This window comes from Uloborus diversus, chromosome 5 (assembly GCF_026930045.1).
Source record: "Uloborus diversus isolate 005 chromosome 5, Udiv.v.3.1, whole genome shotgun sequence".
Classification (NCBI taxonomy): domain Eukaryota; kingdom Metazoa; phylum Arthropoda; class Arachnida; order Araneae; family Uloboridae; genus Uloborus; species Uloborus diversus.
This window is the reverse complement of record NC_072735.1, coordinates 147,935,140-148,007,228: the sequence shown is the minus strand read 5'-3', so window position 1 is coordinate 148,007,228 and position 72,089 is coordinate 147,935,140.

The window sequence follows — 72,089 nt, the reverse complement described above, 5'->3', positions numbered from 1 at the left end:
ATCAGTAAAACAGTTAAATTACTGGATCCAGTTCAGCCTTGTCAAAATGGAGCATTTTTCTGGATTTCAAACATTGCCAAAAAAGTATTAACAAATTATAAATAACTTACTGAATTTTTTATGCTTCAACAATGAAATAACGCCGTCACGCATGCTATGGCGCGAGCTTCATTGTTGATGACGTCAGCATTATACTCGGTCAGTGAATTGGCAATTATATATATGAGGATATTTTGGAAGGCATCTCCATTAACATATTTGCTTACGTTAATTACTTTTCAAAAATTAACTTTAATCATACAATTTTAATTATTTTTAATCCTTAATTGTCTGTAAATCCTACAAACATATCGATTTTATTCTCGGAAGATCGTTGTATGTGTGCATGATTTACAGACTTATGCGAAGAGTATCACGGGTGTCTACGTCGGGCACATTGGTGTATAAGGTCGATTGATTTTGAATTCTAGTACTTTTTCATTTTCAAGAATGTTGTTCAGTATATACTTTTTAATAAATAAAAAATCTATCTCCAAGTTTACTAAAACTTTTTGTGGGAAACATGCTATTCAAACTTGAGGAGCACATAAAAACATTTTTTTCTTTTCATGGAAAAAACTCAGGGTAGTGGAGTCGGAGGACAAGTGACCAATTCAAGGAATTTTAGAGCCGTTTAACTCCAACTCCGACTCCTTTACCCCAAAACTAGTTCGACTCCAACTCTGCAAACACTGGTAGAGTTGCCGACTAAGAGGAAAATGACCGACTCTGACTCTTGACGTTTTTAACCTTCGATTCCCGGTTCTGACTTCTTCACCTCAAAATCAGCCTGTTCTTAGTAGAGGAGGAGGGGGAGGGGTGTGCAATCTTTCCCATTTCGCAGAAACCTTGGAAAAAACATAATAATTGTTGAGTATGATCAATTTCATTCGGTCTGATATATTTTTCTTTAATCAAAATGTTTTCACCACTGATCTATGCGGATGAAATAGTATACGTTCAAGCATGGGATGCAAAACAGAAAATCATGTAAATAAAGAATAAATACCTTTGTGCTGAGAATTAAAAAGTCAGTAATTCAACGTTATTAAGCACAAAACTTGCAAATGATTGCAGACACCTGCTTCGGTGTTACAAGGAACACCTTTTTCAATGCAAAGGTGTTCCTTGTAACACCGAAACACGTGTCTGCAATCATTTGCAAGTTTTGTGCTTAATAACGTTGGATTACTGACTTTTTAGAAAATCATGTGTTTGAAGAAAAAGAATTTCGAAGAAAAAGATACCAATTGAATTTTCAGAAAATTAGGAAAGAGTACTCCAATAATTTTTTTGCTTAAGACTGCTGGTAAAAAATGAAAAGCAAAAGATGCAGTTTTAAAAAAAAACTGGAGTGGAAAAAAGCAACTCTTTGAGTAGGAAATATGCAAGAAAAAATAATCAAAAAAACATGAGAAAGAGTAAGAAAAAAAAAGATCACAATTTTATTACTAGTCTTCACATCTTAGACTAGTTTCAGCTACACCAAATAAAAATTAGATTTCACGTAAGATTAATCAAGATCTCCCAGAGTTGATATGGTCTCAAACTCATCACCATTTATTGTCATTTTGTTGATTTATTCTTAACTATGTGGCAACGGAAATATTAAACAAGTCGATAATGATTAAAGTGGCAGTTCTTTTAATGGAGAAGGATGAGTTTCGTAAATCTTTCAGTCCAGGTGACAAATCAACTTTAATGATGAAGAAATGACATATTTATCAGCGCTACCGAATCATATTCGGTAACAAAGATCAGAAAGATTATGAATCTCTTCAAAAGTGAGGAGTCTGATAAAGGGAAGTATCGAGAATAGCTTTTGGTGGAAGATAATGGCAAAATTGAGTAGCGAACTGTATTGGATTCAAAGTTAACGATCGTTAAGAGCAAGCTAGAAAACATTTGTACAAAAAGTGACGGTTGTAGCAAAGAATGTAAGCCTCATAATTGAGGTGCGGATAGCATTGTAGTTGCTGGTTCCTAATTTTTCAATCGTAACTTTTTTTTTCCAATCTTTTTTTTTTTTTTGTACATTTTTGCGCACTGATTTCAAGCTATAAGTCAGCATTATTTTATTTTTGGGAAAATCACACTTAAGACTTCATTCTTTCTTTACTTCTGACTTTTTCATAGTTCACTTTGTAACAGATGGCTTTAAGAACTAATTTCATAATGGAGGGCGTAGTTAATGAAGCGAATTGAAGTGAAAGTCAATTATGACGGAATAGATGTTTTTTGTTCTGTGCTGTGTACTCTGCAGGTGTTGTTTTTCGTGTAGGTATTTGGGTCTATTAAACACTTGTTAAACTAAACTATGTGACATTCTCTTACAACTTTTTTTTTTCATTCCAACTCAATTTAGTGTACGACAAAGGTTCAGTTTCAGCTGTTGTTTCCTTTTGTTCGTATCATTTTCTGGGACATCTTTCTGCAGTATAGGTTTGTGGGTGCTACAGATAATATGTTCTTTTTATTGCACACGGTGATTGAAATGCAAATATTTTTTGGTGACTAACGGCTTAACATGGCGTTGTATTCCTAAATAGCACAAAATTTGGACGACTCTGCTTTCCCGTATTATGTCAGCAAGAAACGTAGCCATCACTTCAAATCGACGTTGCTTAAATTCAGGGATCCCCTAACTGAGGGCCGTGGCTCCCTTGGGTGCTACAGTTAGGGACTAAGGCTGCCGCGAAGTGTCCACGACGTCAATAAGTATCTATAATCGTTTATCCGAACCGTCTTTATCCAAATTTCTGGTCAATCCGGATCAGCTTGTCGAGTAAAAAAAAATATATTCACTTAAATACCAATTTTAAATTATGATAACAAGAACTAAACTTTTCGTGCGCCAATTATTCTCCTTTTATTTTTATTAAGTGTACAACTGCTATAGATCGTACAATAAATCATAATAATCTATAAACATCATGGCACATTTGGAGCGTCAGGCCGACACCACTGCAACTGAGTTATAACTGATAAACTATGCAAAACAATCCTTTGTAGTTTGGTAACAAAGCATTGTTTGACTACAAAATACAAGTCTAATTATTTAAGAATTTGTTTTGCATATGACAAGGATTATCCGGATTTCCTCTGGTCCCAGTGAGTCTGGATAAACGAGATTGTACTGTAATAGAGATTGTCTAGGTTGCCGTAAAAAAATTCTATTTCTTCAAAGTGCTGCAAATCGGAAAAGTTTGAGAACCCCTGCTTTCAGCAATGCTTTCCTTAAAGAGCAGGACTTGAACTCAATGAGCATAGTCAGGTCACCTGGAAGCGTTCTTCTTGGAAAACTTTAAAATTTTCTTTATTATAAATGTTTTCTGTTTTTAAACGATACTAATTTACTAACTCACCAGTTACCTCTACAAGCAGTTTGGTCACGAGACGAAAGATGAGGGAAATGTTTTCCAGTTTAACCGGTGGGGCTAGATTGGTAGCTGTGCAGGGTACTCTTCGCAGTGTATTGACACAAAATCGGCGAAGAACAATTAAATCCCTGTCTATGATAATTTAATGATTAGCGCACAAATATTGCGTTGTTTACAATTCTAATTGTTTACATCAATCGTATTATAATCGTATTAGCACTCTTAAAGCAAATTGAATCAATAGATCAGAGTTGTTGAAATTTCACACATGTTACATGAAAGTTACTTCGGTTGCATTCGGTTTTGAAACCCGTATGTCTTCCCTTAATGTTGAGGGGTATTCCACCAATTGATTAATACTAATGCAGTTGTAATTTCGGTTTACCTCATAGTTTCGCCAACACATACATCAAAGGGCATGATTGAAACTGAAAAACAGGGCCGAAGGAAATACCGTGTCGGCGAAACTGGGTATATTGTAATTTCAGTTGTAAAACAACTATTTTGTCCTGTATCCGTGAACATGCCTGGTTTACTCCGACCCAGTTGAACTGCGTACTTGCAGAGTTTTAAAAAAAAGAAAAACTTTTACCTTTTCAACTATAGTTATTTTCTATTGAGACATTTTGATTTTAAGCTGCAGCATTACTTCATAACTCAAAAAGAAATTGAATTCATTTTATTAACTTAAGCTGCTGAGGCAAAGCAAGAACAAATTTGAGATCTATTTATATTTGCTCAACTTTCTACTACATTTTACACGTCTTTTATTACTTTTGGATATTCATGTATACATTTTAGCAATGCATATTCCTTTTTTATCCCTCTTTAAACATCTCTGTAATGTTCCACTATCTATTTGCCCGTCTAAGTAAGTTTCAATACATTTACGTTTGTTTTAAACTTTATATGCGTTTATTTGTTTAACTTCTCATACATTTCTGTCTCCTTGTAAACATTTATCCTTCAACATCTTGTTTACTTTAATATTACCTTGATGTTATTCCATATCTCTGAAAAAAAAGGCGTTAACCAGTTTAAACAATGTTAGCCGTTGTGTCTTCTGTACATAAATAATAAATTAATATACAGGGTGTTTATAAAATAACGTGAGCTGTTTAGAACTCTCTAGCAAGTGAAGTATTGGACGAAATATTTCCAAATTTCATAGGCGTACACAGTAGGGGAGGGTGGGGCAAGATGAAATAGCGGGGCAAGAGGAGATACTGAAGCTCCTCACTAGGTGAGTGCTGATATCTATTGAAAAAGTAGTCAAGTAGTTGCGGTGGGAGAAGGAGAAACCACCTTGGTCGAATTAACCAGGTTGTGCGCTGCATTTGCATCATATAAAGTTTTTCTTTCAATTTTCGTGCGTTTTGCAGTGCTATTATTTTGTTGGATCGTCTTTCGAAGTGTAGTTTGGTGATTACGATTTTACTAACCTTTTTTGCTATCATATTATCGTAATCCACCACTCAAAAGGGTACAATTACAGTGATATAATGTAATTTTATTTATAAACTTAACTTGATTATTCAGAGAACACGCAAATGGTGTCAGTGGGGCAAGACGAGATCATAGACTAATAATAAGAGCAGACCGAGCTTTCCCAGACTTGCTGATGAAAAAATTGGTTCATGGATACATCATGTGACTAGTGGAAGGCTTGGCGAAAACTTTGGCAGCATGGTTGCTAGATGGCAACATTATCTATAGTTTGTCACTCGACATGTATTTTAAGACGTTATATGCTTTCATTATAATTTTTTTCCAGGTGCAGAGATTGAACTGTTTTTCTTTTAGTTATGCATTATTTTGACATTAGTAATTAGTGTTTGATCACAGTTTTCAGTAACTTTTACTTCATTTGGAACTGCTACGTCAGCGCTGGCGTGAACGTAATGGCGTAAACGTTTTTCGTTAACGCAAAAATGTACTAATCGGTATCTTAAATTGAAATTGTAAGTAAAAATCTTACCGTTTGCCGATTCTTTTGGGGCGCTTGAATCTTTAATTGCTTAGAGAGTTATTAAAATTGACTAAAGAAAATGCACAGTACTATCTAAACAAAAAACTCACTATATTAACAAAATATTTACAACTTAGAATAACAAATTTACAAATCGGACTCCATAAATGATTATTCTTCCGTGTTCCATCAATTCTATTTATTTTATTTCTCGCGGGCGTTGATCGTCTACTACGATCAACGCCCGCTGTTGCTAGGATATCCACCAGTCACATGGTTTGGTTTATGAGCAGCAAAAGGGTTGCCATAGCTCGGTCTATTCTTATTATTAGTCTATGGACGAGATATTTTAAGAGGGGCATGATGGGATACCATCTCATCTTACCCACACACATTGCAATTTGTTTTTTATTCTGTTCAGATTTCTGGATGGTGAGATTCTACCAAAGGAAGACGAATTTGGTCACAAGGATCAGTGTAACATACCATTGAATCCATAATGAGTGCAGAAATGGGATTTAAGAAATCCTCCCGCGCTTATAATGTACCACGGCTACACTTTATAGGAAAGTGAAAGAAGCTGAAAAATAACCATTAGACATACATGTTCTTTAGATTTCGACAGCTGGCAAATTTTATTCAAATAAAGAAACCACAAGTTTAGATCCAGTTAAGACTTTGGGTTCAGTGAAAATTATGTTTTCTTTGGAAGAAGGAGACCTTCTTTAGGACTGAAAGAAAGAACCTTCTTGTGGTGAAGACTGAAAAGAACGGTAGAAAATAGAAAACACTAAGCAGAGAGAAGAGATGAAAAAGAAAAAAAATCTAAACAGAAAGAGGACTTGAAAATGGAAAAATTTAAGCAGAAAGTGGAGAAGAAAATGGGAAAATCTAAGCAGAGACAGGAGAAGAAAGTAGAAAAAAAATCAAGCAGGAACATGAGAAAATCGAAAATAAATGAAATTTTTCATTGACCCCGTCAACTAGTACAGCAACGAAAGTCGATCAGGCAAAAGATAAAAACAAAAGAATGAAAACTGAAAAATCAAAACCCAAAACTGTATTTAATGGGAAGCGTAATGATTCTTTATCGTCGTGTGAGCCTTCTGGTGTCTAATATATTTATTGTGGATATTTATATTCCCAATCGACAGAAAGATAGATAAGGTGCCACGAATGCAAGAAATAGGCCCATTGTGCATGTGCAGGAGAGGAGAATGAGGACGATGAAGCTGGTTCATCTTTCCGACTTATGAAAACACTGAATCTCATCTTACCCCACATGGGGAGGTAAGATGGGATTTTGACTCATCAAATTAAAACATGCATCAAAACTTTTCTGTTGGAAATAGGACAGTGAGTCAAATGTTATACTTTTATAATACGCGTGTGAGATAATAAACACATAGTTGTCGAATTTTTTTATGAGTTTGGTTTGCCACCACAACTGTTTTTTGGTTAAGTATCTCATCTTGCCCCACCCTCCCCTAGACCATGGAATTTCGATTTCTGAAATAAAAAAAAGTACAAAAAATCGTCACCAGGGGAAAGTTTGGCGTTGAAAAGGATTATTATTGTGAATATTGAAGGATTAAATGCTAACTGCCAAAATATGCATCAATTTTATTCCCGAAATATGATTTTAACTAACAAATGAGGTTCAATATGACAAACATCGAGGTACTTTCCATGTACTGCATACAATGCACAATATTTTCCACACATCCGATGGGGGGGGGGGGGGAGGGAATTAATTTCTCCTATTTGCAATATTATTCGAGTTTTCAAAGTTGAGACATCGGGAACATGTCGTAGAAACACACCATTAAGAAATCCCCATAGTAGAACGTCACAAGGTGAAAGATAGGGCGACCACGTTGGCCATATAGTAGGAAATGTGTAACTAATAAATCTGCTATTGAAAAAATGTTGTCGCCATACAATCAGTACCTAAAGCTCAACATCTTATATGAACATTATTCAAGAAGAAATCCTTACTTCCGTGCCAAAATTTCTTCGTGACGACTTTTAGTATTATTCTTCTCTTGTTACGAATTGAAATTTCTTGTTGGTTTTATTGAACCTTATTTGAAGCAACAAACATGTGTAGTTAAAAACTTGACGTGTGCTGAATTTTTTAGCATTTAATTCTTCAGTATTCGCAAATAATACACTTTTGCAGCGCCAAAATTCCCTTTGGTGGTGAATTTCGGTACCATTTTTTTTTTAATTGCAGAAATCGAAATCCCATGGTCTGCTATGTACGCCCATAAAATTTGGCAATGTTTCGTCCAATACTTTACTTGCTAGAGGGCTCCGAATACCTCACGATAATTTTATAACCCCCCTATATATATATCTTTTAGTAATCGACAAGAAGGCGCTTATATAGAAAATATTGAAGTATTTCTTTTGATTTTTGCTTCGTTTTAATTATAGCAACGAATAAGACTTTATAAATGCTCGTAATGGCATCAATTTATTTTTGATATTTTTTGTTCTTAAGTATAAAGTTTCTTTGCGTAAAAAACTGTTTCTTGAGAGCTATAGCCATTTCTTATAATTGAAGACTGTGACACATCATCAAAAACTGTAAGGAAATTAATTATTAATGTTTTCTTTTTTTTTAAATAAATAAAACCACCTTAGCGGAAAAAAGTAAAACAAAATTTACTTTATAAATTGAAAGATAATTAATTTTACATTTTGAGGCTAAAAAAAGGTATTTCCTAATTTGTTTCTTAAGCTAAAAAATATTAATTTGACGCGCATCGCAAATTTTCATCATACTATTTGTGTGACAAACTTAATTTTTAGTGCTTTCCAATAATTAAAATTGATGATTTCTGGAGCGGCGTAAAATTACAGCAACGTTACGAGAGTTTCCCAAACATTTACTTGAAGGACAAAGTTGATGAGAAATCATATTGCACTGCATACTGCAGATAAATTAGAATCGCAAATTAATTTTAGATATAGTCAGGTGAAGTGTTCGAATTTGAAGGCAATTAATTAAAAAACTTCCTCATTTACAGAGAGATGATTTCTAGTGCAAGTAATAAGTTTTAAAATAAGTTTAAGTGAAAGAAAACATATTTTGTGAACATCCTTTGTGTAGTTGAAAACTTTTGTCCTGTGTAATCAAGCAAAAGGCAAGTAATGTTTCAGTAACAAATGAAGTAATAAAGAAATAATAACTTCTTTTTACGTTGCAAAAAAAAAAAAAAAAAAAAAAAAAAAAAGACTTTTCTGGTGGATATGTTTTAAAAGAGCAGTACAACATAACTGCATGATAAATGTTATTCCATTTTTTTTTGCATAATGTATGAAAAATCTAGGCATGTTAACTATAAAATAGTGTTATTCAACATTTTACACTTTTGAGAACCCGCCGACCTTTCTGTCTTTTTTGAAGGAGTCTCTAGGTCAGAGATCATAAAGAGCAACATATCGGAACTTCATCTATTCGAATTTGCTAAATTATTTTTGCATCATTTTTCCAGTATCTCAGAGCCGGAAAAACGCAAGTAATACAATCGCTACTTAACTGGAGAGAAAGAAAACGTTTGTCTGACGCATGCAAAGGATGGGACGCGCGCTCTTTTAACACTGGTAAAAATTAGAAAGGATTTTTTGTTTTAGAATTACGTTCACATGGCTCGATGTGAATTCTACATACAATGCATTAATAAACGGAAAATCGCAATTTTTGGTCTTTCTCTAGTCTGGCTCTGAGTTACAGATTTATCTCAATACAAGTTGAAATGTTAATCAACGGTATGGTTGCTGATGGGGTTTAAGCTAGTGTATGTGAATCAAAAAGGCGTGTACACACCCTTTTTTACAAAGTGAAATTCGACTTCTCCGAGGGGTTATAGAATGCACCCCTCATTTAAGTCAAGACTTCAACGTATTGCACACACGACCAAGTGGGAACACAAGCACGCAGGGTTACCATCCTGCGCAGAAGTTTATCCTTCCCTCTGATAAACATCTATTGCATTGAGATGAGATATTATTAAATTAAAGAGAGATTATGTGACATTTGATAAAAGAAGTGCAAGAGCTTTGTTTTCCGCGTAATTTTCAATCATGTGTGCACAGGATACCCCAGAATGACATGTACATACTTAGAGGGGAGGTCGAGATGGTGATGGTGGCAATTAAGAATAATATCGGAACATATGCCCGAAAACGCAGTGCTGACGAGCTACATGCACACGAGGGTAGAAACAAACGGATGCGAGATAGGTTACAAATTTATTGCACAAAGACGATTTCACACAATATTTTAATTTTTAAGCAAGCTTTAAAGTTGTTAAAATTTGCGGCCCGGCGCTATATTACATGCGTCTCAATGAGAACGCAGTTGCCGTCGCAATGTCGAGCGTTTTCCACAAGTTTTCATTGATTGCTGCGTTGACGTTGCGACATGTGTATTAAAGCTACAGGTCGCAAATTTTAACAACAGCTTTAAACCTTCCTTCAAAACTAAAATGATGCGTGAAGTCGTCTTTGTGCAATAAATTTGTAACCTGTTTCGCATCCGTCTGTTTCTGGCTTGATGTGCATGTAGATCGTCAGCACTGCGCTTCCGGTCATGTGTGTCCGACTTGCCACAATGATCTCTACCTCCCCTCCAATTTTGTAGAGGGTAGTCCAAGGGTTATTTTGGGACGCCCTGTATGTAATCTGAAATTCCATCTAACCTGAGAAAATTCACTGGAAATGAAAAAAGAGGCCTTCGTGGCTCTGTGGTAGAAGCTTCGTCTTCCAAGCCGGAGGTCGTGGGTTCGATTCCCGCCGATGCCCTGGGTGTTATTTCCATCTCTTGTGTTGTAAATCTTTCCTGTGTGTGTCCGGAGGCAAGGTGCTTGGCACGTAGTCCTCTATGTATGTGAAGCTGTTAATCTTCTAAATAAATAAATAAATAAATAAATAAAAATAAATGGAAAAACAAGGGAAAAAAGTTCAGGTGCAGAGCTTTCGTGAGCTCCCAAACAAACTAACCCCCGCTTTAAAGATAAGTTCATAAATGCATGCCATTAAATATATAAAAATATGTTTTAAACGAAATCTGATTGTCTTTTTTCGTTTTCAGTTGCTTCCCGATCAATATCCAGAACATTAGTGATTCTTTTCTCTCCCTTTACTTGTTTGCAACGGAAATTCTTCATCACTGTTTGAAGTAAGAGCAACCCCATACTAATTCCTCTTAGTCTGCAAAACAAGTAAATGCACAAGAAGCAGTTTGATTGTTTTCCAGAGCTTCCGTTTCCGGTTTCTCTTTTTGTTTTTGTCAACCTGATGTTTGGTTCTCAGGTTTTATTCAATTATGGAAGATAACTTTTGGATAGCTGAGGCAATGAAAGAATAAGTTTTATACCTAAAGACAAATTGTCTTAGAGCAAGCTTAGGGCGAAAGGTTCAATATTATTCGTTATTTTTTATTATTAATTTTCTTTCGCACATTCAATCTTATACAGAAGTTTATAGTTAAAACATATGTTTTTAAGTTTAATGTACTGAAAACATTTTATTTCTTGCAAAAGTGAAATCAATTGTTTATCAAATGAGACGCTGGCTAATGCTTTAATGCAGAGGCTTCGAAAATGGGTGTACGGTACTCTGGGGTGCTGTAGGGATAGGCGAGGGGTACCGTGAAGTGTCAATGATATCAATATATGCATATATACTAATAATATAAAGCAGTAGAGTTTGTTTGTTTGAACGCGCTAATTTCAGGAACTAATGGTTCGAATTTAAAAATTCTTGTTGTGTTGAATAGTCCATTTATTGAGAAAGGCTATACGTTACATAACATCACGCTATGACTAATAGGAGTGGAGCAGCAATAAAAAATGTCATGAAAACGGGAAACTTTATATTATAATATAAAATGCTTCGAACGCAGAATATTCGTAGCCATGGTGGCCCGATCTGAACGTTCTGGATTCGCGATCCAGTGGGCGTAGGTTCGAGTCAGCAATGAGGCAAATCTCGAGGGTACTTTTCAGAGAAAGTCCTAAACGATGCTAAAAATGATTTGCGAAAAAAATAAATATATATATACACGTATCGTTGTCTTATTTTTCTTATTGATTAAATAGTTAACTAATAACAATAAAATAATAATATAATTGACTAATAATATAATTAACTAATAACATAAAGCTTAAGAGTTTGTTTGCTTGCACGTGCTAATCTTGGGAACACCTGGTTCGAATTGAAAATTTTTTTTCGCGTTGAATAGTCCATTTACTGAGGAAGACTATAGGCTAGTTCTTTTTTTAAAATCAAATCATCCGAAATATTTGTAATTGCAAATTAAATGTTTAGTTAATTGTTTAGTTCTATGAATTCCTAATAGATGGCGGTGTAAGTTTAGTTCTATAAATGCTTAATAGATGGCGGGGTAAGTTGGCCGACAGTATCGATAGCTGCGAGGAACCATGCCCATGCTACGCTGTTGTGATCAGCAAATATATTTTTGAATGTAGTTTTTTTTTTTTTTTTTTTTTTTTTTGCGATTTTTAAGTACATAATTTGATTTTGTAAGATTTTTCTATTGGGTTTCAAAGTTTCTTTTTGTTCTTACAGTTGAAGATAATTCCTTAATCTAAGTAAATAATTTGTGCTTTGTCATTTCATTCAGTTGTGATCGTTCTGTATAACGTTTTTATTATAGTATTTTTTACTTGGCGAAACATTTTAAATCGCAGAAAAAACCGCTTGGCTCGCTAAAATGCAGGGTTACGGTACCGCGGCTGCTTGGCGCATTAAGCGATGAACTAAATACAGTTGAAGGAATTAATTGAGTTTTAAAGCTATTGTTAATATTTTCATGTGTTTTGGCGAATAGTTTTGAATTCCAAAACGCCTTTAATTGTTCTTTCGAAAAGGTGTGTGCGCATTTTAGTTGAAGTAAAATAACCATGTCACATCAGAAAGGGGCGGGGAGGGGGGGGGCGTGTATTTCTTTTCCTTAACGGACTTCCTTTAACTTTTTAGCACGGGCAACGCCGTTCAGGTACTGTTAGTATATAATAGCTATACACAAGGTTGCTGAGAGCATATTATAATTCTTCAAAGGGTGCCATGAATCGGGGAAAATTTGGGAACACCTGGGTTAAAATATATACCATATCATGTGTTGTTGTTATTTACGCCACTCGGAAACCCGAGCCCGAGTAGCAATGCTACTCGATTTTAAGGCAGAGGGGAACAACTTTCGTTTAATCGAGCGCCCATTCGTAGGTGAAAGTCCGATTTGGCTCAGACAACACGATAGAAGGCACCACCATCTATGGACAGTTCCATAATTTAGAACCAAACCAGAAGCTGAATAACTTCTGGCCTAGCACCCCCAGAGGTATCGTTTCACTTGGAGGACTGACCACGAGCATATTTTACATCCCCCAATCACCCTTAATGAAGACGGTGAATCTTCGACTGGCTAGGATCGAACCAGGGACCCCCCGGTCACAAGTCCGATGCCTTACCGGCCAGGCCATCATGGTCTATATAATGTGTTACAATCTGATATAAAAGCATCAATTATATTGTTTTTTTTTATATTTCCATTGATTAGTTCCATTATCACTCAGCATCATTATTCTATGTTGATGAATTCTTTAACATCGGAACTAAATTACTTTTAAATTAAAAAAAAAAAAACGCCTTCAAAAAACACCTAGGAACTAAAAAGCAAAAAATAACTAATTACACTTGCATACTATTTCCTACCCAAACCTAGAAATGAAACTTATTTTACAATTCCAGTAAAAAAATCAATTAAACTAAACACCGAATTATAAAATAAATATTGATTTAAATTAATATACAATAAACCATTTTAAATACCTAACTAATTATATACGATCTCTTAATTTTTAACAACTTTTTGAAGTCGGGTCCACCTATAAACTACTACCTAACGTAACTGAGTAGGTTTAGTCTTAAAGACTATTCGTGTTTAAATGAATTAGTGTTTGATCAGGATTCGGTGGGTTGTCGGTTACGTTAAGTAGTAATTTGTAGGAGGCCCGGACTTCAAAAGGTTGTTAAAAATTAAAAGATCGTACATAATTAGTTAGGTATTTAAAATAGTTCATTGTATATTAATTTAAATCAGTATTTATTTTATAATTGGGTATTTAGTTTAATTGATTTTTTTTACTGGAATTGCAAAATAAGTTTCATTTCTAGGTTTGGGTAGGAAATAGTATGTAAGTGTAATTAGTTATTTTTTGCTTTTTAGTTCCTAGGTGTTTTTTTAAGGTGTTTTTTATTTATTTAAAAGTAATTTATTTTTTGCTTTTTAGTGGTGTAAATATAAAATAAGTACGTAGGATAGAGTGTGTGGTACATGGCGTTGAAGCCTTTCCATTTCGAATAAGAATGCAAGAGTCACTAAAAAACTAAGAGAAATCGATTTAATTTTAAAAATGTAAGTTGTAAAATTGTAAATTTTAAAACGTAACACGTAACTTTGTAAATTGAAATTTATATTTTACAACAATACGTATTACACAACCCTCAATAGAGCTGTCATAGATTAAGGGAAAAAAAACTTTGCGAAATAACGAGTATAAGTAGCTCTCTACAGAGTCAAAACTTGAAAGAATGGCTTTATCTGATTTAGAATCCTCTAAGCTTTTAAATAAAACCTCACAATAATCGAGTATTAGCAGAAATGCAACAATTGACATGTCTCATTTCTGAAAAAAAGTAGACTGGATTTAGTATTTAGTTAGAACCATTTAAATGTTTAGGGTTCCTCAAACTACAAATAAATTGTAACAGTGCAAAATTTGTACATTTTAACATTGTAACGTTTTAAACATTGTAAACTGTAACATTTTAAATTTTAATTTATGTTTCACAACAATACGTGTCATGTAACTCGTGATAAAAGTCGCATGTTTCATCATATGGCCCTATTATAGATGAAGATAAAAAAAAATTCCACTAGAATGAATTTTATGTTTGCTTCAGAGAATCCCTTTGATTCAAAATGTTCATTAAAATCTGAACAGGCGGTATCACGAAAATTAATCATCCATGTGCCACGAGAATTAAATATCGTACGAAAAATACACCCGGTCACGGCAAAACCGCGCGATGTGTGACGTATTCCGCAAATGCGTAAGCTGGATTACGTAGCCACAACGTGTGAAATTTAAAGTTTCTTGAATTTCTCCGTTACCCCTAATCAGATCCAGATCAAATTACCATGGGACCATCTGGGAAATATCCCATTCCAAACAAAAAAAGAATTTTTCAAATCGGACCAGCGGGCTTGAAATAATACGAAACAATAAAAAACCGCAAGACGAAATTATAACCTCCTTTTTGAAGTCGGTTAAAAATAGTAAATGAACTAATCTTTCTCTATAAACGTATTGTGATAATGATTAAGAATTTAGTTTCTCACATCAGACATTCATGTAACATAAAAATGTCTTTTTCCGTACGATAAACTGAAATTGCATTAAATAAATTTTGTGCTTTAAAATTTTTTTTAATTGCTTTTTGGAAAGAAAAGTTTGCGCCAAAGGAAGTAGCTATAGGTAACTACTAATCAGGAAACGGACGATAGTGTAATAGTGAAAAAAAATAATAAAAAAAAAAAATAAAGAAGAAGTAATCGAAAGAGCATTGTAAAACATGTTTCTGGAAGCATAAATTTTTTTCCCTTGTGTCCCCCATTATTGAAATATGAGGTCTTACAGTCTGCTGAAATTTTAAGAAGAGGTGCCAAACTTAACGAGTTTCAGTGAGTAATGGAAGACATCGTTTAACGATTTGTAGATGGATGCAACCGGTGAAACTACGTGATTAAACACTCGTCAAGTCTTCAATTTTGTAGCTTTTTCGAAAAAATTTCTGCAGACTTTCATACCTTATATCTCGACTAGCAAAAATACCCGGCGTTGCCAGGGTCAGTGATAATTGTAAGAAACATTCTCTACTTTCATTCGTTTTCTGTTTTAACTGAAAGAACTCAAAACACGACGCTTTCGATGTGATTCAAAATCAAGCTTCTTCCTTACCCATAAAAGTAAAATAGCAAAAGTATAAAAAACGAAAGAGCATTCAGCTAGAAACGAAAGCACGACATTTAAACATAAAAAAATTTGAAGAATTTCCAAAATATGAAATTTCACTTGTTTAAAAAGATTTATCAGTTATTTATTTATTTTTTTGAACATATTCTAAAATTTTTTTCTATATGACTATTGAAATACAAACGGTTTGAAAAAATGTAGCCGCCCGTAATCCCACTATACTTGCCTTAGTTATTTTGGGAAATTTCAATCGTTGTAGGTTCTTGGTGCGACTTAAAATGTTACCGAATTTCTGGTATTCGTTTTGGGATACCTTGGATAATGCTCCCCCTCCCTACTTTGTAAAACTGTCTGTTACAAATTTTCGTTAATGAAATTTTGTCACCAAATACTGAAATATTTCTCTCTGATCATAAAATGAAGCTAAACATTTTCATCGGAAATGTTTCCGAGACAAGTAATAAAACTTGATGAGTGTTTGAAATTGTGCACAAAGACAAATTAATGGAAGTTTTTGTGCTGTTAATAGATTTGCATAATGTAGTTAGCGAATTATTTTACATTTTAACAAACATTTTAAAGATTCTTTTAGTTGCGATATTTTGGTTATATGGTAAAATGAAAGCCGAGTAACATTATTACGTAGTCTTTGGCTGCAAAAACTGCGCCAGTTGAAACAATTTCCTTACTTAAAATTGAATCGTTATAATTAATTATTACTATGTTCTTATTTCTGTGAAAATAATATATATATTTAGTAACTGATTTCCAATTGTATGTTTGATGCCTAAACTCGTTTGTAAGTAATAAACTTACAGGTATTTTGAAAAACCATGTATAACCAGACAACAATTGTCGGAATAGCAACTCGCACAACAATTTCGGCGCAACCGCAGTTAACTGTTGTTTGAATAGCAAGTCAGACAACTGTTGTCTGAATACATAGTACAATTCTTCTTTTCGGCCAGATTCTTTCTCCAGAATAAGAAAAATAAGACTTTTCTGTCTATATGCTAAATCCCAATTGGTGAAAATCTTTCATGTGATTGAGAGAAATGGATGTCATATTTGAATTCAGCGCACCAATAGAATAAAAGTCACTCACTACCTTACAATCACTTTTTCATGACCCGAATTTTGTAGGCCTGTGTAGTTTTAGATTATAAACACTTTCTATTTTCTAAATGCAGCCAAAATCAAATATCTTTTTTCTTAGTCCCGGTATCGATGACTGTTACAGATGAGGATAAAAATCCTAATTGAGAGAAAGTAATAATTTTCATGTTTGTTTCAGAGCAGCCTTGATTCAAAATTTTCATTGCGATTACTATTAATATTGCTGTTGTAAGACAACGAATTTTTGTAACAATAGGTTTTCTATTAAATCATTTAATGGGGAAATTACATAAAATTTTGTTTTAAATCACAACTTTTTTAGACTAAGTTTTTGAGGAATAAATTATAGCCTGGGTTGCTTCCTGATAATGTAGCTATCTATGGCAAAAAAAAAAAAAAAAATCGTTAAAATCAGTCCTGTTGTTTTGAACCTTACCCCGGACATAAATACATACATACAGAAGTAGCCATTTATGTATATAGATAACAGGCGGATGAAGGCAAATATTTTTAGGTCAAAAATATGCCTCAAGATTCTTATTCGATTGCTACCTTTTTTAGCTCTTTTCATTTTTACACTAGTTGTGTGACTCCCTAATAAGAACCTAATGGTAACATTAACATCGTTTTAGCTTAAATATGGCTTCAGTCAGCAGATTAAGTAGCAAAACTCAGTATCAGAAGAAAATTGTTCCATAAAATGTAGATGATTTTCTTATTCCATTTTTATTCTCTGAATATGAAATTATTAGAGGCAATATTCAAAACTTCACATCCCGAACATTTTGAAATAAAATTTGTAGAGTGTCTTTCTCCAGTTAAGAGTCAACGTTGTTTATCTATTGGTAATATTTTTGTTTTAATCTTCGAAATCCCGGAAGGAATTCTGATACACTCTGTACTTTTGTGCTAAAAAGTAAAATAAGAAGTAACAAAATCAAAGAGCACAACTTGCAAATTACTGCACACACGTGTTTCGGCTTGTCGATGAACGCCTTTTTTAATGCAAAAGAAATGAGCTTATGGATGAAGCTTGTTATTTCTTATTTTACACTCTGTGCTATCGAAACGCAGAGAAGAACCAACGTAGCGCAGTGATATTATGCCCATTTTCGTGTTAGAATTCAAATGCCTGAAAGGAAAACATTTGGTAATTCATGGGTAATTCAGTACGTTTTCGAGTCAATCCCTTGCGTCCCGTCACAAGTGAATTTTACGGGCCCCTTCCAATTGTTTATCCCTACTTAACTTCATATATTTTGCCCCTCATTAAAAAAATTTCGACCCCCTTAAGGCTCGGACCCGGGCCCACAGATGTCCTCCCCCCCCCCCGTGCACGCCCCTGGCTATTATAATGCAATATTTGACTCCTTTTTCTGACCTTCACAATCTTAGAAGTAGAAAGTCTTAGAAAGTCAAATTAAGTGTTTTTAAGCTTTTTTAAGTTGATTTACATACGATAATTTCGCAAAGCATTATGGCGCGATACATTCTATTGATATTAGTTAATTAAAACAAATACATTACTGTAATTGAAACATAATTAATTCCTTTTGCTTTAGAGAACCACTAAAACTTCTGATTAATCAAGGGGACACCTTATCTTGGGATGGAATTGTGGGTCTTGATCCATTTGAATTGCTGCGGAATTCAATAAAGCATTTCTCAAGACTCGCAGAGATAAAAGGCGTATTAAGAATGCTTCGTTAAACGGGAATTGAAGGCCTGATATCTTATCAAGTCTTTGTTTTGGGAAGGAATTGCTCAGGAGGACGAAAAAGTGCTCTGCTCGAGTTTGGTTTAGTTGTTTAACGGATGATTTTTATTGGGTGCATACTTTAATAAACTGAATGGTTTATAAAATATTTACGGCGATGTGGAAGTTTCAAACCTTTTGTAAATATGTTGATTATGGATAGTATTTATTAAAGGGGAACTAATTGAATATGATGCTACTTGGTGGTTGCACAGAGTCAAAGGCATTACCGTCTCAAGATTTTTTCCCCTTAGGGTTATATAGTTTGCGCAACAAAGTTTCATAATCTGTATGTAATCACTAATTTTCAATTTGTATTGACTGAGAAAAAAAATAATCTAATTATGAGACGATTATTATTTGCTCTGAATGATGCTGGAAGTTTCTGTAACTTTTCATTTGGAACAATATGAACTGCAAATTTAATGAGAGGTTAAATTGCAAATCAAATGTTATAAGTTCATGTAGGTACTTTATCCAAAATTATTTTTTATTGATGTCCCCCCCCCCCTCCGAAACAAAAATATTTCGGGGGATGGCACTCGCCACGTTCGCTCACCCCTCCCTACAAGCATACGGTTAGTAAACGCAATTTCGAAGTCAAAGAAATCAGAAAACGTTTCTAAATAAAATCATGATGTTTTAAAAGTTGTAGTTTAAACCCAGAAACCTTAATGGATAAATTATGACCTCTTAAAGACGTTTACTTTGCAAACTTTAAAAAAAACAAAAACTAAATAAAAACAAAAAACCCGACTGGGCAAAAACTAAAAAAACTAAAAAGAAAAATGTATGAATCCAGTAGTTTAGAATGTTATTAAGTACTACTGAATAACTACACCGTTGAAATAGTTTTATAACCGTACACAGATAAGGCAAATCATAAATTCAAAAAGCAAAATAGAAGGATCAACAGTCGGGGCCCATTTCTTTCTGACTCAAAGAACCCCGTAAAATTTGAATGGTCCCCGACTGTCGATCGTTCTACTTTTGAACTACTTTTTCTGCTTTTTGAATTTATGATTTGCCTTATCTGTGCACGGTTATAAAACTATTTCAACAGTGTAGTTATTCAGTAGTACTTAATAACATTCTAAACTACTGGATTTATACATTTTTCTTTTTAGTTTTTTTGGTTTTTACACAGTCGGGTTTTTTGTTTCTATTTAATAATTTTTTATTTTACACTTTTTAGTTAATTTTCATTGACTTAGTTATTATGATTATAAGACGGTACATTTCGAAACCTTGTCATTTCAATGGGAGAGTTTGTTTGTATCGTGAGGTTTATTAAGTAACTTGCGGCGGTCTAAACTACTGATAATTAGTCCTTCTAGGGACCTAACTCGGCTATATAAACAGCCTGTATAACTCATGATGATGCGAAATCGGAAACGTCGTCAGTCAAGTCTTTCTCGCAAAACTAAAAAAGTCTTTCAAGAAAGTACACGTCGCGAAACTCAATCCCTTGAATCAAGGCAAAAACAAATGCAACATGTTAGAGATGAAATTCGAATTATTAGACTCTCTTTCTTTTGGTGCTTATTGCACGGGCTTATTTTGATGAGGACCACAATCTGAGTATCTTGCCTTCGTTACGCATAATATATTTTTTATTACAATACAGAATACATTTAAAGACTACATGAAAGAATTTACATCAGAAAGAGGGGAAAGTACATCCGGAGCGAGGGTGTCTTGACCCACCGCCTCAAGTGGGAGACGCAATCGCTTAGACCACTCGGCCAATGAGACCCCAACTAGTATACTTAGTAAACAAAATTTCAGGCCGCGAAAACTGCCTGTGTCGCACGCTACCTGCGTGCGTCACAGTGTGCAACACCCAACGTGTGCCGATCCCAAACTGACAAAATATGGCAACTGGTTGTTGATATGGTGAATTTTGGTTACTGTCTTAAGTTTAGTGACGCTCCCAAGGTTAAGACAAATCGATTGACGTAAGAATTACCAAATTTGGCGAAATCGTTTAGCCTGCAGAACGCCACGTACGAACAAACATACATACATAGACTTATAAACACATTACTCTCCTTTGCGTCGCGAACGCACAGTCGAGTAAAAATTCAGGTAGCGAAAACTACCTGCATTTGTAGCACGCAGGTAGCGTGCGACACAGTGTGCGACACCCAGCGTGTGCCGATCCCAAACTGACAAAATGGCAACTGGTTTTTTAAATGGTACTTTTGATTACTGTCATGTGTTTAGTGACACTCCCGAGGTTGAGACAAATCGATTGACGTAAGACTTACCATAATTGACCAATGCGTTTAGCCTGTAGAACGCCACATAGAAACGGACATACATACATAGACTGATAAACACATTACCCTCCTTTGCGTCGCGCACGCGCAGTCGGGTAAAAACAGCTAAAATATAGCAATCAATCCTCATATATATAATAGCGAATTCACTGATCGAGTAACGCTGACGTCACCAACAATGAAACTCGCTCCAAAGCATGATAAAGTGATATTATTTCTTTTTAAATAAAAGTTTGACGTGTGGAAAATGCTTTATTTTAACAAGACGGAACTGTATCCGGTATTTTAACTGTATTACTGGTAATATTCATTTTTAGAGAATGAAGAAACGAAAAAGTGGTCAACGATGAACGCTATCTGCTGGATTTTAGGTTAATCCACCGAAGATAGGGTTAAAATTTCAACTGTCAAAATATCACCAAACAGGCAATTGCTTCGTTCAAATATAGAAGCAATTTTCACTCATCATATCTTCACAGACGATTTTCTAGTGTTATTTAAAAACGTCATTCTAATACCAGTAGCGCCAGTAGCGTTTACCGCACTTTTAGTCGTAACCGTAATCAATGAGACTCGAGTGTAGTTTTATTCGATAACACCGAGCTGTGGTTTGCCGGCATTTTAAACCTCAATTAGACTGATTTATTGTGTCGACAGTACTGCTTTACGAAGCTATTAGTCGGCAATTTTCTTTCAATCCTCCCCCCCCCCCCATCGGAGTTTCTCTGGGAAAGGGAAAAATATTTTCTAAGTGGAAGTTGTGTGTTTGATGGGGTGAGCGTGGCGGGCGTTACAATACATGAAGCAATGTTTTTAAACATTTCGTGAGACACCCATCAATAGTTGATGCTGTTTTTGGAATAACCGAGTTCTAATCCAGGAATGCGTTTCAAAGTGAGTAGTAAAGAAATTATTTTATATATTGCCACAGATGTTGTAGTACTCATAACTGAAGTACTGTAAAAGAAATTGAAACTTATAGTTTTAATTTTTGACTGGAAAGTTGTGTGCTATTTATTTTAAAACGTTACTGAATGGGACTTGTCAGGAAGGTTTGGGGTCATATTCAAATTCAGCAATTTCTCTGTTATTAATTGCCGGTTGTATTGGGTTTTCCATTATGTTTTTGTGTTTGTTTGTTTCAAGATAAATGACTAATACATTTTCCATCATTTTTTTTTTGAAATTCATCGACAACAAAAGGAGGTTAAGGAATGTTTTTAAAAGGTACACAAACCTAGTACAGAAACGACTACAAAATGCTCTCCAGTTACATTTCCTAAACGCAATCAGAAATCGTCTGAAATGAAGCTTCGAGATGGGACATTTTGACCTCAAAATTGACATTTTAAAATTACCTTTTAATGTAATCTTATAAACGTGGTCTTACTGCGTGGGAGTATTAGAAAATTTAATAAAAAATTAAAAATACGAAAATAAAATTTTATTTGTATAGCTGATAGGTTTAACGCTTTAGAATTAATAATCTACACTCATTTCGTACGCTATAATTTCACTTCAAATTGGCGATTTGTTACCAAGTTTTTGGACGTCTTTAATTTCGGACGTCATACGATGCTTAAAACTTCATGACAGATTTTCAAACACTTAAAAGTTGTTGCTATTTTTTTTTCTATTTAGGGGAAGATTAACAAATTATGCATTTTGAAAGTGACTCTTTTATTAGTGTAATATAGTCAAATGAAGGATTGCGAAGTGACGGAACATGATTTAGCACCTCGGTCAATAAGGTCAAAAATTTTAAGTTAAGATTAGCAAATGAACGAAAAGGGTGGTTTGCCGGTTTTGAAAAAAATGTTTGCCATTTATCTTAATTAGCTGAGGTTTGTTCAGGATGCAGGATTTACTAGTATTAAAATTCAGCTTAGACGTCTTCATCTTCTAGGAATGCAACTGAATTGAATCCAGGTGCAAAATTCACCTGAAAAATAAAGCAATGTATGTAGAATACTTTAATGTACAGTAATAAAAACATTAAAAAATAAATTGTTCTGCGAGTAAGAGCAAAAAAATACATAAAATCCGTTGTAATTGTTAAGCGCCTAACCTGCATAGAACAAATACAGTTAAATACTGTTGCAACACACTTCAAGGGTCCACAAAATTTGTTTGCTAAATTTCCCTTCAATGGATTTTCTGTAAATACTAATTTTATATGTACAAATAGAGTTCCAAATGTTATCTTCTTCGCCGCGAGCCGTTTTGTTGAATTCCTCCAAAAATAATAATTCTGTAGATACATATGCTCTGATCTGTTTGAGACATGGATCAAGTTTTGCATATTTTTTTTTCTCCATTTAGTAACTCCGCAGCCGATGACGATCCATAATTTTGCGTTTCAGTTTTTCTTCAATCTCGTGATGATAAAGCAATATGAACTTATTTCACGTGACTTACATGAAGCTGAACTGTCTCTTACATCAAGAAATAACATGTATCGATCGCGTCCAAATCCCGTCTCTTCATGCAAAGGCCATAAAGATCTCTTTCTTTAATTCCAGATTACCTCCAGGATGTTTGTCTTATAAATCAGCTATTGATTTTGGTAGGCTGTCGCTGGTTCGTTACCGGCGAAAGATTTTTCTACGGCATGCAGACTCTCGAACATAGAGCAGATGATTTGCTAAGAAAATAGAGATGTACCCGACGATTGAAAACTTTATCGTTTGTAACGTCGACTTGTAATTTTTTTTTTTTGGTTGTTTCAATAAATTTTTAGTAGCTAATAAATCCGCAATTACTTGAGAGAAAAATAATTTAATGTTACAGGAAGTGATTGTTTATTCGTGTAGAGTGTGTGAGACTTAAGGTGCTATCGAAACACCTTGAGCCTCAAAAGTTGTATTTTAGCACAACATTAGCCATACGAGGAAATTTAAGACAAATATCAATCCCAAACTTAGAGCAAAGTTACTTCAAACAAGCTATGTTGGAAAAACTCTTAATAGAAAACACGTACAGAAAATACTTTTTTGACTTGAACATTTTTTCGTTTAGTTTTGAACGGTTCAAAAAACGTTAAACATTAGTGCTTACGGGAAAACTCAAGGCAGATATTATTTCTGAACTTAAAGGTGAATTTGTTTCAAATAAACTATGCTGGAAGATCTCTTGATGAAGATCATACATATGAAATATTTTTCTTTGATTCGAACAACTTTTCGTTTAGTTTTGAACTGCTTAAAAACCCTTAACATTAGCACCTACGGAAATTCTGATATCAATCCGACTTCGACCCCACAAGCCTAAAAAATGGAGAGAAATTAACCGACTCTAGCCCCCAATCCAACTCCAGGAATGTTAGTGTCTCCGATTTTCAATTTAAGTTTAAAGTTTCGACTCCCGACTCCGCAGCTCTGGATTTTTACTATTTAAAAAAATGTTTGTTAATATGATTTGTTTTTCTTTTGATTGTAAAGTGTTAAGTTATTTATTCTATTTCTGGCAACGGGAAATAAGGGAAATTCGGAGTCTGTTTTGCTCCAATTTATAGAGCTGTGCAGACGATTTTTTTTAATGAACATTATTTATTTTAGTAGACATTTTATTATTTTAAAATAATTTTCCAAGGTATACTTATTGATTTAAGTGAAAACTTCTTTAGGCGCATTGAGCACTTTTGAGGTGGGAAAAAACCATTCATTTCACTACAGCGAACAGCCGTCACCTTACCAACACCGGAATACAGCGCATGCGCGGCTTCTCTCTGCTCCTTTACTTGCGGTTTTTTCGTTAAGATTACGAGGCTCAGTGGCACGTTCGGCAGCACACGAGTCTCAAGAATCGAACAAGCTGCCCATCATGAGTTCGGTCCTCACCTTCATATAATATTTCTGAAGTGAAATCTTCTTCAGGAGCTGGGTATTTTTTCAGATGAGAAAAAACAATATTTCTGATATCGGTGAGACATCGTGTTTGCCGTTGCCACTCTGAAAATGGATAGCTAATTGTTATGGTTGCGGTTTATATTTCACCGGATAAGTCTTCAAGCACAATATGAGAATTTCTGAATGAAAATTTATTTACTTATTCTAAACACGCTTTTGCATTACTTCAAGATAAAATTGGGAAGAGCTTTGATTTGCCACTGATTTTGAGTGGAGATTTCAACATCAACTTTGCAGATGATGAAAATCTACCATTAATTGAATTTTTAAAGAATTTACTTTAACGATGTTCAATGATTGCAACCTTAGCTTAACGAGACATAAAAGTGCAGTTTATGCAGACTTTAAACGATATTTAAACAGATTCGAATCAAAGTTTTTTATTTCCGGTTTTGGTAACCATAAAGCTATAGTATCAGTTTTGGAGTATAATAATGATGATCATCATGGCGTAAAAAATCATGATATTGAATATGAATGATTCTTAGAAATTTGAAAAAATAAAATTGGAATTTTTTTATTTAATTCATATTGTTTTAAAATTTAAATCTGTTTAATTCTGAAAAAATAAAATTGGGATTTTTTTTTATTTAATTCATATTGTTTTAAAATTTAAATCTGTTTAATTCTTTTTTTTTTTTGAATAAACCCCGAATTATTTGGCACGCCTCTAAATCGAATTTTTTGGCATGCTGGTCAATCTCACGGCATATCTGCTTTTCCACCAATTCAACTAAAGACGGTTAATGCAGTAAATTGATTGAGCGAGAATTTCAGTATGTGTATTGTTTGTTATTTTTATGCATGGAAAACTGAATTACACAAACTAAGAATTTATTTTCTAATATTTCCTATATTTGCATCAATGTTTACTTTATAATCGGATAGAAATAGACCAACCAAAATGTATATAATTGATGCTCGCATTGCTGATAAACGTTAAAACTAGACTGTAGCTGATATTTTGAATCTACAAATTACAAAACTTTAATTTTTGAAACTACAATTAGTTTTAAATGAAGATTAAGCACATACACGCGTGCGCGCGCGTGTACAAACATACCAAATTTCTTTTGTATTATTAAGTTTTCACTTCTGTCGTCAGTCCCTTGACTGCCTACTTTTTTTTTTTAAATTTTTCAGCAAGGGGGGAAAAATTACATCCGAAGTGCTTGATTTTTACTCGGAAGGAGGAGTTTAATAAATTTTTTTTTGGTATAATGAATGTATTTTGATCAGCTTTAAAAAGTTAATTCTTTTTTTTCCCTTTTGAGAGCGATTAAAGATTTTTATTACTTAAAAAAATGTTTATTAACTGCATCGTTTATTATTTGCATCTACTTTATTAGTTCATTTATTTTTTACGTATCTATTTCATCAGATCAGTGAGGCGAATTTTGTTTTTAGAATTCAATTCAATATTTTTAAAAGGTGTGTCTGACATAATTTGCAGTCTTAGCTAATTTAAAGAACATGGACGAGATACTAGATAGTTGAGCTTCGTATGGAAAAGTAGACTCGTTTAGTTCTGAACTCTAAAGTCATGTTAAACAGTGAGTTGAAACATTTTTTTTTTTTTTTTTTTGAAATCGCGTTATATGAAAACGGCATTCTTGGCTCGTTAAGACAATATTGATCAGATGCTAGAAAGTTATTGCTGATATACGGGAAAGTAAGTTCGTTCAGTTTTGGATGAAACTCATTGTTAATTTTGATGCTAAAAACGTTAAGTCAGGGTAAATTAAATGTGATTATATAGTAAGAAAAATAAGGTCTATTGGTTTTCGTGAAATTTCTATTCGATATAAGTTCAACGATCGCTGAATGTTTTTTTTCGGGGATTTACTGAAAGTAATTGAATTTAGTTAGCATGACCACAGGGGTGATTGTGGACCCAAGTCAAAATTTCAGATAATTATGAGGAAGCTCGATCCCCCTCCCCCCAAACCACCAGTACAAAAAAATCTTCATACCTGCGCACAAAAATCATCAAAAAAAAGCACATTTTATAAGTTTTTTTTTTAAATAATTTTTCAGTTTCAGAATGTGTTATCAGCAAAAAAATTTTGGAAACAACAACTTAACATTAACACACACACACATAACACTTCGAAATTTTTGACTTTCGGAACAGAACTTTCAGAATTTTGGAAAATTTTGGATCACAAATACCCGTGCATGACTATTACTAGTTTTTAGTGTGACAATAATTAATCCAGTGGGACCATTATTTGTCAAACCAGTGTATTCCAATTTATTTCAAAAATAAACATAAATAATAATTAAAATTGGTGGAAATATTACAGCTATAAAAAGGTAATTTCTAAGATCCCGCATATGAACTAGAACTGCATCATTTCGATCCAAAAAAAGAAAAAAACTTCAGCATGCCCAAACCTAAGCAATTACTTTATAAAAAAGAAGTTTTCAGAAAAAAAGCATTTTTTTTTATAGACTCTCAAATCTGCTTTAGGTGTCATTCCCCAGAGTGGTTTACACCCCCCCCCCCGTGCCCCGGTGAATCAGGTTGGACTGACCGCCCCTCCCAACCCAGTAATGACGCTACGGTAGTAACGTAAATCAGTTTAGCACTTATTTTTACGAAGGACCCCGCTCCCCTCCCTCCAAAAAAATCCAGTATCCCACAATATAAATACATCCTATAACAAAAAAATCGACGCACCAAAAAGGAGTGACACGATTGAGATGAAAATTGGTGGATAGAAAGACAATGCACAGAATAATAAGGGATTAAATTCTCATAACAATTGAATAATTTATGTCACAGTTACAGTAACAAGTTCAATAAGGTATTGACCCGCCTCTAGCTGGATACAAACTGAAGCACGACGTGGCAAACACCGATAAAGCTCCCGAAGGGTGTCCTGCGGTATTCGTTGCTATGTCGGACGAGGTTATCAACATTCCTTCCCAGATGCAATCGCCATCCCATCATACCCTACACATGCTCGATGGGAGTGAGATCTGGCGATCTGGCTTGCAACGGAAGAGTTTAATAAACTTACAGATAGTTCATAGCAACACGGGTCGTATGTTATCTGGCGTTGTCCAGCTGAAAACCAGCAGAGGGTACTGCAAAAGGAACAGCAGTGAAACAGGTCTTAGGATGTCGTCGACGTACCACTGTGCAGTAAGTGCACCTCTAGTTACGACCAAAGGGGTCCATTTATCAAAGGAAATGGCACCCCAGACCATAATGCCTTGTTGAGGGCCAATGTGGCGTGCAAAAGTGAAACCAGGATCCCCGCTCTGTCCTGGGTGTCTCCAAACACGTCTTCGATGATCATTATGACACAGTTGGAAGCGGGATTCGTCGCTGAAGACTATACGTCCCCAGTCGGCACCATTAGAACCTGATCGAGCCATGCACCCCTGTAATCTGGCTCGGCAGTGTGTAGGCGTCAGTGGTAGGTGGCGTAACGGTCGGCGCGAGCGTAGATTTCGTTTTCCCAACCGTCTGTAAATGGTCATGATGAACACTAGTGTTTGGGCTGAGTGTGTGATGGTTCATAGAGATGAAGAAAGTGCTGTAACAGCTGATCGGACAACCACTCTGCCATCACGATCTGTTGTGACCCTACACTGTAAAAAAAAATTCCGGAAAATTTACGGTAATTATTACTGGCATCCATGTTGCCAGTAACTATTACCGTAGAAATCAGTTGTTACTGTAAAATTTTACGGTTTCCTCGGTAGGCCACAGCAACCAATTGGAGCTGGGATCTCTCATTTCTCCGGTATAAATTACCGTAAAAATCAGCGATGCTGTAAGTCCGCCCTTTTACAGTAACAAATACCAGAAAAGCTTCCTGAATTTTTTTATAGTGTAGGTCGACCGTTACCATCCTGACGCTGAACTCTGCCATTTTCCACCCATCCTTGCCAGCATCTTCGAATCGACCGCATCGCTTCGACTCAAATGACGAGCGATTCTCCGATTTGACAAACCGGCCTCTTTCAATCCAATGATACGTTCTCTTTTAAACTCTGACAGTTGCTCGTAATGAGCACGAACCACCCGGCGAGGCATTTTTAAGTTGTTGAAAGGAATGTTGTTGATCTGAATCGCAATCAAACCGAAAGTTGTAACAACTGTTGTAGAACTGCTCTTTATATACATCTGCTGGATGTGCAGTTTCGATGCGCTGGAGATTAAACTATTCATTCATTGGACACCAAATTGAAATCATTTGCATATCTGATCAAAACATTCATGTATACAAAATTTCAAAGCAATCGGATGATTGCTTGTTGGTGCGTCGATTTTTTTGTTATAGAGTGTATATAACTATAACAATAAGGTTTTATAGTTACGTATTCTTAATGCTTATGGTAGAGAAATGCTTGTTTAAATAACTTTTCTGTCAAATAACTATTATGAACTTTTTGAACTTGATAAACGCATATGGATAAAGGCGAAAAAGAAAAAAATAATGTGGCATAAATCTTATTATTGTCACTATTTACTCTACCCATTTCTGCTCAAATATAAGAGGATTAGAAATAACTCTTCATCAAGCTTTCTTAATTTTTCCTTTGATACTACTTGAATGTTTTGCGGCATGATGTCAAAGCTTATGATCAAAGACATAAGATAATAAACACGTGAAGATCTTAAAACCTATCAACATAATTATGTTTTCCAAATCGCGGAATGAAAACTTATAGTTGCTTTTCTAAGGTAAAGAAAATATTTTTACAAGAAAAGAATTTCTTTTCTTAGAATACCAAGCTTAATGGATTTCTTTATTCCTTTTACATGTCTTTACACTCTTCTCTCTATATATCTCATAAATATTTACCATTTCTTTACATTCCCTTCCATCTATTCATTAGGAATGGTAAAGGTCGGTAATGTTCCTAAATTTTTTTTAATACTTTTTTGTAAATAAAATTTCCTCAATCCAAGCAAGTAGAAAAGCATGAAAACTTCGTGGTTTTGTGTTGAATGTAATTTAATTAGAATAAGCACAAACGTTAAAGAAAGTTTTGCATCTAACAAAATGTTTTTCTCTTTTTTAGAATGTAAAATGGTATTTAGAACATCAAAATGGCTTTCCGTTATTGTTTTTCGTGGAAATGCGAGAAAATTCATATAACGAGCCTATTCTTCCTTATTATTCTCATTTCCTTTTTTTTTTTTTTGCTAAGAAAGTACTTAGTGATGAAACATATAACATTTGTATAGATTCACGTTTGTAGTTAAAAATCTCCATCAAGAGATTTCTTCTCACTTAATCACACTGACGGAAAAATGAAAACTTCGAACTAACTTTGATAAAAAAGAATCCCCCCACATTAAAGGAAAAATATGCAAGTTGCAATTTTCTTGTGAGATATCATGTAAAACCAAGTCAGTTGTGTTTTAGTTCATTTCTGGGGAAGCACCCATTTAATAACTTTGCATTAAATGTTTATAGTGACCATATGAATATTAGACATCTTTATTTCTATCTTTACTAATAATAAAGCTAAAAGTCTCTCTGTCTGGATATCTGTCCGGATCTCTGTCTATCAGGATCTCTGTGACGCACATAGCGCCTAGACCGTTCGACCGATTTTCATGAAATTTGGCACAGAATTAGTTTGTAGCCTGAGGGTGTGCACCTCGAAGCGATTTTTTTGAAAATTCGATGTGTTTTTTATTTCTATGCCAATTTTAAGAACCCTTTCCTGAGAAAAAGTATTATAAGATGAACGAGTAAATTACCAAGTTATCATAACGTGGAACCGTAACAAGGGCAAGTCAATTTTTCAATAATTCACGAACTTTGAAATGAAGTATCTCAGCACATTTTACGGGTAAAACAAGAAACATCCTTTCAAGAGTAATTTAATGTTTTTTTTATTTTATCAAAGAGTAGTTTTACTTACGAGTAAATAGTTTTTTTTAGATATGAAACGAAAACTGAAAAAAAACTCGCGTAAAATCCAAGATGGCGTTGCGAGTTCCCTTACTTGCTGCCATACTTCGATATACAATCCTGGCAGAAATATATTCCTCAATTCGTAATTACGCATCAAAATTCTGTTTTATTTCAAAAAGCAGATGGAGGCAGAAACTTGTAGTGGGATTTTGCACTTTGGCTTAAACAGATTTTTACTACAAAAAATTGGGCCAAGAGGTTTTTTATATATATATATATATATATATTATAGGAGAACTTTGTTTATCGCAATAGTTTATACATTTGACCAACAATCCTTCTTAAAATGAGCACTTTGCTTCTTGATGCAACTAAGCAAAATATATATTTCAAAAAAAAAAAAAAAAAAAAAAAAGATTATTAAAACGAACTAAATTATTGATATCTCAAACAACTATATTTTAAACTATTCAAAGTAGTTTTTAAATGATGTTTCGTTAGGTCTACTAAAGCTTCTGTATCAAAAATGGCAGACAGTACGTGCGCTCGAAACAATCTAGTCATAAAAGTTTCTGTATGAGCATGAATAATGACTAAGGGTCGACCTCCTACTGGAAAAGAGAGCAAAGAAGAAAGTACTTTCCAAGTATTCAGCTGTTGTTACTGATTTTTATTTATGCATTTATTTGTTTGATGTAGACTTTATTCAAATTTTTGGAAAATTGGTCTAGTTTTCAAAACTTTAAAGCTTGATATCAGCTCCTAAGATGAATTTTTAAGATCTAAAGTTCTCGTCGAAACGTCATTTTTCGTCATAAATCAAAACTAGGAGCGTATCCCAAACATCATCTAAAAATTCTTTTGTAAGGTTTCCTTATACTTGCATACATCCATTTAAATGCATACATATCCAAATTTGAATCACTTACTTATATAGTAAAAAGGGAACATAATACTAAGAAGCGTTGAAACAGTATTCGCATTTCTTCCTTTTCACTAAATAATTAATAAAATAATTCAAAACTTTCCCAAGCACTGCTCTGCAGCATAGGACAATGATATAACAATAAACAAAGTGTAACTATTTCAACTTCATAACATATTTAGTCACTTTTTACTAGAATATTAGCAATTTAATGATATTTCAGTATTTTCCTAATTCCCTAGCTAAAACCTACTCTCAATTATTCTGCGTCCTTTGACAATTGACTAATGTAATTTAATTGAAATTGATTTGAAGCAGTTAAAGTTAGGACGAAAAAACGAAATGAACCTTCGTGAATTAATCAACATTATCGTTAATTACAGTCTGAACATGTACGACACGTCACTGAAGAACCGCTTTCCCTTAGATTGATAGCTTTTTGAACCATTCCAAGAAACTGGAATCTAATCCGAAAACCAGTTTTAAAATTTAGAACTCTGAAATGGCTTTAATTTGTGATAGCAGTTAAATCTTTGTATTTTTGGGGTCTTTTTGTGAAAAGAAAAGTGATCCAAGAAGTTTTACAGTTGAAAACCCTCTGTTGCAGATAGCATTCCTCATTAAAAATCTCGTGGTAAATAGCTAACTTATTTCTGTTCTGACGAAATCTGCAAAATATATTTTTTTACTTTTTAAATGCGTTAATGTCTTTTACCTATTAAGCTGTTATTTGTAATTGATTGCATTTGTAACTATTTAAAAAATCCTAGTTTATTTATTATTTTTAAGGCTTTGTAGCTGCATTCTATTCTTTCCTCATTGCTTTTAAACAAAGAACGCGTAACTTTCATCTCAAACTTGTAGCAAGCTGGATTTCTGTATTAAACATCAATCTCGAATAATAACGAAATATAGATTGGGTATATTGACACGTCATGATTTTGCAGCATTCTTTGATAGATCTCCAAATCATGTAAAAATAATGGCCAAAGTAGCCATTTGAAGAGCAACCGATATAGTTTTTACTTTCAACTTCTATTTGCCAAATTCGACAATCCACTTGAGTAGTTCTAATGAGAATCTTGGTGTCGTTCCCAGTCAAGTAGTATTGACATTTTTTTCTTTCAAAAACATACTAAAACTTGTACTATGTTAGAAGAGTGCATGTCCTCCCAAACGGTGAAATTAGATCTTTCGATAAAGATTTTATTTTGATTCTTTCAGGATCAAAAACTGTTTAAAGAATCTTCATATTGAAATTTTTATTCACGAAACATTACAGAAGCAGTATAATGTTAAAAAATGTCCTTCATCCATAAAGAAAAAAATCTTTTAAATCATTGACTCCCAACCATTCTTTGGCCAAGACCCACCTTTAAAATGCGAAAACCCCTCTGTGGAGAAATGTATTTATAGTGTTACCCAAAAAGTGAATGCATTTTCAATGGGTTATTACCCTACAAAACCATTACTTCGACAAGCACTGCTCTAAAGCCTCATTTTCTGAGGTAGTTAAGTATTCTATTAGTTTACAATTATAATCCAACGTTAAAGAGCTTACGATTAACTCGGGGAAGGGGACGGGGCTGAGCAAAAAGCTCCTCATGGTAACATCATTTACAATGGAGACACATTAAAGATGTCGAATTATCTGGAATAATGTTTGACATGGAATGCCAACTCGATAAACATTCGATGGGGTTGTATTCTTAAAAACTAATTATTCAAAATTATTAATTCCCTTTTATAACACATATTTGCAACCGGGAATAAATTTTACCTTGTAAACTAACTTTATTGCAATGTTATTTGGCCATTTTTTACTATTAAAGCGGGAAAAATAAATTATGCAATACCAGAAATACACCGCCAGCCCAGTCAATTCAAGCCGAGGACTGCAGTTTCGTGCTTATTAGCACTCATCAGCCCGGCATAGGACTAACTGAGCTGGAGGTGGAAAACCTCATAAAGAAGCCAAGAGTCTGGGCTTTCTTATGAGGTTTTCCACCTCCAGCTCATTTAGTCCTATGCCGGGCTGATGAGTGCTAATAAGCACGAAACTGCAGTCCTCGGCTGAAATTGACTGAGCTGGCGGTGTATTTCTGGTATTTCTGCCTTAGCCCTGGCTATATGGCGGTAACTTAATGAATAAATTATGTAATGTTATAACCTTTTTTTTTTTGAAATTTTTGTATGATATCTGAACTACCATAGGTACGTTTATATTTTTTCAAATAGAAAATTATAAATCGATTCAACGACAAAAAATGCTTCACTCAATAAAAAATATTAACTTTATTTTTGTTATTAATACTTATTTTGAAAAAGAACTGGTCTGAAGAGATGTTATGCTTTGCTACTGGGCTTCCATTTTAATGGTTTTCTGTAGACGGAAGTCTTACATATCTGCCTTAAATCTTACTGAGCTGGCTACTCGGGCTTGGTGGTGTCTGACTAGTTGACTTTATCAAGCAATAACTACAACAGTAATTACTATCTCTGTGTGTTTTAATAAGCAATAAAGTTCACAAATACTTTAGTTGCTTTCCTGTAAACCTTCTCTTATTGAATTATAATGGTTATTTTCCTGCAACTTCCTCCCCCTTTTTGAATTGAGTAAATTATAAGATCTTGGCGTTGATATTTTCTATTCATGTAGGATGATTCACTTTAATGAATATTCTGATTCAAGATCACTTAGCCTAATGTCGTAAATCTCAGTTTCCCGTGTGTCTAGATAAGATGATGATGAAAAATCTATGGATATCTTCACCCGCTTTTTACTTCCTTTTACAAAAAAGGAAGTGTTGTATTCGCGAAAAAAAATTTCACTAAAAAATCGGCCTTAATTTCCATTTTGCTCACCCCGAAATGAATGTTGAGTTTTTTTCGACCGCACATATGTACCTAACACGTACATATGTACCTAAGAACGTACAGACACCCGAAATATAAATTTTGACGTTTTTCGAGTTAATTACAACGAGTTTATTACAACGAGTTTTCTCGTGACGTCTGTATGTACGTATGTATGTACGTATGTGTGTATGTGCGTATGTATGTGCGTATGTATGTCGCATAACTCAAGAACGGTATGTCTTAGAAAGTTGAAATTTGGTACGTAGACTCCCAGTGGGGTCTAGTTGTTCACCTCTCCTTTTGGTTGCATTCGGCTCTTTCTAAAAGGGTCTTTTGCCCCTTTTTTTTGGGGGGGGGGTTGGGAATTATTGTTAATTTCGATGCAAACTGAAGTGATGTTACAATTTGGCGGACACTTGGCGATATATCACCAATCTTTTGGTCGCCAAGTTTTGTCGCCAATTACGCGACAAATTTGGTGATTTTTTTTTTTTTTTTTGATTTTTTTATTTTTTAATCTGGTTTCAATGTGGCTGTTGTTGGTGATATTTAGAGAGTTAACTTCTTGAATCACAATAAAATTGCAATAATGGGGAAATAACATTAAATTGGTGTAAAAGGAAGTCATGTGATGCACACATCAACTCGTTAATATAAGACTTCTGACTCTTCTTTTACTTACTTTTTTTTTGCTTTATAACTTTTTTTCTTTTTTATCATTAATTTTTTTGTCTTTTTTTTTTGCCTTTATGTTTCCCATATTGGTACGATATATATATTTTTTAAACATTTCTTTATCTGTTCCTTTTTTCCTTTTCCCCTTTTTCCATTGCTTCTTCTGTTGTTGATACTTCTCCATACCTTTCTGGGTTTTAGCCTTTAAAAAAATTCTTTAGTTGGGGTTTCGAAGCTTTTTTATTTGCTTTCTCTTCCGAGCCCTTCCGCGAGGCTAAAATATACACATAGACCTTGAAAAGACATATTTAAAATATTTCTTAACCTAGACGAGTTTTTGAAGGCACTGGTTATAATCCCGCTCATCCCCGGGGGTCATAATTATCCTACTTGAACCCCTAAATACATCATGCTTGCAAAAGGTAGAGAGCAGTTTCCCTCCTGATGCCCAAGCGAAAAACGCCCTGTTTCTAAATACCATAGCTCGGCAGAGTACAAAACATTACCTTGAACAGGAATACGAGATCTGAGAATAAGATATTGTCCCAAAAGTGTTGTTATTCTAGCGATCCCTTCATATGGTGCAGACGTCTTTCTCATGAAAAATTATCCTTAAGAACATTTATATTACTTGTAGCTTGGAAACAAAACATTAGTACTTACTGTTACACTAGCACTACAAATGTACAGTTAGAGTTCCAAACTCATTTTATAATAATTACGACATTAAGTGTCAAAACCGTTTTGTTGCGTTATTAATATCTCTTGATCAACCACCGGACAAATTACTATTTGCTTCTCTGCCCTATAATTTTCATTTTCACCGAATTGCTGTTTCTAATATCTCTGCGTAGTCATTTTCTATTACTGAACGGTTCTCTGATTACGACAATTTCTCTTCTGCTGTCGAGAAACAATGTTGCTGATGATTAAAGAAAAATAAGATCACACTTTGAAAATAGTTGTTGATATGTGCGGCAACGTTTTAGTTATATTTGACAAATGGAGTCACATATTTAAAATGGTTTAATTATTCTTGATACGAGGCACACAGAGAGGGGTAGGGGGGCGGGTAAAGTTCTCCTTACATGCATTGAAATACTTAATGTGAGTATCCTATGGAATCGATTTTATTCATCAGTTATTTGAATTTAAAGTAAGTAATGTAAACTCTTCGGATGAGAGAATATCAGATGTCCTCTACTGAAATGCCCTCTACTGACTGTTTTCAAAAAAATTTATAACAGGGACAATAGTTAATGATAAAAGTTAATTTTTGCAGAAAATTCATGTGGTGGGCCGTAAGTTTCGTCCCCCAAAGTTCCAAATTTTAGTTGAAAAAATTTCCAATAGATGGCGCTTCAGATTGTAAGATCGTAAATCAAAGAAAGACAGAAAATTACATCATAGTTTTTTCGAAAAATGTTTCTAATAAACAAAATTACGCAACATTATTTTCAAAATGTCTGCCGCCGACTGTAACCACATGCCACAATCGGAGGAAAAATCTGTGAATTCCAATAATTATTTTTTGTCTTAGAGGCTTACTGTCTGCAGTGCCATCTATGGAAAAAAAAAGAACTAAAATTTGGAACTCTGGAGGACGAAACTTACGGCCCGCCACACGAATTTTCTGCAAAAATTATTTTTTTTTTTATCATTAACCATTTTCCCGTTATAAATTTTTGGAAAACGGTCAGTCTTTTTCAGGACACCCTGTACTTCTACAATCAAAATGTTCATGGCAATAAAGATAAATATTGACAATATTTTTTGTTTCAGGACAGAATGAAAAAAGGAAAAAACCTTTATGCAGTGTTATTAATTATTAGCTGTCTTAAACTTAGAAATATAATTCAAGCAAAAATAACTCTTCTATTGGCAAACAACACCAGAAATTCTACTGCATTGTAGCAGCGCTCGAATCTGTGAAATACATCTTTTTAATTCGAAGGAAAAAAAATAAATTATAACATTTCAATGGTTGGGCAACTTAACCTGGTAGCGTACGTGTGGCGTGCTTAGGCTCTTCATAACCTTGACAATGTAGCCAAGTTCGCTTTCAGCTATAGATTACAATATGAATTTCGTTCACTGATGTACATCGTCTGGCCTATTGACAACTAAAGTAATAAATTTTCATGCATTTATGTATGATGTTTTCTACGGGATTAGCATGCACATATCCACAAAAAAAAAACTTTTTTTTGCTTTCTTTGTTTGAATTTGCTGTCACCTGCCACTTCTAAAAGAGTAGAAATATTTTTTCCCTCCAATTGAATATGTACGTGACAAAAGGCAGAAAATAATGATTTCTTTCCAGGCTCAAATTTCGGAAACAGAAATACATCAGGTAAAACATCTGTTACCTGGAAAACAAATTTTTCTTAAATACAGATAAAAGTTAAAGGAAAATAAAATATGCTTATGTGCTACACCGTTAAGATCTCAATTTTAACGCAGAAGTAGGTCGACTGTACGAGTAGTAGGTGCATAAACAGAGAAAGAAAACCCAATAAAGGATGGGGGGGGGGGGGAATAATACTCGCTTTTCATTGCATTTGTCGTAACAGTTTCATGATTGATATAATATTAAGGTTTTGAATAGAAATACGTGATTAGTGCACGTATTTTAGTTTTACTCAATGTATTTTCTACTCATTTTGACAAAATATATTTAAGCAGGTGCAACGTTTCTGTCAGTGATATATTGAAACCGTGGAATCGTTAAAATTTGAACAATAAATAAATTTAAAAGCAAAGTAGGATAAACTAAGTAATTCATGGAAATAAAAAATATATTTCAAATAATAAAAGAAAATCAATTAAAAAAAAATCTTGCTCTGTACTTTTCATACGAGTCCCATCTCAGATCTTTAGCGCAAACTTTCCAGACAGTAAAAAAAAAAATAAAAAACTCCCATCGCTACTAATCACTAACTTTTCATAGCGACCGCATTACGGCCGCCCCACCACGAAGAATAACAACGCATTAAAACTTGGCTCGATTACTTATCCCTCACGAATAATAGAACCTCGCTCATAAAATAACTCCATAAAATTTTAGAGTACGCTTTACAATATTCCTTTACGATATTTAATTGGCTCATTTCGCAACACTATATTTCGCTGCTCAATTTTTACAAGTTTTCTCACCATAACTATAGTTATCCCATGCTTTAATTAAAAAGTTTACTTGACGCTTCAAAAATAATACCTTACTTCATTTATCGGACGCATTTTTGACTCGATTTATATTATATATTTTTCCCTTAAACTACCTAGCACACAGTTTAGAATGCAGAAAACCAATCAAATAAATGCTTAAAATTAATAAAGAATAATTAATAATGATTTTAATAAGAAGTAAAATGCATACGATATAGTTCGGAACATTATCAACTTGTTTTACGCAAACATAGCAATTCAATGACTGAAAGAATTCGTATGTTCAAAATTTTGTATCACCATGAGAAATTTGATATGGTTTTTAATTGTGTTCAAAAGTTAAATTGTTGAAAAATGGCCAATAAACTTTCAAAAAAAGTATATTATAGGAAACATGATCTTAAATTATAGCCGAAACTGTTACTTTTGGCTATAAAATAAAATATAAACTTACCAAACATTACTCTTAAATTTAATTCTCCAAAGATACGCGTTAAATCCAATGGAAACTTTTTCGTTTGGCGATGAAATAGGTATTATTTCATCTCCAAATAATAGACAAACAATAGTTAATTTTATGTTTATTTTATCGAAGAGTTAAACCGTCTGCTAGAAAGAATTTGATTAAAATATACATTACAATTAGGACAAAAAAAAAAAAATCTCGTGTTTCATACTATACTAAGTAAGATTTAATTAAAGCGCTCATAAAAAATATAACAATATTAAAATCCCATTCAGGTCCGAAAAAAAAGCTCCGAAGTGCGCCCCCTCCCTCCTCCTCCCCTCTCTTGGTCCAATCTAATTTCGTTCCAAATTTCACAGCTGTAGGGGCTAAAGTGACTAGAGACTTCTGGGCTTTCAAAACGACCCTAGATAACGTTTGAAAAGTTGTTTTCAAAGTTTGGGTCTACAGTAACATTTTGCTCTTTTGCTCTATACGTAATTTTAGCTTAGCCTGGAATTTTACTAAATTTAACTGTCTTAAATCTAGTGATCAATTTAACTCTGAAAATTGGAACAAAGGGTCAATTTTTGGGAAAGGGAAAATGCTGATTTTTTCTAGCGATTTCAATGCAGACCAAAATGAGTCTTTGTTTTGTGGTAGTTTAAAATGTTGCTCATTTCCCGTATTTTGTACGAATTACGACACATTCCAGCTTCAATTTTTAGAGGGTTTGAAAATGATGCAAAAATTGCTCGGGTGGATGTTTTCAATCATCTTGTATTAGATTGAAGTGAAAATTTTACGTGAAACGGAAATGTATAAAATCGACTTTTAGGCATAATGCGATCAATTATTCATAAATAAGTCAAATTTTTGGCACAGTTTGAAGTGCACTACATCACTTTATCAAAAATGTATTATAAAAAATATACTCTTACCTTTTTTATTTCATAAAGTACAAATAATATTATGAGCAAAGCAACGTTATTAACTTTTTGCTGACTATGAATTAAATTTCATTTTATGTTATTTTCAAGAAGAAGTCCAGTAGCTATACGTTTTTCAATTCGCAACTCCAACAACCTATAGGGGGCGCTGCAGCCACTGTCTAATGGCGGATGAAAAAGGTAAAACAAACAAATGCCGTAACTGATAACTTGCTTTGACGCTTAGTGAATGACAGTAATTTTTCATCGTGTTTGCGGAAGTTTTCCTTTCTATTCTTCTGAAATTACATTACATCATAAGCTGTCTGAAGCTTATAATTTACCCCAAAGAAAACACGTGGAGTGGAATGTTTTACCTTTTTCTTTAGTATTGTTAATCACCGCAAGGTAGCTTATTCGAGCTATGGAGTTGCGAATAAGCAAAATCAAACTCCTAGATCATGAATACTTTGAAATATTTTCTAAGATAGTTTAGTAAGAGTGAAGTTGCTTAATTAAAATCGGTTTATTTTTAGAGCACAAAGGTTTTCGATAGTTACATACAATTGTTATTTAATTTCAATACTATCACTTATCTTTCAAAAAGATTGATGAAGCGATTTCATCATTTTTTAATTTTGAGTTTATTTTAAGAAACAAAGGGCAATGACTTATTTATTTAGAAGAAATATAATTTTGTGGAAATATTTTTATTAGTTTTACAGTAATCAGTGTCGATTTGAATTATTGCTTGGCAGTTATTCAAAACGAAAATATTTTCAGTTTGTTTGTTATAACTTAGTAAAAGGAATAATATTCAAATCTTATAAAGGACATTCTGGGCTGTACCTGATTTATTTATAACTTCAAAAAGAACTTCTGAAAGTCTGGAAGGGACGGCCTTTTTTGTGTAAAGAGAAAGCTTATTTCCCTTTGATGAACTGCTTCTTTATTTTAATTTATTATCTTCGCTCATTTGTTGCTTTTATTTGCAAATCCCTCTCTTTGAATTGTTCTCAAAAATTGTATCAACAATTTATTTATACATTAGTGAAATGTTTATATAGCTTCATCAAAGCTTTTTATATAGCTTTTTTTTAGAAAATTTGTAAAGATTAACATATTTGTTGTAACAGCTATTTTATTCAAACCATAATCGTTGAGGTGGGGTGTCTTACCACCCCATCTCAACAATTGGGATATAAAGAAAAATTGGGTTTTGGCATTCAAAGGTTTTGTAATGTTTACATAAAAGGAATGTAAAAGACAAAATAAACAAAATTGGCGGTAACGAGTGCAAATGGTAGGTGAACCTGTCCTCTTGGGGCAACATAACAGTAGTAGCCCTGGTAGGCGCTGCTAATATACAGCATGCTTTACAAAAACGTTTCAATTAAAGCCTGCCTAGGACCTCACTTTTAAACGCGTTTTACTCAAAACTTGAAAATGTCCACTTACATCCCTTCGCTTCTCACGGCCTTATACACGGTTTTGTATGTATTCTGATGGGCAAAATAATATTTTGTTTCAAATCTTATTTTAATCTTATCTCAACTTTTTACTTCGTCAAAATAAAGATTAAAAAAAACTTAAAAATATATGAGCCATGTAGCTCACAAATTAAACAATTGATTTAATAAAAAAATCTTTCTTGAATGTATTACGTGAGCCTTGGAGAAAAATAAAAACTAAAAGGTGAAAATTCAGAAATACAGAGAAAAAAATGTGTTTAACAAGTTAAAGACGACGTTAAACTCGTTTTAAATTATTTTAGAATACAGGTAGTTCTTTACATATTTGTTTTATTTAAAGTTTTCTACCTTTGGAACGATTTGTTGGATGTGAGCTTTAGAGCACCTCCCCTTAACTTTTATTGTGGTATTTTTTTGGTTGACAATGCTTTGTCGATCAATAAGGTTTTTTTCCAAGATAGCGTGTCTGGTATTATGGAATACTAGATGATGACGTTTTCTCTCTTAGCTCGAAGCCTACATTTTTTTTCTAACCATATAACACTACCTTCAAATAAGCAGAAGTCAAATATAAAAACGAAAGTTGGAAATCTTTTATAACAATCCACTTCCCTTTTAAAAAGAATTAAATGGTCCAACTGAGAAATAATATAAAACAAAAAGAAGCAGCAACTACATAACAATAAATGGGAACGAAAAAAAATCGATGCTTTTTTAATGGTTTAAACCATCAATTTCATTATGTCTGAATAAGAGTCTGTCCTTCAATTAGAACTTTTTTATTGAAAAAAAATTTCATAACAACAAAATAAGTTTTTTTTACTCGTTCGTGACTGTTCATTACGATTGTAATTTTTGGCATGTACTGATGCTGGGTTGGCGATCATTATTCAAAAAAAAAAAAAAAAAAAAACTAGTTATTTCTTAGCAATGTAAGTGATATTCCAAAATACCGCCCCCTCTTCTCAATCAACTAATAATAGCAACAGCTACATAAACATGCACTTCATATCTGAAACTGGTTTTTACCTATATTTTAACAAATGAAGTCATTAAATCTTTCGTCCATCGATATCTTTCTTATTCGAACCAAATCATACAGCGCAATTAAAAAAAAAGTCTTTACTCAGTCTTTTGCTTCCTTATCCAAAATTTATTCGAAAAACTTCGATGTGATAATTTGAAATAGATATAATTAAGGGTTTAAACAGATTGGGTCTAGTGCAAATGTTACCAGAATAATTGTTACTGTTATAGATTGTATTCCCTCTTCGAAGTTTCGAAACGTAATCGCTTTTAAGTGATGGACGTTTAACAAATCCTACTCGACCGTATCAATTGGTTACAACTTGTGTCACAATGAGACTGCAACCATTACAATGAGTCTTGAGTAATATTTCAGCTATTACTTTTTCCCCAAGATAGCGTGTCTGGTATTATCAAACACTAGATGATGACGTTTTTCTCTTAGCTCCAAGCCTACATTTTTTTTCTAACTATGTAACACCACCTTCAAATAAGCAGAAGTCAAATGTAAACACGAAAGTTGGAAATCTTCTGTAACAATCTACTCCCCTTTTTAAAAGAATTAAATGATCAACTGAGAGACAATATAAAACAAAAAGAAGCAGCAGCTACATAACAAAAAAAGTGAACGAAAAAATCGATGCTTTTTTTAATGGTTTAAATCACCTATTTCATTATGTCTGAATATCCTTCATTTAGAACTTTTTTGTTGAAAACAAATTTCATAACAACAAAATAAGTTTATTTTAACTCGCGACAGTTCATTACGATTATGATTTTTGGCATGTACTGATGATGGATTGGGGATTACTATTTAAAAAATACAAAAGTTATTTCTTGGCAATGTAAGTGATATTCCAAAATCCCCCCCCCCATCCAAATCAACTAATAAAAGCAACAACTACATAAACATACACTTCATATCTCAAACCGGTTTTTACCTAGATTTTAACAAATGAAATCATTAAATCCTTCGTCCGTTGGTATGCTTCTTATTAGACCCAAACCATACAGCGCAATTAAAAAAAAAAGGCTTTACTCAGTCTTTTGCTTCCTTATCCAAAATTCATACGAAAAACTTCGATGTGATAATTTAAAATAGATATAATTAAGGGTTTTAAACAGATTGGGTCTAGTGCAAATGTTACCAGAATAAGTGTTACTGTTATAGATTGTATTCCCTCTTCGAAATTTCGAAACGTAATCGCTTTTAAGTGATGGACGTTTAACAAATCCTACTCGACCGTATCAATTGGTTACAACTTGTGTCACAATGAGACTGCAACCATTACAATGAGTCTTGAGTAATATTTCAGCTATTACTTTAAATATTTAAGTCATCCACGAAATCTGTTCAAATATAGGATTATTGTAAGTGTCCTCCTCTCTTTCCAGTAAGATTTAGCAAGGCGAATGTTCGTATTTTGTAAGATTGCGGAATTATTAATACTAGTGTTCGCCCAGTGGTCGAAATTCGACCATATTCATAAATGAATATTTGAGAAAACTTTTATGAATTTAACTATTTCCAACATTTTTATTTTTACTCTTACTCATGTTTACTGCATATCTGAAAACATACAATTTTTATGCGGACACACAATACCAAACAGTAATAATTTATTGCAATTTTGCTTTTTATCTGTTAATCTCAAAATAAATGGATGAAAGGGGATATTTCGGTAATGGGGCCGTTTCCGAAATTTTGAAAGTATTTTTTACTGAAATAGGATGTTTAAAAACAAATGTTTCAACAATATTTTGAACAATTTGAAAATAATTTAATATTTTTTAACAACTATTTTAATTGGTGCGCAGATTGAAATTCATTTTTTACGCTTCTGCACATGGCATCAAAAGCGATGAAATGCCACTCATTGATGCCATTAGCACACATCGCAAATTATCATAACTCGAAAACGCGGTTGAGAGCAAACCGTAAATATTTAGCACAGCAATGGAGTCGCGCGCCAAAGTACATCACTTTTAACGTCATAAAGACCACGCCTTATTTCCAAAATTGGACATTCAAAAAAGTTTTTAAAAAACTGTTGGGAAAATAAGTTTTTTTTCTGGTTCAACATTTTTTTTTTTTGCTTATTCTATCTATTTTAGTGACTAAAAGTAGTACTTTTGTCTGAAGGAAACAACTCCATTGAGAAATTGGTGTTGTCGACAAAATGCTGGCTTGAATAATTTTATTTTGAATACCATATTGCTAACCCCATGCAAATAAATATGATTTTACATACACTCTTCGATTACATATGCAAAGGAAAAACATTTTTCGCGCTGGCATTGGAAACAAAAAAATTGACGCCAATGGAAAAAAATCGCCAATTATCCAATTTTCGAAATCTTCTCGTGTGAAATGAAGCAACAAAACTCAATTTATGCTTAAAACTCCTGTGTGAACAATGTTACTTATAAAAGGTCTACTATTATTGAGTAAGTTGCTTCTTCGTCATTAGAAATATAAATTTCCAAGTATCAAATGAACAAACTCTACTCGTGGCAACATATAACTGTCCGTTCAAAAACACTGGACGTCGTAATAATAGTACAATTTTTTAAAAAAGGTCGACTTTGTGATTTGTTTATGGTTAAGGGCAGTGCATGACTGATGTCACACTTTTCAACATTTTCGACCCTCTCCCCTTTCTGTCACAATGTTTCGCACTTCACCATACCCCCTCTTTCCTTTGTCACATGTCACGCTGTTTTTCATAAACATTCCTATTCAAAAAGGCTTGATGTCACATTCTCCCCATTGTATGCCCTTTTTGTCACGTCTTTCCTCTCCCTTGTCACAACTTGTTACTATTTCGTGAATTCCACCTTAAAGCGGGACTTCATTCGTGGCCAGTCACTATTTTCTGGCAACCGTGTGTAATATACATTTCCATCCTCTTTGTTTTCGTATGCAAAGTAAAAACATTTCTCGAGCTGCAATTAGTGCCAAAAATTTGACACCAATAGATGAAGAGCGCCCGCCAATTTAACAGTTATCGAATTCTTCCGGAATGAAATGATCCTGCAAAACTCAGATTATACGTAAAACTATTGGATGAACAATTCTTCTTTTAATAAGATTAATATTATTGAGTAAGTTGCCTTGACCTCTGCCGTTAGAATTATTAAATTCCAAACAGTCAAATGAACGAATTCTTCTTGCTACATTAAAAATAGTAAATTCAAAAACACTGGAAGATGCAATAATATTGTAATTTTCTAAAAAATCGTGTTTGTGATTTGTTTACGGCTTAGAGGAAAACTGACAAATGCACTTTTCAAAATTTTTGATCTCTCTCCCCTTTGTCGCAATGTTTCACACTTCACCATAATCTCTCTTCCCTTTGCCACATATCACAGTTTTTCATAAACGTTCTTTTCAAAAAAAAGCTTGATGTCCCATTCACCCCATTGTATGTTCCTCTTGTCATTTATTTCCTCCGCCTTGTCACGAACGTTACAATTTAATGGACCCCACCTTAAAGAGGGATTTCATTCGTTGTCAGTTCCTTGCAAATTAGACATTTTTGTACTCGTTTTTTACTAATGCAAAAGAAAAATATTTCTCATCCTGCGGCATTGGTGCCAAAATGGATAAAGTTCGTCAATTCACAATTATGAAAGTTGTTCTGAGTGAAGTGATGCCGCAAAACTCCCTTAACACGTAAAACTTCTGTACAAACAATATTTTTTGTAAAAGTGGGCATGATCTTGCCGTTAAATATAAAATTTCCAGCAGTCAATTGAACGAACTCTACTCACGGCAACATATAATTGTCCATGCGAAAGCACTGGCCGTCGTAATAATACGCCAATTTTATCAAAAGTTTCACCTTGAGATCTGTTTGTGGTGATAGCAAATGCAGGTATTATTGGGAGCTGGAACTAAAAGTCGTCCATCATTCCGTAAAACAATTTATTTAAATACTAAAATCGCGAAAACATAATCAAAAAGAAAATATTTTAAATGCCCGTAGTTACCCAAAAAGCCTCAATTATAAAAACAAATGCAAGTATTTCATTTCTTTATGCTCAAGCGAGAATTGGCAACACCACAATATTATCCAGCAATTTCTTCACGTTAACTATGTCGCGTGAAAAAGCAAATAAAAATGAATTTTCACCAACTTTTAATTGTTTCTAGCGCTTTTTGCAGCGCTTCTAGCAGGTTGGCGGTTTTGCTCGGAAAACCGGGTTGAACGTGTTTCAAAGTATTTTTCACGAGCTTTCCAACCACACCAAGCTCCAAGCATTAAAATGCATTTTTCGTGTAGAAAAAGCGGTTTAAAAAATGAATTAAAACTTAATGTTTCACGCTTCCAACAATGAATTTCAACAATGGAAAAGAGATAAAATTAAAATTTTTGAGTTTCGCTAACTAAAAAACGCTTTTAACTTTTTTCTAGTGGATTTAGGTTATTGGACCTTGGGCACCCTGACAATTTTTTTCGTTAGGAGTGTTTTTTAAAGACCTTTCCAACCATATCAAATTCGAAAAAATTGGATCATCCGTTCGCGTAGAAAGAGCCATTTAGGACGAAAATGCATTTTTTAATAATATCTCCGTTAATTAGTATTTGATTTCAAAATTTTTTTATTGATGACACTAAAATTCGGCAACCGCTACCGAAAAAAAAAAAAAGAATGAAGGAAATCGGTTTACAAACAGAGGAGAAATCGGTACCGAAAGGAAACGGCTTGCCTATTAATATCTAAAGATTATTATCTTACTAATATTATATATGCGAAAGTTTGCCTGTATGGATGTATGGATGTTTGTTACTCTTTCACGCAAAAACTACTGAACGGATTTTGATGAAACTTTACAATAATATAGCTTATGCATCAGAATAACACATAGGGCAGTTTTCGTCCCGTTATGGGGGGCAAAACCCCCTTAGGGGGGCAATATAAATTCTCTAATATTAGGATGAAAAAATACTTGCACATATTTACATTATATGTCCATCGAAAGCTCTGATTTTTCTGCTGAAGATGGCACCTGTTCGAAATTTCTAAGTAGAATAAAAAACGAGTTATGAGCTTTTTAGATCCATGTTCGAAGGCTTTCCTCAACTCAATACAGTATTTAGTGTATCATCTCAACTCCCTGTCGATAGCGACAATTGTTGTATTGTTGACTTTCTTTGCTTTTCGTGATTGTTCAAGGCTTTTCTCAAGTCAAATCTTGAAGTAAGATTTTTGCACAAGATTGGCAAATAAAACATGATTTGGCTGATGATTTTCCATTTAAACGGAACTTTAATGTAATTAATGGTTTTTATTATTATTTATGCTGATTGAACACTTACTCATTATCCAAACAACTAGCAGATCGCCAAAACTTTTGCAGAAAGATTTCCGTAGCTGATGCATTTGGCAGTTTTTTCAACGTTGCTGTTTTTGAAGCCGAAGACTACGACATAATGTTTCTCAGCTTTCACCATGTAAACAAAATATCGCCAATCAAAGAATTTTCAAAAGACTTTTTTTACTGTGTTAAATAATCCAGCAACTAAATTAGGCAAATCCATAGACAGCACAAAAACTTCCATTAATTTTCCTTTTTGCACAATTTCAAACAATCACCAAATTTTATTACTTATTTTGGTAACATTTCGGATGAAACTGTTTAGCGCCATTTTATGGTGACCAAAAATATCTCAGCATCTGGCGACGATATCTCTGTAACGAAAATTAATATCATATCGTTTTACAAAGTAAGGAAAGAATGGGGGAGCATCATCGAAGGTACCCCGAAACGACTTTCGCAAATTCGGTAAAATCGCACCAAGAGCCACAATGATTGAAATTTCCCGAAATAACTAAAGCAAGTATAAGGGGATTACGAGCGCAGCTACTTTTTTTTAATCACTTCGTACTTCATTAGCCATACAGAGAAGGTTTTAGACTCCATGTTAAAAAAAAAGTGTCAACAGATTAATCTTTTTAAACATGAGAAGATTAATTTCATGTTTTTTAAATTTGTATATGCTTAAATATAGTGCTTTTGGTTCTAAATCAATACTACTTTGTTCTTTATACTTATTGCTATTTTAGTTTTATGGGTAAGGAAGAAACTCGATTTTTAATCACGTCAAAAAGATGTGCTTTAAATTCTTTCACTTAAAACAGAAAAAAAAAAGCAAGTAACGACTTTTTCTAATAATTATTACTGACCCAGGCAACGCCGGGTATTTTTGCTAGTTGTTATTATAATGACTAGAAAGTTGCCCGTCAAGGTATGACGGGTGAAAATTGCTTCTACTCTTCTACATTTCAACGAAGCAATTATCTGTTTGGTGATATTTTGATATTTGAAATTTTAACACTACCTTCGGTGGATTAACCTTAACTCCATTAGTAGCGTTCATAGTTGGCCGCTTTTTCGTTTCTTCATTCCCTGAAGTGACAGTCTTACCAGTAAAACAGTTAAGTTAACGGATAGAGTTCAGCCTTGTCACAATAAAGCATTTCTCGGCATGTTAAACATTACCAAAACATATTATCATGTCATGGCGCGAGTTTCATTGTTGAAACACGCGGGTTACTCGATCATCGGCTATTATTTATATGATGATTAAGAAGATCAGGGCGTTCTTCGCATGTTTTTCGGAGATTTGGAAAATGTTATAGTCTGGGTCTGCTAAAAAGGGTCTTCATTTTGGACTAGCTCATTTATGGTTTGAAAGACACGAAAATCTGAGATTGGTGCAACGCCAGTAATTGTTACCGAACACTCAAAACGCATTTCCTCATCCCTATTTTTTACCAAATGGAATCGTTTAAGCTTTTGCCCCATTGGCCAGGCTATGAATATTTAAGGTGAGAGTTTCGTTATTTCTATTGATTAAAATTTGAATTTTAAGTATTTTGTTGAAATCTTAAACGTTTTTGGGCAGTCAGGATTGCTTATTGCTGACGCTTCACCAAGGCCTGATGTTTCTCAAATATTTTGCCTTTGTGATTGGTAGATGGTGAGTCATGAGATCTGTTTTGGCTAAGTTTTCAATTCACTTATCTTAAGAGGATTACATAAACCAACGCGCAAACTTACACTTCTGCAGTATTCATTTTCAACCTCACGGTCACCCCAGGTTTTCGTCTTTTTTAATATCTTTATGTCACCATTATTTTGTTTATCACCTTATTTTACAGACGAGTAACACCTCAAAATCAGTTGTAAACAAGATAAAGAGGGTACGCGTATAACATTGGTTGCTTTTTAAACAAGCGTTGGCGAAGCAAGTTTTTCTTGGTGATGTGTCTTTGTGTGCTTACAGTAAGAAATTAACTTTAATTGAACTTTAGCGCCCAACCGTCAGGTAAGGTGCAGATTCTGGAACTCTTGATTTCCTTGCCTTTCCTGTTTCCTGCGAGTTCGATAGTTTTGACTCTGCCACCGAACGCCATCATTGCTGGGTCACACACTGTTTATTTTATTTTCTGTTACATGTATCTACTACATTGTAAGGCGTAGTTGTGTTTATAGTCTTTGGCGTCAAAACACTCGGAGGGAAGTGAAAAACTGCCAACAGTCTCAGTTTTAATTGAAATCTTCTGGCAGGTTTGATGAAGTTTAGGATTCACTAATCATTATGTAAGAAATAGAATAATTACCTTTGTGCTTGAAAAGTAAAATAAAATTTGACAACATTTTGTCGCACAAAATTTTCAGATTACTGCGAACATGTGTTCAGGGTTTCAAAAAATCCTTTTTTTCAAAGTAATGAAGTACGAGCTTTAGGATGAAAAGTCATTCGATAAAAGCAACATGGTGGAATAGAAGACAGTTTAAATTGCATAGATGCCCATATGTGTAGTTTTAAAGAGATGGAGAGGGTGGTTATCTATATTGGCTGTAAATATCTCACTCCTCCACCCCCTTCCTTGGGTGAGACATGTTTTAAGGCTTTAATTCAAATAATTTATACACTTTCTACCTATTTCCTTCCAACTTCTAAATTTCTTCTTACCTGATTTTGATGAGAATTTTTCAGATCACTTGTCTTTATTTTTTTGAATTTTTTGCGGATATTGTTCTTGTTCTAATGAGAATTTTAAACATTACTTGCCCTTATTATAACGTTTTGTATATGTTTCACAATACTTAGTGGTCCTTACGAACATTATTCTTTCAATAATAATGTGAAGGGGATTCATCTTCTCACTTTCATTAGAAGACAAATCAGTAAACTAAATTACATTGTTACACAATTCTGAAATTTATTTCAGGGTGAAACAAAAGTATGTTAACATTTTGAAGCATAGAAATTTTTTTTTAACCATCTTTCAATAATGGCTTTCTTTGACAAGTCTCGATATTTATGCCAATAATTTATTTTAAAAATTAGTAGCACTAATCTCTAGAGGTGTATTTGAGTCCTCCTGGTCCCCCCTTTACGGACGCCCAAGGTTATATTTTCATCGAGGTGGGAATAATAGTCATCCGGCACCACGCCAGTGACTGCTCTGAAGGTGTCTCCACCAGATGAAGTTTCTTGCTGAAGGTCTTTGTCAGCGGTTAATCATTGATCCACATCTTTAACATCGATATCTTCACATTCATTGTGGCTTATAAATGGCAATGCAAAATTGTTTACAGAAAACTCTGTCTCTTCCACCAATAGAACTATTTCATCATCTGCGTTCGTTTGCCGATATGTCCAAATTTTCCTCCAAAATTTCATCAGAGTGGAATGGAAAACTTCGTTTTTTTCTGAAATGTTCTTTTTTTTTTTACTTCATCTTATTTATATTTTTGCTGAAGATCTTTGTCAGCGGTTAATCATTGATCCACATCTTTAACATCGATATCTTCACATTCATTGTGGCTTATAAATGGCAATGCAAAATTGTTTCCAGAAAACTCTGTCTCTTCCTAGAATAGAACTACTTCATCTGCGTTCGTTTGCCGATATGTCCAAATTTTCCTCCAAGATTACATCAGCGTGGAATGGAAAATTTAGTTTTTTTTTTCTGAAACGTTCTTTTTTTACTTTATCTGATTTATACTTTTGCTGAAGGTCTTCGTCAGCGGTCAATCATTGATTCACGCCTTCAACATTGATATACTGTTTCATCATCTGCGACTGCGTGTCGAGATGACCAAGTTTTCCGCCAAGATTTCGTCAGAGTGGAGTGGTAAACATTTTCACTGAAATGTTCTTTTTATTTTCTTTTATTTATTTTTTTTCTTCGGTTTTTAAGATATGGTCGGTTAAACCAAATATGACTATTTCTTTCAGAGCAAATATCTTCCCGAAGCCATTTTACACTGACTGGCGCTTCCGGATCTGAAAATTTTGGGAGGAGCAGTTCTCAATTTTTAGAATGAAGCTCGAAATCGTACAGAATGATAAAATACGAGAACATTCACATACCTGGTATCTAATGAGAACAGATAATAGGCATCATTTAAAAATCACTAAATTTTCCTAATCGTCAGAATAAATTTTCCGAATAGAGAAAATTTTGGCTCGTCACAATGACCTCCAGTGACCTTCCACGGTGCTGCTCGTGTACACTGATTTTTTTCTATGAAATCTGAGAAATAATTTTTGTTGCGCCTGGAATTGCCCTATATTTTATCATAGATTTTATGTCATCCTGACTAATAATGCTAACTAATTTTATTCTAACTCATTTATTAGATACTAGTGGTACCGCACGGCTTTGCTCGTAATAGAAAAATTAAAAGGTCTTTTGGTTCACCTGTATATTGACAAATAATGTGTGATGAATTTTCTCTCCAATTGGCTTGTACCCATGTTACGGTTCCACGTTATGATAATTTCGTATCTCTCCAATTGGCTTGTGCCCATGTTACGGTTCCACGTTATGATAATTTCGTTCTTAAAATTGGAATAGAAAAAGAACCACACCGAATTTTCGAAACATCGCTTTTAGGTGCACACCCCCCATGCTACAAACTAATTTTGTGCCAAATTTCATGAAAATCAGCCAACGGTCTCGGCGCTATGCGTGTCACAGAGATCCTGACAGACAGAGAGAGATGCGGTCAGAAAGACTTTCAGCTTTATTATTAGTAAAGAAAAGTAAATAAAGTAACATAGTGGATATTTAATTTAAGCGACGGAATCTTTACCATTTTACGACCCATGTGTAATTTTCAAGACCTCTTGAATTGCAAATTCATTCTCTGTATCAACTCTTTTGCATGTAAATGCGATAATATTAAGTAAATTCCATGCCAAATTGACAAATATAAGATATGAACCATTTAAAATGGGGAAAACATTGTGCATTTTCTAAATCAATAGGCACCAACCATGGAATTGGATACACTTGAATGGGCAAAATGATACGCCATACGTTATTTGTCTGGCTTTATATTTCAAGTATTTGAGACGATGGGAATATTAGGAAGAAGGGAACCTGAATATGTTTCAGATTTTATGAAGGAAATTCTCTATCTCCATATGTGTTTATTCTTAAACAGTTGTGATGATGCTTTGATTTTTCAAGATGAATCCTTCGTCTTGAGGTATCAACTGACATTTTTTCGAACGAGAATGGAAATTATGTGACCATGTTAAAAAAAATCACTAAATTTGTTTTTTTACCTCGAAATATGCAAAAGTTTTTGCTTTTGGGCATGACTTTCTTATGATAAACTAGTATGACATTCTTATGATGATATGACGTTATAATAAAAATGCAATGTATTGTTAAACTATGATATTTGAAGGGTTATGTTTACATAGTTTATAGATAAATTAATTTTTTTATCTGTCAGAATTTTGGAATTAAGGCAAATTAGAATGAAATAACGATTTTCATATATACGAGGGCTGATCCAAAAGTAAGGTTCTTATCAGTTTTATAAAGAAAAGCACTGTCTATTCCGATTGAAATTCCTATTGTTGGAAAGAAAAAAATTTCTCTATTTTTATACACAATCGCTATTTTTTTCTGTGCATTATTGTCGACGATACCTTAACTTCGGTATTGAGTGTCACAGAATTCCACCGCCAGAGTGGGAAATGACAGTCAACAAACCACTCCGTTCTTGAATGCAGTTCGGAGATTGAGTCTAGTAATTACCACTTTTTTCCTAAGTTTAAGGAACACTTTAATGGCCAACGTTTCCGGAGCGACTATCAAGTCAGAAAGGGTGAAACACTTGCTCAACGGGTCGGCGGTGGAATTCTGTGACACTCGATACAGAAATAAAGCACCGTCCACAATAATGCACAGAAAAAGAGGGTGATCACACTGTCAAAAATGAAACGCTCAATTTTGACGATTCGGCAATCCTCGAGCACTATTTCGTTATTTTCGACGATCTTTTTGTCACTGAATCACGTGATATTTGACGAAACCAGAAATCTCAAAATTTTCACGAAATTATTTCGTCTCGATTTCGTCACATTGCAGTGCATTCTGGGAGTTTTCGTTTCGATCTTGTACTTGCTCGTTAAATTATCTTACTTCAATTATTCTAAAGGATTCATAAAAAAGGTTAGTATTTATTGAAATTTGTATGTGCAATGTGCCTTCTTTTATGTATTGTTACATTTTTGTTTCGTGTTGTGTTTATAGTTGTATTTAAAACACATTAAAATTGAAAACGAACGGTTCGATTAGGTTTAGAATTATGTGTGTGTTAACTTTGAGTCACCTCCACGTTAGGCTTAGCTAGTGTTGTTGTTTTTTTTTTATCTGTAAAAGTAAATGTTGGTTCGTTGACATTTGTTTCCAAAAGCGTACTTCCTTTATTTCGTTAAAAAAATTACAAACGTGACTAAAGAGTTTGTACGAATTTAAACTTACAGGGAAAAAAAAAAAAAAAACCTCCACCGTAGCTTAACTAACACTGATGATAAATACAGCGCTTTTATAAAAGGTATAGAATTTCGAAGTTTTTAATTTCAACATGGAATATATTACATGGTTATGAGTTTTCATTCTTCTCCATGAATTTTACAAAAATAATTCTGTTAAACGAAGTGTATTTTTTAGTTTAATAGTTCAAATTTGCTTCATTCTGCATTTTTATTTTCTTAAACAAATACTATATACCAATCCCCCAATATGCTTACCAGCTTACCCCACGTTGTTTATATAATCTCTTTCCCTGCGGCAGATGTTTCTAGCAATAAGTGCTTATGTTCATTATTTGTGCAGCCTTTTTTTTTACTTGCATAAAACATGAAGTATTATCAATTTGATAAAATCATTTTAAGATAGAAAAAATATTAATTTCCATAAAGAACTCTATTTTGTGCTTGATATTTCAGCAGAATATTTTCAATATTTTTTCAATTTTTCCGCAAATTAAAATAAATTATTGAAGTGAAGTTTTAATGTTTAACCTCGATTTAAAAAGAAAAGATAGTATAGCATGTTTGAAAATTCTAATAACAATAATAAGCATTTTTTGTTGTTTATTCTCCCACTTCATGCACTAAATTTATAAGTTTTTCTATGTCAATTTGTGTTACATGATTTGTCATAACTATGAATTTTTCCATTATACATAGTTTCTACAGCTAAAATAAATGCAGCATTAATTTTATTGCCATGTTTGCCGCCTCAAGATATTGACAACAAAAAGTGAGAAATCCCGGTCTACATTAAATCAGACTAAGAAGCATTTTATAGATGGACTTCCAATAAATCTAAATCTTTTAGTTGGAGTTGTGATTTTGCTGGATATAAAGTAAAATGTCTGAAAATTTAACAGAACTTCAATTGAAAAATTGAAAGGATAATGAAAATATATGAAAAATTAAAAAGATAATGAAAATATATGAAAAATTAAAAGGATAATGAAAATATATGAAAAATTAAAAGGATAATGAAAATATATGATAAGCTTTATATATGTAACAAGCTTTGCTCACCACACTAGTCCCTATTTTCATTATATACCTTTGAAAAAAAATCCATCGATATCAGTCAATTAGTTCTCAAGACACAAACAAACAAGAAAATGCACTTTTTTTTATTGGGTTTCCCCTATCTTTGGCAGCTCTTCTCCTTTGGCGTTTTTTTATTTACTGCGTGAAAATTGCATATTTTAAAAATCAAATATGCTTAGCTAAAAGGTGATACTCCCTTCGTCTCCGTCCCAAACTAGTAAGTAGAGCTACGTTTGAATATTTTTGTACTAGTGATTGGTTCTGATGATTTTATGATTTTGTTCGAATATTTTTTAAAAATTTCAAGATACTATACTATCAATTAACAACTTTACTTGGAAAGCATTCCCTCTTAAAATCATTACCAGCTGAGTTAAAAAAAATCCTAACTACACACGCCCTAAGCTACGCCCCATTTTGTAAGTACTCTACCCCCAGTATTGCAGAAAAATCAGTTTTTTTTCTACTAAATCCTTATCCATCAGCTAGAAGGTAGCTTTATGTAATTACTAGGTAGTTTATGAAATGGAGCGTGGCTTCGAGTGTTGGAGCCCTGGGTTTTTTGACTTTAATTTGGTAGTGGTTTAAGGAGGTAAAGCTCGGTATGTAAATGTTGTTTATTGATAACATAGCACAATAAAATCTCTGAAAAAAAGGGCAAATAAAATCATAATCACCAGTTTCAGTACTACTTAATTCATAACTACTTTATTGGAACTAATTTGGGTAGGGGGGGAGTACTTCAGAAAACATTCGTGAAGAAAACGAAACACGAAAATCTAAAAAAAAAAGGTGTATTTTGGCTATCGGTTAAAATAAAAGATAAATTAAAAACAAAAAATCACAGATCAACAATTTTCGCACTTTTGATTTTTTTATAGCTCAAAAAAATGAAAATTTACGACTTGATGTGCAAAAGAATTAACTCGTTTCATGGCCAAATAATGCTGATTCTCGATAAATTGAAGAAACTTTAATTCTAGAATATTTTTCAGAAATTAATTTCAGAAACTAACTGAGAGTCTAACTGCCTAAATAAAAATTTTGTTCATCCGCTGTAAAAATAACTCATTCTTGCAATCTGCTTGATGAAAAGCTGTCAGCATCGAAATAATCATATATTTTGAAAAATATGAAAATTAAATCAGATGCTTTTCAAAGTCACAAGCGAATCGTAGCTTTTTAACTTAAGAAAAAAAAACTCGGATTTTGAAAGAAATCGTGAAAACACGTTTTATTTCAGAAATAAATTGCTGAATTTAATCGTAAAACTTTCCTCGGAGTATAAAAAAGATGCATGTGCATGAGGGCATACACTCATGGACTTAACCTTTTCTTATTATGTATATATTCTCTTTTTAAAACTTTTTTAGGATGGATCCAACTTCACGGAGATAATCGGAACAAGGACAGACGAAGACTTTTTCATAATTATAACAATATTCTAAATGTTCGTATATTATACATTGATTTCATGTTACACATGTTTGGAAATAAAAATAGAAACTTAGGGGTAAAAAGCAAAGGTATATTTTTATAATTATTTAACAAACATTACACTAAATTAATGTTACCAAAAGATTTATTTCACATCTGCATTTTTTTAAGATTTATATATTCAAATACCTTTTGCAATTTTGGCAGAGAATTGTTTTCAAAGTATGAAGTATGAAATGCATGCAATAATAAAGTTCCTGTATTAAACATAAATTTGGCCAAATAAACATTCTACCTACAAGCAAAATTAGTAAAACAAATAATTAATTGGAAAAACAAAAAGGTAAGCTTTTTCTTAAGATTATCTAATTTTATTTTCTGTATCTAATTTTAGAACAAATATATACTAACTTAAAGTTGTCCATTTTATCGTACTTTTTTTTTTGAAATTTGGTATAAATTGGATAAAAATCTTTTTTTTTTCTGGAATTTTTTCATGCGATGCAATGAAGAAGAAACTTCTCAGCAATTTTCTCCCGAGCATATATCAATCTAACTGTGCATAAAAGTGGCACATGATTTATTTTACCAGTACCCAATGTCTGCTGAGGAAGTAGCACTTTTATATTCCCAGTAGGGGCAGAGCGATGTAGGAATTTCTACATCGTGATGCATCGCCATCCTTACATCGCGATGTAGCGATGTAATTCAAACAGTTTGAAATATTCTTTTCGCTTTAGGGGCATCCCCCTCCGCAATTAGGGGAGTTTTCCTTACAAAAATCCAGGCTTTTGTCAGATCTTTTTATAATTTGGCACATAGGTTCTTTAATCACATGGAATATACCCCATGATGGACCCCATGGGATATATGCCCCATATGAATACTACCCCATGAAAAACTAGCCTATGTGGATTTCCAGCATCAAAGGATATCTGGGCCGAATCTGGAAAAGATCCGACGAAAAATGAATTTTTTTCAAGGAAAACCCCCATCGGGGTTGCCCCCCCCCCCCCACCCATACATTGACGAAAGCTAACCTCCGTGAATTCCTGAGCATCAAAGAACCTCTATGGCAAATTTAGAAAAGATCAGACAAAAACTTTTTTTTATATATAAGGAGAACTTCCAATGCGGGGTTGCTCCCCCCCCCCCCCATCATGGAGGGTTGAAAACTACCATGTGTGAATTCCCGAGCATCAGAGGACCTCTGTTCCAAATTTGGAAAAGATATGATAAAAACTGTTTTTTTTATAAGAACCCCTCCCCCCCCCATAGCGAAAAGAAAACCACCTATGAGAATTCCTGAGCATCAAATAACAAACCTCTGGCAAATTCGGAAAGATCCAACAAAAACTGGATTTTTGTAGGAAAACTACCATAGGGGTTAACCCCCCTCCCCCCCATAGAAGGCCGAAAACTACCCTGCGTGAATCTCCGTGCATCAAAGAGCCTATGTGTCAAATTTTGGAAAGATCGGACAAAAACTTTTTTTAATACGGAGAGCCCCCAATGCGGGGTTGTCTGTCCCCCCCCGCTCCCCACATAGAGGGACATAAACGACCTTGTGTGAATTCCCGAGCCTCCAATAACGAACCTCTGTGCCAAATTTGGAAAATATCCGGCAAAAATTAGATTTTTTGAAGGAAAACCCCCATTATGGGGGATTTAATTAGATACCATGGGGAGTTTAATCTGCAATGATTTGTTTTACCTTTTTTAAGAAATTGTTTGTTTGCAATTTTACATAAATAAAAATTTGCTTGACATATTTTATGTGCCTCATTTTTTATCAATTACTTTTCTTTTTTTATGGGGGGGGGCTGCAGGCCCGTTGTTTCAATTTTTTCCCAAATATGACAAAAAGTCTGTACTCAATAAAAATTTTACAGAAAACGAACTAAAACAACGGCCAGTCATGTGTAAAAACATGAATCTTCAAAAATAAAGACGGGAGGGGGGGGGGGGTCAATTGACCCCCTCACGCCGTAAATGACGGGCCTGTGAAAGTGACTATACGCAATAAAGTGGGAAACTACGGTGGTAAGATTCTGAAGTTAGAATTTGATCACAGGCACACAAATCTTATAAAATACAGTCAAACCTCGTTATAACGAACTTAAAGGGACCATTAAAATCGATTATTATAAAACGTGGTTCGCTTTATCCAAAAAACAGTAAACAATAAGACAAGGATTGCAAAAAAGTTCATTTCAGCAGTTATTTGTTTTAAGCGTGTTCGAATTAACGAGGTTCGACTGTATTCGCAAATATAAAAAAAAAAAAAAACTAATGTGCTCAAAGAAAAAAAAAAGGAAATAAATTTTCTTAAAAATTTACAAAATTAACGTCCTCATATATGACAAAATTAATTTGACGAAACTAATGCTCTCAAAACTACGAAAATGATTGTTAATTTGACGAAACTAGAATGAAGAAATATTTCATTACATTTGACGAAATTCGCATCCTCAAACCACTAACAAAAGCAGTTTCTTCAATTTGACGAAATGTTCGCTCGGAGCATATCCCTGGAAGTGGTTTCGTCAAAAACGAAGAAAATTTCGTCAAATTTGAAAGTCCATTATTGAGAGTGCATGTATAAAAAAAACGAAAAAAAATTTCCTTTCCAACAATGTAAATTTCAATGAGAATAGGCAGTGCTGTATGTTTGTAAAATTGAAAGGAACCTTACTTTTGCCTCAACCTACCCTCGTATAAAGTTTTTATATGGATACATTTCGTTTCGAAAATCATTTTATGATTTTATTTCGTGACGCTGATCAATAAAACTAATTAATGTTTTTCATTTTCAAATCAGTTATGCATAAATAAAGTGTATTGCAGCATCTAGTAGCAGATGTTATGTGCATTAATAGATATATAAGAGAGAATGTATGTAATCGTTACCATTTTCTAATTCAATATTTTATTAAAAAAATATTGGTATTTCTTTATTATACATTTTTTTGAATCAGATAAAATATTAATTAGCAATTTTGTTATTTTTAATTTCAGACAACACGTATAAAGACATGTTTCAATTTAAAAAATGCTATAAATGTCTTTTAAATACCCAAACGACCAATCTTTGTGACGAAGAATTCTTTTCTTTTAAATTTTATTCTTTATTTTTTAGGAAAAACTAAACAGCAAATTTTACAAGGCTCATCACTGTTCATTATTCTTCAATTTTGTTTCTCCCTTTAAAATAGAAAAAAAAGCTGCGTGTTTCATTTCTTGCTTCAAGCATTTTTAGAAATAAATTCCTTCTGTTAATGGCTAAGAATAAAAGTAATTGGTTTTTTAATTACGTTAGACATTCGTTCAAGACTTTCTTTAGCAGATATCAAAACTTACAAATGAGATGATGATGTAATATTTGTTAAAGACTCATCCATTTCAAATTTTGAAAAAAAAAAAAAATAATTAATTTGTAACTAATCAAAAATAACTTGCGTTAAGCACTTGTAGTAATAAAAATATTTTCTGTGTCTTTTTCGAAAAAAAGAGAGATAGTTACGAAACATAATTGCTAATTTTCTAATTAATAAAGTGTTTTTATTTGAAATAAACTCTTCCACCGATTATTCAAGAGGAAAAAAACGTAACCCTAAGTTACCTTATGAATGCAGTGACAAATCATTTACCTTTTTTTTTTGAAGAATATGCTTTATTTTATAGGTTAATGACATTTTTTGTTTTCAAAATGTCAATTTTGCGCCTTGAGCCTAGTTGACATAAAAGATAAGCTTGGCAGTAGAAAAAATAATTCGTTAAATCACATACAAACAAGTTAGAGATTCCTCTTTTTCACATTATAAAACATAAAACTAATGTTTTTAGCAAACAACTGTCAACTAGCAAGTCAAGTTAATAGTATTTATTTCGATTTTAAAATTTCTTTGCATTTATTCTTTAACGAACTATCATGAACAAAAGTGACGCAGCTTGAAAGTAAAAATGTCGTGTTTAGATACAGACTTCATGTATCCCAAAGGCTGTTTCTCCTTATTTCTTCTGACAATCTTTAGAAACTCTCTTCTCAATTTATTGATAATTGCATTTGTTAAATATACTGTCATTTGTCCCCTCTACGTGACAGTGAAATTGATAAACAGATTAACTTGATAATTACATTCGACACAATGTTTAACATTTGAAAGAGTTAATATGTTTCATTTTGAACATGCGATTGTTTTTAATCGTTTACTGGACTTTAAAAATCTTAATTAAATTTAGATTAAATATAATCTTCTCTTTTTAACGTACTTAGGAAAATCTCATTTACTATTTTTTCTGGTTATGATGAGAGTAGTATTATAACTTAGTAATATATTGTTTGGAGTAAAAAATGAAGGTTTTGTAAAATTATTTGATAGAAATCACTAGTATGTTAATTTTAAACTTCAGATGTATAATTTGATTTTAAACACAGGTAAGGGAATGTGGGGCAAAGTGAAATAGCTAAGAAGGCTTACTTTTTTCACAATGAACAAACCCGGAATTGGTTTTCAAAATTCCAGTACATAACGAGATAACTATGTTTTAAAAAAAGCTTACATTGAAATATTATTTTTAAATTTTGTGAAAAAAACGTTTGCTTTCAAAGAAGTAAAAAATTCTCACTTCTTTTATGAAGCAGAGTGAAAATTTAAAACATTTTTTTAATGAAATATTTTTTATTTGGTTATCAGAAATATTTTTCACCAGATGCATGAATAAGTAAGTGGGTGAATAAATAAATGAACAAATAGTGAAACGACAAACGAATAGATAAAAAATAAAGGAATTAGTATAAGAGAGAAGATAAAACGTATAAATAAATAAATAAATAAATAAAGGAATTAGTATAAGAGAGAAGATAAAGGAGTGAAGAAAACAATGAATTAATAAAAAAATAAGTGAATGAATGAATAAATAAGTGATCAAATAAGTAAAAGAAGGAAAATTAATAAATTAATGAGAACTACGTAATGTTAATGAATGAATGAATAAGTAAACGAAGTGAACTATTTTACTTGTACACCCCAAATCGTACTAAAATTCCAAAGTCAAAGCCTGCCTGATATTACCTAAATAAACTGACTTAAATTTGCCATTCCCAATCAAATAGCAGTTAAAGGACTGCTGCTTAAATGGACATTTGTGAGCTTTTGTAGGACATTATATTGTAGTATGTTTTGCACAATGGGGATGTTTTCTTCAGTCAAAACTACTACTTCTAATCGCTGAAATTGGTAGAAAAAACAAAATAAATAAATAAATAAATAAAAAAAATAAAAAAATGTATAAAAAAACAATAAATGAATGAAATAAAATAACATGGACCCAAAAAGTACTTTTAGTTCCCCAACATTTAATTTTTTTAAATTTTTTAAAATCTCTGATTTTTAACCAAAACGTTTTATCGTGGGACGTCCCAAAGGATGAAAGCCATCTTGAATCGGAGCGCGTGGCTGTCTTTCTTAGCAAGAAATCGCCTTTTAATGACTTTTTTCACTGCAAGCAATTTTTTTTAGCGGAACGAGAATTGTTAGTTAAATAAAATATTCGTTTAGCGAAGTTTGGAAGTGTCCTGGAACTATATTCTGCTAACCCTAGCGATTTGCACACTTGTGACGTCAGCAACGAAAATGAAAACAGCAACTGAATGTCGTTTAAGATTATTTTTTAAGAGAGGAAATAAGTCAAAATTAAGCACAAAAGTAGCTTATTCCATGTTTTTGACCATGCTATTCCAGGAAAAAATATTTACGTAAAATGGGAAACATCCCAATTGATGAATTTTAAGAATCTAAACATCAACGCAAATCTACCAATTAACTGAAATCGAAGTTTTTGCTTACACCACTATCACACTAACCTGTCTTAGAAAACTCTCATATATTATTTTATACTTCATACGAAATTTGGAAATTAAAACTCATCTTAGTTTTTTTTTTTTTTTTGATAACGTAAATTCATAATGGAAAATTATATTTATTTTCAAACTTTTTATCCAATCATAAACTATTTGAAGAGATAAAATTTAATATCGGAAATTACGGTTAAAGTTTGAAAAGCAATTTATTAAGTACTTAGTTCTAAGAGATCTAAAATATTGTTCCTTAAGTTGCGCACTTTAAAATTATTTTGCATCGTCCGTTTTTCCTTACTTAATTTCATTCAATTTTTATGATAGAAAAGTAGTTGTGCAACTGCTATTATGCTTAACTTGTTGGACTTGAAGCAGTTATAAAATCAATAATGCGAAAATAATAAGAGTGGGAATAATTTTTCTTCTAAGGAAAATTGTTTTTATCTGAGTATAATTGAAAACTGAAAATGATAACAGAACTATTACTTTTATTACTTGCTTGATAAAAAAAATGATTGATGTTGCTATAGAGAAAATGAGGAAAAATATTTTTTGAAATTATTTGTAACATGCTAGAGTTTTCTCTATTTTTAAATTTGCACCTGTGGTGGTTGTGACTGTGTGGTTACATCTGCAAAAAAAAAAGTTTTATACTTTTTAAATTATCTGAATAAAATTACCGATGAAAAATGACAATGTAAGACTTCTATTGATATAGGAAATGACGTAATTTACTAGTGATATCTGGTATATAAATTTTAATTGAAAAAGTATACTTTGAAAATTCTCGATTTTTAAAGGAAAGTGTTTTAACTTCTACGCATTTACGGGTTTTGACGTTTGCTATACATTTTGATATCTGTGGAAAATATCTGTGTTTGTGTGCAGTGTTTGTCGATAACCACTGAGAAGCAGGAAACAAACATTAATGGAGTGTTTTAAGCGTAGCTAGCAAACTGGAGATGGGCAATGGCGTTCTTTTAAATCATCCATTCATTAGATGATCGTTCATTCTTTGATCCGTTCATTCAACTCGTTCATTTGAACAACTTCGTTCATTTGAAAAAGTTGCAGATCTTTCTGCACGAAATTCTCACGTACATTCGAAATGTTTCATTAGATCAGTAATATTTTTTAAAGGAAAAATAACTAAAATCATCTAAAAATAAGGAAATATGCGTATTAAAAATGAATTAAAAAAACTTTATTCAGGTTTAGATGTGTAAAATAATTATACAGTAAAATTCCTCTAATGCGGACACTAACAGGACAAATTTGTTTGTCCACAACAGAGAGGTGTCCGCAGCAGAGGGGTTTAAATATTTTACTTTCCTTACAATCGGGGAATTAAATATTGTTCTCATAGGAGGGGTGTCCGCATTTGAAGGATGTACAATAGGAGGGGTTTTACTGGAGTTCGTTTTGTAAGATCTTTCTCAATCTGAATGGTAAGATATGTTTTCCATTCCCAAAATCGCAGGTTCCATTACAGCATGTCAAAAAAATAAGTTATTAAATTTTTCCAGCTACAGCTCTGTGTGTATACAATATTACCAATAGACTATGTATAACGAAAAACGTTTCAACAAATATATCGATAGCTCCGCCGGAGTACCGGATAACTTTAATTAAAAAAAAGAAAAAAAAAGACTCACTTAAAAATATTAGGGAGCTTTAAAATTATTCCACAGCACCGATGAGAACAGAAAAAAAGTAACACTGTTTTAAATGGAGGAAAAAGTTATATTAACTAAGGAAAACCTTAGGACTTTAACTAGGAAAATCTTATTCAACGATCACACACACACACACACAACATTCAAACAGCTGATTTGACTGTTTATCGAACTTTCTGTAATAGCTATCTACGCCGTTCCCTATAGTTTGCTTGTTTTATAACTTTCTTTAACTAATAGCTACTGTCAGCAAACTGTTTTTTTGGAAAACGTCTTTTAAGTAATCACTTTCAAATAAAAGTAAAAATTTATTTTTTCACTTCGATCTCAGTTATAAAAAGAATGTATTCCTTGAGCAAGTCGGGATCAGTAGCTCGGAAGGAAATTCTGAGGATGATCGATAAATTCAAATAAGTGTTGGAACGAAAGTGCGAATTCAAAAGATCTAATAAATGTATATGTTTTTGAAATCTAAAGATTATATCTACAAGTATAAGCTTGGTTCTCACTAAAAACTGTGAAACAAAACAAGTATACGATTTCTTCGTTCTAACACTCAATAATTGCAGTTAATCTTAAAATCTTCTTAAGATTATTTATAAATCAGCTAATACAATTAAAATTGAAAATTTAAGCGAAGAAGAAATATAGGTATAGTAAAACCTATTCGTACAAAGGTGTGTACCGCCACATTTTGTGTAAAATCTGTTCCAGACGTACATCATGTACACGGCCTCTCCTATCTGTATGAGTACGCTATTTTCGTTGAAGTTTTATAGATGCAATATAATATAAGATTTATTGAGAATTTTTTTTTGATTTAATGCATTAATTTTTTTATATAAATTCTGAAATTAACTTAGGGTGTCACCCACCAGATGGGTGTCACTCGGGGTGGACCGCCCCTTCTCAACAAAGGTTTTTCTGCTTAGCAAAAAAGCTTTTTTATTCTCAAGTTGAAGCTTTAAAAATTGAAAGTACACAATTTGATCAACATCTATTTGTTAAACATTAAAGAGGAGCGAATTAATCCTTCATTTTTTTTTAAAAATGGGATTTTTAAATAATCTAACTTTTAAAGTCTTAACTATTGGAAAATTTGATTTTCGAATTTAATTTTTAACATTGTATTCATCTCAGGTTTACAATAAAATACAACGCGAAAATTTCATAAAAAGGAATTAATACATATTTCAACCTTCATTTCCAATGAGGGGGTGGGGGTGGGGAATTAAAAAAAAAATAACTCATAAAAAAAAGTGGGAATCGGACGTTTCAAAATCCAGGAGTCAGGATCAACGATTTCCCTTTCGACTGTGCAACCCTGGTTCATAGGGATGTTAGAGAAGACAAAAGGATCGCCAGAAAAGTGATAAAAGTTGTCTTAGAAATAATTTTGGCGACAGAAAGCATGAGAAGGATTTTATTCGATGCGTGGGACAGGAAGTAAAAGATCCAATCATTTTGTTAGTAGCCCAAACAAGTTACACAAAACATTTTACTAATGAATACATTGTTCGAAAATCGCAAAAGAACTACAACAGTTAAAGTAAAATGATGAATAAAGCAGATTTTTTTTTTTTCATGCGATTTTATCAAAGTGGCATCAATACAATGTTCCAAAATGCTAACCGTTCATGAGAACGGTCGTTCATTTTTAGCCTACTTTCCCAGTAAAAATCAGAGAAAGAAGAAAAAAGCATGAAAGAAGGCTTAATACATCTTAAAAATATCCCGAAAAACAAAAAAAAAGTCAAAAATAAGTAAAATAGTTAGATAAATATTGAAAAATTAAAAACTGGAAAGTAGGGTATTGAGATGGGGAAAAATGTCTGTCGGTCTGTCTGTCTGTCCCCCCTTAATAACTTTTGAATGAATTGTCCGATTCGAACAAATTTTTTTTTGTTAGAAAGATCTCGGCGAGGACATCTCATTCCCAGAATTCGTTTTTTGATTTGAACAATTTTTCGTTCAATTTTGAACAGTTCAAAAAAACTTAACATTAGCGCCTACGGCGAAATTCAAATCAAAAATAAATCTTGAACTTAGAAGCGAAGTGGCTTCAAACAAACTTTGTAGGGAAAAACTTTTGATAAAAAACATGTATCGAAAATATCTTTTTGATTTGAACAAGTTTTCGTTCAATTTTGAACAGTTCAAATCTCTTAACATTAGCGCCTAAGGGGAAACTGAAAGTCAATATAGATTCCGAACTTAAAGGCGGATTTACTTCAAACAAACTTTGTTGGATATAGCTCTTGACGACCTACTCCCGACTCCGAGAATTTAGGGGCACCTGACACCGACTCTGACTCCTGTTCCCGACAATTAATCGAACTTCGACTCTGACTTCGTAGCTTTGGCAAACATTTATACACGGAGGACAAATGACTGACTCCGATTCTTGGATTTCGACTCCGACTCTTTTATCCCAAAATGAGATTGACTCCGACTCCGCTGCTGTGGTTTTAACTGTGAAATAACTATTGTTGATATGATTTGTTTTTATTTTCACGCTAAAGTTTTAATTTAGGTATTTAGTTTTCGGTGAATAAACTCGAAAAATATGCGCAGACGATTTGTTTTTTTTGACAATGAAAATTATTTCTTTAAGTTGACATTTTATTGTTTTTTTTTATTTTGATAAGTGCATTAATTCGTTTAAAAAATTATTTTTGGCAACAGGGGAAAAATAAACGATTTTTTTTTATATGATGTATTTATTTTAATGAACTTATTATTATTTTTTCGTTTTGAAAGCTGTTAAAAAATTTTTTTAATGGAAAGAAGTGTATTAGCTGCTTTGTTTAAAAGGTGCTGCTATTTTATTTGTTCGTTTTTTTGAAGAAAAGTAAGGAATATTTTATTCCTAGAAATCAGCTTAAAATATTAAAAAGAATATGTTTGAAAAAATTTGCGATTTTAGCTATTTTTGAGAATATTGATCAGGTACTAGAAAGTAGTATGGGTATACGGGAAAGTTGGCTCGTCTAGTTCTAGACGGAACTTCTTGTTGTTCTTAATAACGATTTAAAAGCTTGTCCCACTAAAATTCAAAATGGCACAGAACAACGAAAAAGTATAATAAAATATTTTGAAAAGCCACCATTTTCTAGTAATCTGTTACAGTGAAAGAACAAGTTTAAAGAGTGTCGGCTTTCAGCTGTGATTTACGAAAATATTCGTTTTTTCGCATGTCTTGTGGTTGTTGAAATTCACCGGCTGATGTAAATCTACCAGATTTCGAATTTTCACGGTAACATATATATATATAAAGAAGGGTTGTCCACGGAGGAGGGGAGGGGGAGGGTTCACCACGACCCTTAAAAAGATGGGCTCGTCTGTAAACAAATTTTTACTGACCTTGATGTGTGCAAAACACTTTAAGTTATAAGCGAAAACGTTTGAACACAAGGCAAGTTGCAGGCTTTGTGGACTACCTTGTTAGAAACAAATTACTTACATTAATTACGGTATTTAGAGTTACGAACGTCTATAGGTTCAAAAAAAAAATATCGCTTGGCATTTTCAGTAAAAAATGTTGCTATTGAAATTGTTACTAGTACCAGAAATTAGCGACTGAAGAATTTCAAGAGCTTTGTATCTTAATGAATGTACTTAAAAAAAAAAAAAAAAAAAAAAAAAACCTAAACTTAGTAGTGACGCAACAGTCAAAGGCCTACTGCACCCATCTCTGTTTATAGTTGAGGTTCCAAAAGTGGAACTCGCAGGGTTTAGTTCCCAAGCACACTTGGTACTTATTAACTCCTTTTATCAACCCACTGAAATTATAAAAAGCTGAGTCGGTAAAATGAGTGGTAATATATACGTTAGGACGTAAGGGTAAACATTATGGGAGAGGTGGTCTGTAAATGTCAATTGTGACGGGCCCCAAAATTTCTGTGCACGTCCCTGCCCGGTCGGCTGCTGGGTAAATTAATGTCATCATAGACAGCTAGTTCAATTCGAGCCCTGTCGGACGTGGCATCCGAACATAAGGTCGAAATCTAAATGGTCCACAGACAAATTTTCCTACAGGCGGAAGATTCAACCGACATTAGATCCATATCCAAAAAGTCCCGTTTTTAGCCAACTTTCCCAGTAAAAGTCAAGAAGAAGAAAAAAAGCATGAAAGAAGGCTTAATACATCTTAAAAATATCGCGAAAAACAAAAAAAAATCAAAAACAAGTAAAATAAATAAATAAATATTGAAAAATTAAAAATTGGAAAGTAGGGTATTGAGATGGGGGAAAATGTCTGTCGGTCTGTCTCTCTAATAACTTTTGAATGAATAGTCCGATTCAAACAAACTTTTTTTTGTTCGAAAGATCTCGGCGAGTACACCTCATTCCCATATTTCACTTTTTGATTTGAACTATTTTTTGTTCAATTTTGAACAGTTCAAAAAAACTTAACATTAGCGCCTACGGCGAAATTCAAATCAAAAATAAATCTTGAACTTAGAAGCGAAGTGGCTTCAAACAAACTTTGTAGGGAAAAACTTTTGATGAAAAACTTGTATATAAAATATCTTTTTGATTTGAACAATTTTCCGTTCATTTTTGAACAGTTCAAATCCCTTAACATTAGCGCCTACGGGGAAACTGAAAGTCAATGTAAATTTCGTACTTGAAGACGGATTTACTTCTAACAAATTTTATTGGAAACAGCCCTTGACGCCAAATTCCAGACTCCGACAGTTTAGGGGCACCTGACTCCGACTCGACTCCTGTGCCCGATAATTAATCGGACTCCGACTCCCCGACTTCGACTCTGACTTCGTAACTTTGGCAAAAATTTATACACGGAGGACAGATGACTGACTCCGATTTTTGGATATTCGAGTTCGACTCCTTTATCCCAAAATGAGATTGACTCCGATTTCGACTCCGCAGCTATAGTTTTAACTGTGAAATAATTATTGTTGATATGACTTGTTTTAATTTAGGCATTCAGTTTTCGGCGTATTTTTGAAACAATTTACGATTTTAGCTATTTTTGAGAATATTGATCAGGTACTAGAAAGTAGTATGGGTATATGGGAAAGTAGGCTCGTTTAGTTCTAGACAGAACTTCTTGTTTAAGTGACCGAACGGATCCTTTTATTTCAGGATTCGGTCTTTTTGACTCGTTCGTTCATGAACGACCCATTTCTATAGCAAACTAATCTTTAAATAAGGATAAAACTTGTTTGATAACCTCATGAATTACTATAAGAACACCCATATTCTTATTGAAATTTAGGATCGGGTTGAGTATGTGCACAAACTGTGCGCAGAAATGATCAAAAAGAACTAAATGCCGACTTACCATCACCTCGAATGGGACGGTTGATCTTTTTCCTTTCCACTGAAGTAAATATGGAATTTTCGATAATGTTTCTGTGTTTATAAAGTATGTTTTAATCTGTTTTTATAATGGCTAAATAGAATTTTTGAATTATTTTTTTTAGTTTGATAGTGTACTTTCTGGCATTTTTTTTTCAGAGTTGGTCTTCTTAGGGACGCGTTTTGCTAATAAAGTCATTTCACCACTTTTGTTAAACTGCTCACAAACAAATTTTAAACTTTTCATATTTAATGATTTTTTTTTTCTTATTTTTTATTTGTCATTGATGAATTTTCAAAGTTTGGAGCCAATTAAACCGTAAATGAGCGATATATTCAGTCCTGAAACTTATGCTGACCTTATTTGCCCCACTTAACTTAAAATAAAATTAATAAAAATATTCAAAATTTATTTGTACTTACTAAGTCAATGTCCGAAGAAGTAAAAAATCTTTTTTAGGGCAATCAGACATTAAAGTTCGTATGACAGGACAATTAAACATCGTGCATAGTCTTTTAGCCTTATACTTAAAAACTCAAAACACTGGAAAGCAGGTATTCGACTCCAGCCTTATCGATAGATGAGATCACCACTTTAACTCTAACTTCGCAATTAAAGCTGAGTACTGAAGGGGTGAGAAAGTTTCTACTGTTCTGTTCCCTATGTATTTCTCAGAAACAGCCACCGGGAATGACGGAAACTATGTCCTTCGCATATATTCTTAGTATTTTTCTGCTTTGGATGTCGAACGCTGAACATTCAGAGTTTGATTTGCTACTAACTAGGCTCCAGCAACAAAATTAGTCTGCTATAATAGAGCTTTGCTATGGCTTGACACAAAACCGATGATAATTCCTCGTCAATATTACGTCGCAGTAAAATCAACCGATCATGGTCTTCTATGTGTCAGGTGGCGTAGCAGGGCTGCGGAGTCGGAGTCGAACTTATTTTAGGGTAATGGATTCGGAGTCTGGAGTCGAAGGATTAAAATTTCAAGAGTCGGAGTCGCTCATTTTCCCTTTAAGTCCGCCCTTTTGCCAGTGCTTACGGAGTTGGAGTCGGACTGATTTCGGGGTTAAGGAGTAGGAGTTGGAGTTGCGGGCTCTAAAATTCCCGAAATCGGAGCGGGTGTCGGAGTCAGTCATTTTTCCTATGACTCAGCAGCCCTGGCAAAACGCACATAACCTAACTTTGCCCTCTTTCCTTGAGGTCATTTGGGCTTAGCGGTAAAGCACTGAGTTATTGCAATGAAAGTCCTTGAATCAAAATCCTCCACTATCAAATAACAAACACTGTTCTCTACATAAGTACGCAATAAGAGATATTTAATGACGTAGTAAGAAATCCCATTTGTAATTGATTGTTAACAGTAAGGTAATTAAATTATGTAGCAGAAATAACGTGTGAGCAAAAAGCATATAAATAACATTTTGTCGCTATTGGAACTGGCAGAGTTGAAATTACGAGGTTTAAAAAAAAGTTTAAACGGATAATTTTATTTAACTACAATAATAATAATAAAAATAATAATAAATTGTGAAAAGCATAATTACAGTACTGCAAGTATAAATTTGTTTGCATATTCAGAATGGAGGAGGATTAAATCTTATTCGCGAAGAAGTTTATCTTACGATGGTCCATAATTGCTCTATTGGAGAAAAATGAATATGAACTAGCATTTTCCACATTTTTAAAGAAGAAAAACATGTATTTTCAGAAAAATAATAAGAAGGTTTTTCATGTTTCCTTCATGTATTTTTTTAGCGTTTTACCTTCTATTGATAATAGTTAAAAATAACTATTATTAATGATGTAGTTATCGTCGGAAATATTTTTTTAAGTTATAAAAGTATTAAGTTGAACAAAGAACGGTTTATTTTAAAGTGCATTTCACTTCATAGGAATATTTCATTCAGGATTAGTTGTGTAGTGTTTCGGCAGTGCAGACTTTTTTAAAGGTAGAACAAATTCATTTCGAAACAAAATGTCTACTCATTTTTTTTATTAGGTTGTATGTTGTATTTAACAATTTCGTACCATTTTAAAGGCAATTTTATGTGCAGACACATTTATTTATTTGATTGAGATATTTCTTTGAGGGGAAATGCATTGTTTGGTTAGTGAATGTGATAAGTGTTGGCCAAAAAAAATTATTGTAAGAAAACACAGAAAAATTAAAACTCTCAGGGTCCGTAAAATAGTCTTCCTTTTTATTTACAGAATTATGTGCTGCAAATGTGATTTTTGTATACGTTTTTAAGAGTATTTAGTTACTGTTAAGCAATATTTAAGGCAGTGACTTGCGGTAAGTAAAACCAACTTGAAAATTTTGGAAAAACGTTCTTGTTTAATTTTTGAAAGCTGAAAAATTAAAATATCATATAAATGTTCAGGTCTTTTATAATAGCTTGCAATTTCAACGTCCTAGGGGCACGTGTTATTATTGACCGATCGAGTTCAAATTTTGCACCGATTACTTTTTATTATAGTGTCACAAAACTAGGGGGCGTCACTTGTTGAATTCCGAAAAAAGAATTTTCCCATATAAATAAAGACCACCCTAATATATATATATATATATATATATATATATATATATATATATATATATATATATATATATGTTTGTCTGTATGTCATCCATGAACTCAAACTACCCGGCAGATTTGGCTGAAACTTTCACCGTTTGTTATTTTTGGTACTGGGAATGTTTATAGACCAGTCGAAAAAAATCCGATCGATAGTTCCTTTTTTATTCCAATTTAAGTCACAATCACTTGGATAAATACGAATAAAATTATCGGCTGCAGAAATTAATTCGCGTGAAAGATCTCATTGATAAGAAGTTAGCTGTTGCCATTTTTCCTGAGTTTGAACAAATAAATTCTTTCTTTATTGTTTTATGGCTTTTCATGCAACGGGGGGATTTAAAACTTTTTCTATTTGATATTTTTAGCGATTGATTGATCTTGCAAACTGCG